Source organism: Myiozetetes cayanensis, unplaced genomic scaffold (genome assembly GCF_022539395.1).
Source record: "Myiozetetes cayanensis isolate MyiCay16 unplaced genomic scaffold, myiCay2020 scf4, whole genome shotgun sequence".
In the NCBI taxonomy this organism is placed as follows: domain Eukaryota; kingdom Metazoa; phylum Chordata; class Aves; order Passeriformes; family Tyrannidae; genus Myiozetetes; species Myiozetetes cayanensis.
In genome coordinates this window covers 19456254-19527966 of record NW_026087631.1, presented here as the reverse complement: position 1 = coordinate 19527966, position 71713 = coordinate 19456254, and the positions used below count along the sequence as shown (strand labels likewise).

General features: G+C 38.3%; 2 protein-coding genes across 9 annotated transcripts in view; both read left to right on the top strand.

Moving 5' to 3' along the window:
- ABHD17B (abhydrolase domain containing 17B, depalmitoylase) overlaps positions 1-2168 on the top strand; it is a 17306-nt gene extending 15138 nt beyond the window's left edge. For both annotated transcript variants that reach the window (XM_050329007.1, XM_050329006.1), the window contains exon 4: positions 315-2168. In XM_050329007.1, coding sequence (XP_050184964.1) covers positions 315-534 — 220 coding nt within the window. In that variant the 3' untranslated portion in view covers positions 535-2168. The remainder of the gene's footprint in view (positions 1-314) is intronic.
- Positions 2169-17882: 15714 nt separating this feature from the next.
- On the top strand, positions 17883-70325 carry CEMIP2 (cell migration inducing hyaluronidase 2). 7 transcript variants are annotated; one of them, XM_050328979.1, is made up of 24 exons: positions 17883-18150; positions 34901-35237; positions 39661-39801; positions 40342-40903; positions 44174-44343; positions 45623-45811; positions 47934-48103; positions 50174-50383; positions 50771-50976; positions 51558-51627; positions 53918-54046; positions 55614-55702; positions 56412-56543; positions 57019-57054; positions 57724-57879; positions 60536-60713; positions 61199-61414; positions 62135-62343; positions 63009-63194; positions 64370-64589; positions 65093-65191; positions 66333-66481; positions 67170-67276; positions 68024-70325. In XM_050328979.1, exons 2-24 carry the CDS (start codon positions 34913-34915, stop codon positions 68218-68220), a joined length of 4146 nt encoding a protein of 1381 aa, XP_050184936.1. In that variant the 5' UTR covers positions 17883-18150; positions 34901-34912; the 3' UTR covers positions 68221-70325. The 7 variants fall into 7 exon arrangements, with proteins under 7 accessions (XP_050184936.1, XP_050184935.1, XP_050184938.1 ...); XM_050328978.1 differs by lacking the exon at positions 17883-18150 and adding an exon at positions 22987-23389; XM_050328981.1 differs by lacking the exon at positions 17883-18150 and adding an exon at positions 24094-24201.
- Positions 70326-71713: the final 1388 nt, after the last annotated feature.

Here is a 71713-nt window from a genome sequence, read left to right as displayed (position 1 = left end):
GTGAATAATAACAAAGAGGAACATTTGATTTGAAGTTTACGCAACTTTGTAAACCTAGATGTTTCATATCCCTAATCATTTTCTTGGATATCTGTTAAAGAAGTAATTAGTTTTCCTGTACTTAGTGTGTAAATCCCTAGTTCTAACTATAATTCTAGTCCAGTGAGTTGTTAATCTGTATAACTATGAAGAAAGTCTTTTGCAATATGTTTCTGTAAGACTGTAAAACTAAGTAGACCTTAACTGAAGAAAATTCCTGTCTTGTATTTCAGAACTGTATCCCTGTGTTCATGGATATAATCTTTTTCTTACAGCATTGACAAAATTTCTAAAATAACATCTCCTGTGTTAATAATCCATGGGACTGAAGATGAAGTAATTGACTTTTCACATGGCCTAGCATTGTTTGAGCGTTGCCAGAGACCTGTAGAACCACTGTGGGTAGAGGGAGCAGGCCATAATGATGTGGAACTCTATGGACAGTACCTGGAAAGATTAAAACAGTTTGTCTCACATGAACTGGTGAACTTGTAATTTTCTTTGTATATTTACATGCTTTTTTCATTTCACTGCAGAACTGCACATCTTGATAAATACATAACATAAAACCTGAATGTTGTGTTTTCAAATCATCTTGGTTGCCTTCATTAAATGTACAGGTAATGATTTGTTAACATAATTAATGAAGGTTTTAGTGCCAGCATTATAAACTGGAATTACATGATCCTACAGTCAAACTTGGCAGTTCACATGACTTTGTGTGAGGTTTTTTCCTTCCTAGATGTAAAAAAACCCAAAACACAAGGAGTACTGTAAGAAATTCTAATTATATAAAATCAAATGCTGTAAAAGTGTTGCCAAGTGCTTTAGTGTATCAAAAACAAATTTATAGATATTTTTTAAGCATCTCAAAATGTACTGTGACTTACTCTGTTGCACAGGTGTTATTAAAAACCAGACCTCTAAGCAATTGTTCTGTAAAAATGTAATAGCCATGAAATTCGAGCAATTACTAATGTATGTAATAAGAATAGACAGTCACTGGAAATGATCCATGCCCTGTTATAGGGGAAGAGGATCAAAATAGTTAACTTGTCCCATATTTTTCATATCTTTTGTGCTTAGATTTACTTTAGTTATTTTGTACTTGTGTTGTCCCTTACCTTTCAGGTTAAAAAAATTTACATACTCATGTCCTCAGGAGTCTTAATCTTGCCAAAATAATGCTAGAAGTTATCACTGTTGTAATGCAGGTATCATTCACATCATTGCTACTGAGGCCACAAATTACTTCTTTGAAACTAGTAAAACTTTTTCAACCTAGAAGACTTTGTGGACCATGTTTTTTTTAAAGCCAAGTAGTTTTCAACGTTGATTGTGTAGAGATGCAATGTTTCGTTCAAAAGAACCTGGAAGTTTATCCAACATTGTAATAAACAAATTGCAAGTTTGCAGTTGTCTGATCAGGCTTACTTTTCAATGCTTAGTGAGAAAGCTTACTGGTTTTTGAGTATTGTATGGAAATTTTACTAATCAGGCCTGGATTGGGTGGGAGGAGGGGCAAGAAGAGAATGTTGACATTCTTCTATTAACTCATAGTGAAATAAAGTTGCCTTTCCCTAGAATGCATTTTGCATTAATAAAACTATGAAAAGTAAACTTAATTATATGTACCCTATTTGCAAACAAAATAAGATTCCAACAATACACACTGTGCTTCTAAGGCCTTATGTAGTTTAACTGTTCTGCTTGGTTTTTTGTGATTGAGACTGTTGTATACTTAAATGTAACTTCAAGTATTGTGAAAATTTTAAGATGTGTTGATTAACAGTAAACAATATTCCACAAACTTGTTCTTTTTCCTTAATTTTTTTTCAAAGAAATAGCAATGGTTGCTTGCAATATCAAAATACTAAGCAACTCCCTATTTATTCTAGGAAATCTTAGAACTAAAGCAGTAACCCATCGTTATGAATTGTCAGCACATTTCTTCATCAGCAACAACTGTTCTGATTGCCCTCCCACCCCCAGGCCTCATCTTGCTATTATTTGCAATTCAGCACACAGGTTTTCTTCTGCAAAGGTGCTTATAAACATTCTTCTGTAATGAATTTTAATATTTCCTTCTTCAAAATTAAAAGGATGTCTCGTGCACTTTGGTGATTTCATTGAGCAGAAGAAAATTTTTTCTCAAGCAACTGTGTTCTTATTTGTCTTTTTCATCAAGTATGCTTCAATGTGTTCGGAAATTTAGAGTATATTCAGGCAAAATAGCATTAGACTTGAGGATTTTTATCCTAATATAAAATATTTGACTGTAAGTCAGCTTTATTACATCATATTGAATATATAGTTTGATTTCCTTTTCTTAGTACCTTCCAGCCAGTATGACTGTTCTAGACAGAAATCATTACAATTAAGTGTTTAAGTGCTTTCTGTGTGATGAATGAAGCCTGTTTTGAGACTCCTTCTCAGAAATTCACAAAGAATGTATAAGTGCAATGATAAGTGATACAGATGGGCTGTATTTTGATGGCCTGCAAATTACAGGCAAATGATCAAGTGGCATCGCAAGAACTATCTGACTGAATATTATGGCACCCTGTAATTGAAAGGCAGAAAAGGTGGCAATAGTGGGTTTGCTGCTTTTGTTTCTATGTTTTGTTGAAGCAGAACAAAAGGCCTGACTAACAGTGTTTTGTTCTCAGTATATGCAGCTGTGCTGGATTACACTGGTGAGAAGAGGTTCTGGTCTCATTTGCACCACTTATCCATGATTAATTATTGCCAGTTTGTTCTGATTTGTGTTTTATACCTCGATTTTTCAGATAATTTTTTACTTGAAAGAACTAAAATGGGGTTAAGGCAAAGCCTAGCTTGCATTAAGGATCATATTATATCAGCAAACTTGCTAGTGACAGAAGGCAACTCTGAGCTGTTGCAGCTAGGCGCAAAACATTTGACATCCTGGTTGCCTTGTCCTTAAACCGTCGTTTTAGTGAAACTGACAATGGATGTTGTTTAATGTTATAGATGCAATTGTCTCCTGATAAATAAGAGTTGATTCAGCATTCATTAACGAGACAATGTCTGTATTTTAGGGAAAAAGAAAAGAGCATTTTGTGAACCTCGTGGTGTCATTTCTGTTTTCTTTCTTTAAGAGACAAATATTTGACAGTAAATTGTCTTCTTCAGTTCTGGAAGCCTTGGCAAATCAACCTTTACAACAACTTTGTTTATGTAAAATATGAGATTACTGTCTAAAAATGGGATCTATGTTACATTCACTGCTACATAAAACTTCTCTCTCTTTACTCTCTGCTTGTACCAGCAGAGAATTCTAGTGTATGTTCAGTAAGCTACTCTTACTGACTAATTTAAAACTTGCTTTCCTTTTCAAGTGGTTTGGGGGTTTGTTTGGTTTTGGTTTTTGTTGCTTTTTTTCTCGTTTGTTTGTTTGGGGTTTTTTTTGCCTTTTTTTTTTTAGTGGGGGGAAAAATTACATGTTTACTTTTGGGCTCTTAATTGGATGACATTAGGCAGCAGGGTAGCTCTCCTGTGGAATATTCCAGGTCCTACAGATACTAATTTTTCTCACTGTGCAGTAGATATTGTTATTACATTAAAGTCAAAAGTAAGGGAAAAAGTGTGTAAGTAGGGGACTGATCTATTCAAAACTTTGCAGAAAAGGAGTTGTGGACCCTGTTGGACTACAAGCTGACCATGAGCCAACAATGCAGCCTTACAGCAGAGGTGACCAACAGTATCTTGGGCTGTGTTAGGCAGAGGCTTGATGGCAGGTCATGGGAAATATCCTGCCCCTCAATTCTGCGCTGTGAGTGCACACACATGTGAGCTGAGTCTGGGTCTTGACACTTGAGTGTAAGGAAGATATGGATGTACTGAAGCAAATCCAGTGCAGGGTCACAGCTATGACTGAAGGACTGGAGCCTCTATCATAGGAAGAGAGGCTGAGGGAGCTGGGGCTGTTCATCCTGGAGTAGAAAAGGTGTGTCAGGATATTAATTGTGTGTGAGTATCTGAGGGAGAGTGGGGAGAGAGCTGGACATTCCCCAGTGTTTGAGGGCAAGAGTCAGTGATCACACACTGAAATACAGGAAATCTAATCTGGAATCGTTTTTTTTTCTTTCTGTAAGGAAGATCAAACTCTGTACCTGGCTATGGAGGTCTCATCTTTACAGCTAGTTAGAACTCCTCTGAGCACAACCCTAGGCAAAACTGCAGTAGCTGACCCTGCTCTGAGCGCGAGAGTCAGAGTAGATGATCTCAAGGGGTTCTTTTCAGCCTCTGCCTTTATGTGTTTTTTGTGAAGTGTGCAAATCACTTAAATATTTGTTATTACACATATTTGTACACCAGCTCAGAAGTGGAGATTGTTTAGTTACAAGAATTATATCCATTTGGTGCTCTTTACTTTTGATGCTTTCATTTTTGAGCAACAGAAAGCAACAGAGAAGACTGCTATGGAAAGAGCCCTTTTTCTCTTAATCATAAAGCCATCACTGTTTGATGCACTGCTGCTGAGTCAGACTAATACCAAAATTTATACCATGGACGGTGTCATCAGAGATCATACAGTGTACTACAAATGGAAGGTTGAAAAGCTAGATGCAAAGTATAAGCATGCTATCCTGAAAAGACAAGAAGAACAAAGAAGGTATCTTCAACATTCTCAAAGATGGGACTGTTGCATTCACAACTACTATTATGCTATCTTTGGCAAGCAGCAGAGAAGACTGAATGGAGATAGGGTTATTTTGGGTTGTTTCAGAAAACCTGAGTAATAAGGCTTGCTCTACTTCACCTGAGTAGTGTCTGTAAAACAGAAATGAGAAGTTGTTTATGGGGAAGTTTGTCATGAGCTAGTAACTGTTCATCAGGCTTGCTCTCCATCACTTAAACACATCCAAATAATCCAAATAATCCAAATAATCCAAATAATCCAAATAATCCAAATAATCCAAATAATCCAAATAATCCAAATAATCCAAATAATCCAAATAATCCAAATAATCCAAATAATCCAAATAGCATTTGACACTTTCCAACTGTTAAAAGTTCGTGTGAAAACCAGTAGAGCTTAAGTAGCACCAGATTAAAAGGGCAACCTGATATAATCTTAGAACTCTTGACATATAGAACTTCATAACCAATTTGTGTTGTGAGATTATTAGATGTAAAATAGCCATACAAAGAAACAATGTTTCCCTATTAATGTCCATGATAGGATGATAATAAATTCTATGCTGTACCTTCTTGCCTTTTTTTTTTTTACTCTCTGTTAAAGTGTCTTCTTTCTTTCTTTCTGTGAAAGAAGTAAAATTCTAGCAAACTTCCGGTAAAATGGCAAGGAAAATGCTTTAAGAAAGAGGACAGTGTAAAAGAAGTGGTCTTAAAAACAGATTATCCTGCCAAAAAGGAGGACCAACCGTAAAAAATTATCCCAGCATCAAATTTTTCTCAGAGGCATTAGTAAGGTGTCTTAGTCTAATAATGTATTTTAAAATAATTAGAAAACCTCAGACGGGTTTTGTTGCCTAGAAGAGGTTTTGTGGTTGGTAAAGGAGGCTTCATACAGATGGTTGTAATTTTAAGGCTTCATTTTCAAATTTTTTTGCTTAAAGAGGGCAAATAGTTTTCTAACCTTCAGCAAGTACTGCAGAGAAGACGTGAAAGAGATGTTATTGAAGATGAGATAGTCAATTTACCTTTCTACTATGTTAGAAGCAGCATGCATCAAAAATAGGTAACTATGCTCTGTCTCCTAGAGCATGTGGCATATCCATATGGATATAATCAAGCTGTCACACTGGGACATTTTTGACTTCCCAAACCACAAAGCCACAGAAGCTTTTGCCCCAAGTTTTCTTCTGGAGTCAGGTAAATGTTCGATTTAATACATTCGAAAACTGAACTATGCCGAAGATCCAAGTAAGTCTTAAGCTAGAACAGCATTTTAAGTCATTTGATCAGCAACTCATCTAGTTGTTCAAAGAAATATATCAGCAGTGCAAGTCTTTCTCAAGCACCTTAAGTATTGCTAAGATCCTTGGTTGGGCAGGTCATCAGCTCTTAAAGGTTATATAGTCTAAGTACACTGTAAATGTTGTAAGCTGTTCTGAGGAGAGCAAAGAGAGTGTGAACTAAAAATCACCAGCAGCTTTGTCAGAGCATTATTGATTTGTAAGCACATATGGTGCATTGTGATTTTGCCCCAACCATTTATTAAAGTAGGTTTGGTAGGTCCATTTGGTAGATGCTGAACACTATTCAGTGTGGTCGCTGTTTTAAAACAGCAGTGGTGCTTGCTGCTTTAAAACAGCCTGCCAGGATGATGCTGTTTTATTACATTGGTGGCAATGTTTTAATTCACTAGAAGCACATTCACAAAAGATCTGGGTGAAAAAAACTAAGTGCTAATAAGGAATTACGGTTTTCAGACCTTTCTACTACCCAAGATGGCACTAAGTACATAGTTTACATCTTTATTTTGCATTTGACCAACTCTTTTGTATAGTTAGCAACAAACATGAATGAAAGCTGCTACCCATCAGAGCTTTTGTGGCCTCCCAAGTGGTAGAACGCAAGCCATATGCTTGGAGCCAGAACAGGAGGGTAGACAAAGAATGCAGTCTTGAAAATGTACGAGTTCCCATTCTGCTGTAGCAGATGTCTAATAGATGACCTGACATTATGTCATTTATGATTCCTAAACAAAAAGAATTGGAGTAGTTCTAAAAGTTAGAATGGTATGTAGGCTGTATTTTTTGTGTTTCTTTGTAGTCACAAAGGCTCTGGAGGGTTCTGTTTCAAGGAAGAGTTGAGATTCACTTGTCAGTAACTAGGGCTCTTCAGAGACGTGAGATATCACAAGGCATCATAAAACCACAAAGGCTGACAAATCTGATTATGCAAATTTAAATATGCAGCCCTGAAGGCAACTCCAGAATAATGCAGATAAGGTAAACATTAAATCTAAGTTATGATCATTTCAGACGTTACTGTTACAATGCATCATTGTTGTGCTAAATTTTCAATTACTAACTGTAAGGAAATGCAAGGCATTGTTCATCAATTACAAAATCACATTGTATTTTCCCACGAGTGTCTGATCTGCGACATTTATGCTTGCTTTGTACTGAAGTTTTCATAAACAAGTTTGTTTACATGGGTCGATCTCTTCTCCCAAGTAGCAAGCGATAGGACAAGAAAAAATGGCCTCATGTTGCCCCAGAGGCGTTTGGATTGATTATTAACATAAGTTTCTTCACCAAAAGGATTGTCAAGAATTGGAACAGGCTGCCCAGATAAGTGGTTTAGTCACCTTCCCTGCAGGTATTTAGAAGATGAGCAGATACAGTGCTCGGGGACATGGTATAGTGATTGGACTTGGTGACCCCAAAGATCTTTTCCAATCTTAACAATTCTATGAATTCTGTAGTTGGGGAATAGCTACAGTCACATATGAACAATAGTGTTCACTTGGCAACAAAGAATTATGACTTATTTCTGATTATTGCTTTGTCACTGTTCAACAGCTATTCAAGTCGTCTCTTTTACTGTGTGTGATATGTGAGGACTTGGCCATGGTATGGTAATTTTGTTGTTCTTTTATTTAAACTTTATCACTTGTTCTGAATTGTAATTAGCATAGTATTACTTCAGTGAACAATTGGATTTCATAAATAACCAGGAATCATTAAGGTGTGTGTTTTTAAGCATTTGGTAAGTATTTTTAAAATGTACACATTTCCATATAAGTGTAGGTATACAGCTGTTGAATAATTGTATACTTTCATTGTAGTCAACTGTGATCCTTTATGATAGCTGAGAACTGGATTCTTATTATTAGTGAATGATTTAGCTGGCTGCAGTGCTTTTCTGTGCTTCCCTTTTATGGTTCATAGGAGGTTTTTTTCCTGTAACATAGGTCTAGTTAGAGAACCATTTTGGTTATGATGATAGGAGCTGTTCTGCTGCGTTAGGCTTCCATGAAACATAGAGACATCTGTTTCCACATCTAGATTTTATATCATTGCAGCTTTCTGCACTGTGTAGACTACATGTAGAGCAACAGAATATCGGTGAACAATAAAGGTTTTACTTAAGCAAACATATTAATTTCTTATTTATAAGTTTTTCTGCAATAACCCTGACCTTACTCACAATAAATACATGATTCCTTATAGTTCTTTCTTTTAAACATATCGCATTTACTTGTCTTAGAACATGCAAACAGGTTAGCAACTAATGCAGAGTGAATGCTTTTCTTACAGTAAATTCTCTTAGGAGTGCTTTAGCATGTCAAGTAAATTGTCCGTATGTCCCAGTATTCTGGCTGCAACATTGCTAATCAGAGGTGTGATTTAGGAAGAGGTTGTAGACCTGTGTACTCTGTCTTGTCAGATCTTCTTATGCTCCATCAACATCCTAAATCAGAGAACTAGAAATGCTAAAAGCTGTGTCCAAACCTATACCCTTTAATATCTTTTATATATGATTGTGTTTATTCCCTTCTCAAACTTCTTGATATTGTTGTTTCGTGTCTATAAATCCAACAGTTTCATGACTCATTCTATAAGAAGTACTTTCTTTTCCGTTCTAAATCCATGTCCTAAAATTTTCACTGCTAAATTATAGTCTTCCTTTTTGTGTTTGCAGGATTTGGTGAACAATTCTGCCATCATCTTGCCCAACTTCCCTCTAGCAGGTTTCATAGTTTTTATTTGTAAAGCAAGTGCTCCCTCTCCTTAATCATTTAGTTTTCCTCTGCCATGTCCTGTTTGAAAAGTAATGCATACTTAGTGTGCACTAAGAAACTGTATTACTGAAAATATGTGCACATGATTTCAAATAATCTGATAAAGAGAGTCACAGTATATATTATAGAGAGAGATAAATATTGTTTAGCTGTTGTTGTATATTATTGCCAAGAAGGTCAATGGCATCCTGACCTGCATCAGGAATAGTGTGGCCAGCAGGCCAGGAAAGAGATTCTACCCCTGTACTCAGTGCTGGTGAGGCCACACCTGGAGTGCTGTGTCCAGTTCTGGGCCCCTCAGTTCAGGAAGGACATTGAGGTGCTGGAGCAGGTCCAGAGAAGAGCAACCAGGCTGGTGAAAGGACTTGAGCACAAGTCCTATGAGGAGATGTTGAGGGAGCTGGGGTTGTTTTCAGGAGTGACCTCATCACTCTCTACAACTCCCTGAGAGGAGGTTGTAGCCAGGTGGGGGTTGGTCTTTTCTTCCAGGCAACTATCAGCAGGACAAGAGGGCATGGTCTCAAGCTCTGCCAGGGGAGGTTTAGGTTGGATATTAGGAAGAAATTCTTTACAGAGAGAGTAATCAGGCGTTGGAATGGGCTGCTCAGGGAGGTGCTGGATTCTCTGTCCCTGGAGGTTTTTAAGGTGAGAGTGGATGTGGCACTGAGTGCCACAGTCTAGTAACCAGGGTGGTGTTGGATCAAGGGTTGGACTTGATGATCTTTTCAACCCAGCTGATTCTATGATTCTGTGATTCTGTGAATATTTTTCTATGAATATTTCTGTAGACATGTTTTTGTTGATTTTTGAGACCATTACTGTAGGAAAGGAGATGGCATTCATGAAATGTAGGTGTTCACACTCTTTCTCTGATAGAATAATTAAAAAAATACATTAGTAGAATAAAATATATCAAGAAAAGGAAAACATTATCTCCAAAGCACTTAGATTATTTTTTTAGTATAGTTAAAGCAGTGAAACTATGTATCAGGAAATATTTTGAGGATTAATTCAATGGTCATCTTTCACTTGTTAGTAAAGTTACTTGATATGTACTGTAATGCTTTGATGTAATATTTTTGACCAGAAATGTGCATATAGTTCCTGTAGTGATCTTTTAACTCCAGAAATTTTTCTAAGAGGAAAAAAATTAAGTGCCTTAAGTATCTACATTACTGTTTTTCGGTTTGCACTTCACTGTAACCAATAATTTCTTATGCCATTTTATGTGTTGAAACAGGTTAATAATTTTTTGAAAAGTGCAGCAGCAGGGAAACAACTAAATAAATTATGTCAGACTTTAAAGGCTGTTAAATTGCATGTTGCCAAATTGCTTATTTGCAATTGCAAATAATATGTTTGCTGCTGTTACTGTTTTTGAATTAAGGTAATTGCCACGTGCAAATATGGCCAGTCTTCCCCTGAGTTTAGATTGTCTTGTTCCTTTGCTACAGCTCTCGGATGGACACACCCTTTTCTTCCTGCAGGCTCTCCTTACCTATTCCCTTTTTTCACCCTTGCCCTCATCTAGCTGTCCCTGTAGCAGTGTCAGTGATTCACAAGCCTCTACGTCATCTCAGAAATCTTCCAACCTGCTGCCAGAAGTGGATGAGGCTCCACTGACTGCGTGCCATGTTCTGCATTTCGGTGGTGCACAGGAGCGCATACAAGAAAGGACTTGCTGCAGCAAATGTTCAGCTATTCCCAGTTTCGTAAGAGGAGGTTTTTTGCCAAGCGGAAGGGTAGCCGGAAGGCCAGAGGAAACAGAACACTACAAAGGCATGTCACTACTCCTAAGTATTTCTCTTCCATCTTGTTGTGGGAGAAGAAAACAGGAAAGAGAGGATGTTGGAAATACACAGCTCCACTGGGGAAAAAGAAAAAAGGTCAAGGTTCAGCTGGGGGTAGGAAATAGGCCTGGGGAAGGCCCAAAGATGCATCTGCAGTTCAAATAATAAGAGCTTGTGGTTAGGGAGAGGAGGGCAAAATGGGCAGAATGAGATGGAAAAAGGAGAGATCCTGGGAATAGTGAGAGATTTTGACAGAACTAAACAAAATGAGTAAAAGTAAAAAGAAAAATATGAAAGCAGCTAAGAGCTTTTGTTTATAAAATAAAACATTTTTGAAAGGAAAATATAACTAATCCTAATGGGAGTGGGGAAATTAATAGATGAAGAAGTGCCAAATACAATGAAAGACAGGAAGAAGGAAAATGGAAAAATAAAAGGAATCGGAAAGGAGAGGAAGGGGGGAAACATCCTATGTTACTTCTGGTTTTCCAATTCCTGTATTTTATTTTATGTCCAGGGGAAATCAGTTCATTCTGATAAAAGAATTTACATCTAACAATGGCACATCCCGTGCTCTTATTTACTGACACCATTAGTGTACTAAGGCTAAAACAGTGACGTCCAAACTTTTCTGGTCATGCACCTCTATCAGTAAAACCTCTTTGAGCATGCACCCCTAATAGAAACATATATATTTATATACATGTACTATTGTATTAATGCATTATATACATTATAAAGCATATACAAAAATTTTTAAAAGTATGAGATAAAGATGAAACACTTTTAAAAAATATTTTATTTTATTTCATTTTGTTTCATTTGTTAATGCTATAAACAATATTCCAGCACCCCAGTGGGTTGTTTTCCAGACATCCTGGGGTGTACTCCCCTGTACCACACACACACTTTGAAGACCACTGGGGAGGCCTTAATGCAAAGTTTAAAGCTTTATGATGAGCTCTCTCCAAAGCTGTTGCTTACATTTCTGATGACCTTGGTGATACCACAAGGTGCAGAGCCGCTTGAGCTCCTAAGAAGTGTTTCCAGTACTGCGCAGGAACAGATTCTGATACAGCTGGTTAGGACAGTCAAAATCAAATATATGATCATTCAGCCTGACTACACTTGAATTTTCGAGGTTCTGTTATCTTATATTTACCAGTTATGAGGACAAATATTACAGTTTCAAAAAATATGCACAACTTACTGAAGGCAGTGGCCATGGGTTTAGAAGTTTCTAATCATGCTACAGCCAAAGTAGATCTAAACCTGTTTGATAAAGACAGTGAGTCTGTTATCTTTTTCTAAGATTCTTGTCGAAATAGGATCAGTAAATTGAGTTGTGTGAGTCCTTTGAATTAAACATTGAATCATGCTTTCAGCTGCACAGATAAGATTAGACACACTGCTTCAGGCATAACTTTATTTACATATGCTGACTCAGTTTTCAAATGTGTGTACTGTAACACAGTACTGTGACATTCAAAACTTCATTTATAAATCATACTGGACTTCCTTGAGAAGGGTAAGTCTGCAAACATCTGCCTTTGTTTGTTATTTTCCCATGTGCTTTTCTGTGGAAATTCATATAACAAAGGCTTTGGGAAGGTAACAGCTGTAAGGATGGACTTGTATTTAAAGAATATGTCTTTATATCTGTTTGATAACATTTATGTTTGATGTTTACAAAATTCATTTTCTTATGCCTAGAAGCAGTAGTTTGTAGCAGTAACAAAAGGCAAATTTTGATAGTGAAACAAACTTATGCTAAAACAATAGATTATTGAAAGGTATTTTCAGATTAGGTTACAACTGAAAGCTTTCTGACTTCTTTATGCCCTCTGCTGACTTACAGCTGAATTACCAGACGTTAATACATTTAATATGCTAGCCTGAAGAATCAGATTATATGATACAATCTGCAGTTCAATGAAAAGATTCTGGGTTTGAGTGCTCTAGGAACATAAGAATTCATGCCAGCACAGAAACTGTCAACTTATTCTCTTTAGATGAATTTACTGAAGTTTCAAATATGTAATTGGATTTTAGTGTTTGGGGTTTTTTTCTGACTTCCTTGTCACTTTACATGTTTTTTGTAGGAGTCCATCAACGGTGTTGACTGTCTCTGTTAGTGACTTAAGGACCAGAACAAGTAGATCCCAAAAAGATGTGTTTAATCTTGCTGGGCTTGACCTTTCTGCTAAGAGTATCAGAAAGGACAGTAATTGTTGCTAAACAGACATGGGGGTGGAATTGGACTGAGAAGATTGCTTCCGCATGGTGGCATCAGGCAATTCCTTAGGACTTTGTTTTTACCTCACTTCATAAACACAAATCCATCATTCTTTTCATCTCCTGGACTACTGGTTGAAGTTGACTCAAAGATAAAAGGGTCTGTCTCCTGTTAAGTCTCTGCTACCCTTTAAGTAGTACTTAATGGCTGCACTGTTTGTGAGACAATACTGGCAGAATCATGGGAAGACCATAATGCATTGTGAACTAGAAATTGTATTACCAATGAGATAAACTTAAAAAATAAAGGTTTTTTTTTTATATAGAGCTGTTTGTAGATAGGGTGTTTGGAATTCTGTTCTAAATAGAATGCATTCTGTAAAGTTTTGTGCGAAATCTGTTTCTGAGTGGACGTTTATGAGTTTTTCAAACAAGGAAGAGCTAGTAAATTCTTTAATATACCAATCCAATATGTTAAAAACATATGTTGGAAAACAAAAATTCTTGAGTTTATCCCTCTCCCACAACAAAAAACTAATCCAAGCCTGGGCCTTTTGTTTTACCTCCTGTGTTTTGAACCTGAAATGGGCACACAAGTTATATTGCCAAACTCCATCTTCAAAATAGAAGCTAAAGTACTTAATTTTAAAAAGAAAGCTTAGATTCTGGTGTAACCATAACATTCTAGAAAGAATAAGAGAGTCTAGAGACTGTAAAGCAAACATAATTAAACTTCAAGCTAATGGCGGAGTCATGGGAGCTGACAACACTAAATGTGCTTGAGTTTCCACATAGCCTTATGTGCTGCTTACTTGCAGGACCAGTTCTGAGACTTGTGGCTGGGACTTGTGGCTGTCAAGAACAGGTGCCTGAGGTCATAACCAGTGGGAACCTTGGTGTATGTGACATGGGAGATCACAGCTTTGGCCTCTAATTCACACCTTTTCTGAGTTTAACCCATTTGTAATCTGGACGAGATTTCAGTTCTGCTATTGAAAGATTAAATATGTTGCTGAGTGTCAGCCAGACATCAAATGTATCAGTCACATGCTTTAGAATTGCTCAGTCTATAGTAAGATGCAGCTTATTCATTACTAATGTTATTTAAATGTTTAGAAGAGCTTTAAGACACAGAGAACTTTGTCCTAAGCTTCTGTTCCTTCCAGTTCCTGTGCAAAGCCTAGGAATCATCTTTTCCAGGGCTCTCTTATTCCTTGGCCATGTGCACATCCCAGGGAAAGAAAAATTACATTCCCCTGACAGTTCAATTCAGATCTTAAATACTTCTTTAACTTGAGTTCCAGATCAAGACTAGTCTGAAGAAAGGAGCAGACCTCCTGAAGTTTCAAGTTTTGTCAGCTGTGTATGAAAAAATCAGCACTTTATTCCCAAAATAAGAAAGATAAAGCTTGTAGCTGTCTGCCTTCCTCATTGAGGGAAGTATTTGAGTATGGGTTGCAATCCATGTTTTGATTGGAATATGCCACTAACCAATAGTGATTAGGAGTTATCAGCCACACTAACTTTCCCCCCCACCCAATCAGAAGTAAAGTTATTACTAATATTTCCCTTTAAAATGTGGTTACTGAGTTTCAGGATTAGAACCCATGAGACATACAGGAGCCATTCACATCTCATGTCTTTTATTGTACCAGTCAGCAATCTCTGTTATTAAGTTGATATGCATATTTTGGAACTTAATGGTAGAGCTGCAGGCTCTAAGGCAGATATTAAGATTGTTTGAATATATTTGTATAGTATCTTACAAGAAACTTAGACACTGAATTGTAAATACATCAGATAAAATAGGGTTCCTTTCTTGAGGGATGAGAGATGAATGGTAAACAAAAGCTTAAACTCTGGAGACCAATTAAAACTGTACATTTCTTTAAAAAAAGAGGTCATTACTACTGAATAACCCTTTAGACTTGTATCTAGCAATGAATTCCTGAGTATTTACTATACAGGATAGATGGTCAGGTAGTACTGCTTCAAATTCAACAGTATACTCTAAGAAGAGATCTGAGAAGAGATCCAAAGTAGCAGTATTCGAAGATATTTGTGTCCATTTGCATCTGATTTTTATTCATTATCTCTACATCAAGTTAATGTTTTGCGCTGGGGAAGAGGTTGTACCCTGCTGCAGCACAGATTTCCCATTGGGTCACAGCTTCCTTTAGGCATCCACCTGCTCCAGTTTGGGATCTTCCAGGGGCTACAGGTGGATCTCTGCTCCCCTGTGGACCTGCATGAGCTGCAGGGGCACAGCTGTTCCACCATGGTCTTCACCAAGGGCTGCAGAGTAATCTGTGCCCCAACATCAAGAGCACCCCTCCTTCTACCCTGACCCAGTGTCCTCAGGTCTGTTTTTCTCATATATCTTCACTTCTCCAGATGCAATAATTTACCTATATGATTAGATTTTTATCTCTGGAGAGGTGTATGATTTGAAATATTAATGTCAAAAGAATAAGACATTAGATAACAAATGAAGTTAAATAACAAATACCCTGTTAATCTCTATAACTTTGTAATAACCCTTTGTGCATAGCTGAAGATTCAGCTTAAAGCATCTGTACGTTTGGGAAACAACTGTATCCCACTCTTTGTCTTTTTGGTTAGCTGGACCCTGAACGTCTAAGGGTTTATGTCCAATAAAGAGTGCTTCAAAGAGAGGACACAAATTTTCGCAGTCTCATAGACATTTTTGTTCTGACCAGTCCTGCTCAAGAAATTTGCTGGATGTATGAGTAGCTGTCATCATACACCTTGAAGTTTTTGTTTACTAAGTTTAACTCTTGTCTCCTTTCTTAATTCCTGAAGATTGGAGCATGAATCTGGTGTGTGCACAGGTGGTGGTTTAGTCCAAAGCTTGCGTGAAGCACACCTCTGCAGTAGAGGCTAATGAGAATCTGCTCTGTTGCTTAGAATTTGCATGAATTTCAGTCTGGACCCATGGAAAGGTCTAATGATTGTATCAGGTCAGCACTGTTGATGATTCCTTATGATTGTAAACAGTGTAAATTGATGGCAGGAAACACCATGTTTTATGGAAAATGTTCTCCAGATAAGTAAACAGGCTCTGTGATACATAAACCCAGCAAGACCTCTTCTGTGCAGTCATTACCTCTGATTCTCTAAAGGTTTGGTTGTGAGGTTTTTCTTGTAGGCCACTCCAACTGTAGTATTGTTTTTTCCCAGGATCTCACTTCAACTACAGCTAAGTTTTTCATCTCTGTGCTATAAGTCTATGAGCACCTCTGTGCTATGAAGTCTGTGCTATGTCTAATTCAGAAGTGGAGAAAATTGCTTGGACAGATATTACGCCTTTGTCATGCTCAGCTTGAAGTTTCACTGAGAAAACATTGTCTAAGAAGTCTGAGTTTTGGATGCATTATGTACAAACACGAAAGATGTTTCTAGCTGTAGTCTTTTTTTCACTTGCTTTTTCTTCCTGTGCTTGTTCCTGTGCTTCTTCCATGCAGCTCGTTCCAAGGAATTTTGTGGAGGTAGAACTTAACTATAAAATGTTGGTGTCAGTCCAACTTGTACCTCTGTCTCTCCTAGTAAATATGCTTATACTGTAATAAAATAGACAAGAGGCTAAGGGAGTGGAACCAAATGGCAAGGCTGGTAGCATGAGAACTTGAAGGAAAATTACGAGGTTAGCAGAAAAAAACTTGAGTGACCGAGTAGCCTTAGGTGCATAAAGCGTGGCAAGCTTGCACTGTCTTACCTTGAGTATATTATATACTTTATTAGCTATTTTTTCTGTCTTTTTTTCCCCCTCATTGTTTATCTAAAATTAAATGACAGTGTTTAGGGAGACAAGAGGGAAGTGATGGTCTATTTTCTTCAAAGGGGTAGTGTATTTCAAAGGTTATTATTTTTGCATTGCTCCTGTTTTGTAATTGACACAGAACAGGAACATGGTGTTCAGAAGAGAACATGAACAATCTGAAGGGCAGCTCCTTCTTAAAAACTTACTGATGTGATTTTGATAGCATTTAGTACTTACAGGTTGTTGGGAAATCTAAAGTAAGATTTAGGTACAAAAGTACAGGCTCCAAACAGTTACTGTTCAGAAATCAAATCTTGACATTGCAATGAATACTAAGAAAACATCAGCTTGATATTCAGCTGTGACCAACAAAGCAAAAAGACTTCAGAGATGATTTAGGGAGAAAGGAGAATTTTAAAAAAAAAGCATTTTTTTTTAATCCATGGTGCATATATTCTAAAGCGTACTGCACTTCTCTGTCTGTCTCCCATAAACAAATGGGCAGCAAAATTGGCAAGACAACAATAAATGGTGAAATATGAAACAGCTTCCATATAAGCAACAAAGAAATACATTCTTTTAATACATTTATTATTATATCAAAAAGAGATGAGCACAGAAGAGCATGATGAAGTGTCATGGAAAAGGTGAATAAGGAGTAACTATTTCTTTCAAGATAAAAACTATAGGATATCATGTGACATGAGTAAGTGGAAGCTCTGAACCCAATAGAAAGAGGTATTTATTCTTACAAGAAGCAGTTCTGCTATAGACCTCCTTGTCACAGGACATCATAGATTCTATGAAACTATGTATTTCAAAAAGAGACAGATTACTTTAACAGAAGCTGGTAAAAAGCATGTGAATGGTGACACAGAGCTGCAAATCACTGGAAGATGGGGAAGTGGTCTACCAAGTGTTGATGTGTTGATGTATGTTTCCTCAACCTTATTTTTATATATTTTTACAATCTCTTGTCATCACCTACTGTTGGAAAGAGTCTACTTTGCTAGATGATCCTCTGTTCTATATTTTAATATTACTTTGTGTTTTTTTAAGGAAATGATCTGCAAAAACAGTAATGTTCATAGTTCTTTCACCTCAAGCTCTGTTTTAGGAGCTGACTTTGAAAAAGTAGTCTGATTTTTAGGATTATTGGATTATTTTGGATTATTGGATTATTTTGGATTAGGATTATAGCTCAATCTGAATTTCCAGTTGTTTAATGTGATACATGTTCTGCAGGACTGCAAATACTTCTCAGAGAATCAAAGGATTAAAATCTGTTGAGCAAACAAAAACTTCTTGTTTTTGCACTTGGCTGTTATTCCTATGGACATTTCAATTCCTGTTTTTTCTGTAAAAAAACCCAAAGGTCAGGATGATATCCTATGCAAGGGACCCAACAGATAACTTTTCCTGTAGTCGTGATTACCCTTTGGATTTGTTCTTTTCCAAAAGGAAAAAGGTTCAGTCAGACATCTGGCTGACTGAAAAAGGGTCAGTCAGCAAGCAAACCCCTCTGATTTTACATACACGTGATTGCTTTGTTACAAAACAAGGTAAGCATAACTACTTTATTCTACAATATTACTTAAATGTGTCAAACGTGTTTCTGCTGTATTTAAGAGAATTTTTTATAAAAGAGTAAAATTTTGAGGACTATGCTTTGAATGTGAATCAGAATTGAGAGGCCAAAGCTTTGTACAAAGATTTGCATTAGCCAGTTATCTTCTGCAAGAAATTTGCCTTACTGTGTTTGATGGAAAGTTACATTTTGAACTTGGTTTTAGTGCCATGGAAATTAATATTACCTTGGTGTCCTAAAGCTGCATTTGGCCTGTTATATTTTCAAATACACGAAAAGTATTCCTACTTGCATGTGTTTCTTCTTGGAGGAACCAAGGTAGCAGCATACAGGATTTCAGCACTTTCTATATCTGTTTTTGGCAACAATTTAGAAGCATTATATCTTTGTTCTTTTTCCAAAGGTGTTAATGCTTTTTGAATATGTAATATTCCTGAGCATTTCTCCTCATGAAAATATTTATATTTTCTCTTCAATCAGATACATAATAAATAACCATAAAATCAAAGCACTTAAAATGCATTTCTCTACAGTGAAATTCAGACTCTGTCTTTCTTCAGGATTAAAAGAGAGCAATTTTGTTGTGTGTCAGGCTTACTAGTATGTATCTGCTAATGTGAATGCAGATCAGAAATCTATGGTTTATGTTCTGCTCTTCCTGTTAAACTCATAGAGTTTTAACCAAAATCATTCTCTATTAAGATAAAAACAAAGCAAAAAACTCAGGACATAAATATATCACACAGAAATATTATGCACATAATTTAAAAGCAATGAGATGGAACACAAATGACCACAGATATTTCAAACAGCCTCAAGTAAAGTCTAACAGGCAATTTGTAGGAAATTATTCATTTAACAATTTTTAGTCTACCTTATGGATTGTGGAATGCCTCATAATGAAAAATTTCTGACAATGCATTGGTCTGACTTGCCTAACAGTGTATCTGGTTAGATATTGTTTATGTTTCTTTACCAAACAAGCAACTAGATCCAGTAGTTCTTATTAGATTAGATTAGGTTTCTGGTAACTCATTTATCAATCAGTTTCTATCAATATTTACCTTAACTGCAAGCCAAATTTGGTGTTACACTTAGCCTATAAAATTGACATAAATGTCAACCCAATTCACATTAAAATAAATATTGAAGTGACACCTGTCTCAAGAAGCCTTCCTAAGGAAAAAGTGTTTAAATACAGAAAACAGTCTCAATCACACATTTTTAATAACAGTGAACTAAAATGTAAACACAATGAGAAAGTACTATCTGTGTTTCTTAATGTGAGTGAATGGATTGATTTGGTGTTTAAAATTAAAACAATATGGATTTCTTGCATTTTGTTTTTCATAAAACTGTGCTTCAGAAGTTTAAAAGACAAAACAGAGCTTTGTTTTACCCATATCTGCTTTGTAGTTTTGTTAGGTCTTTACAATTATTTTCCACTATTCTTTTAAAGCCCCAGTTTACCAATTCTCCTTTCACCCTGCAATGCAGCCTATACTCCCTTCATCAGCAGAATTTTTTTGGTTATTTTGCTCATTCACTATCAGAGTCTGATTACAGAGGAGGAAATCAAAAAGCCACTAAAAATGAATAAGTTTTTGTGTTTAAACATTTTCTCATTTTTATATGACCTAGGATCTTGAAATTCTGATGTATTTCTCCATTGTAAAAGTTTTGGTAACAGCCAAAGGGAGGGAGAAGTAAGATAGGTAGAATTTTAGGAAGAACTCAGAAATAGATCACATTTTTTTTGTAAACCTGCAAAAAGCAAATGAGTTGTATATGGGTTTGTTTTGACATAAGGTAAGAAAAAGGCATGATTGTTCAGTGGACAAGAGAAGATGGTACACTGAAAATGTTCCCTAGTAAAACCTGGTTACAAATTATCTCTACATGCCCCCAATATGAATTTTAAACTCCTGCCTTCTCCCTTAAATTTTGTTAACTGCTGTCAACTTTGGTTGAAGCACAGTGTGTCAGAGTAAGAACAGGCTTTTACCAAGAGTAAACCTTCCTTCGGCCTAGGTGGCTTTTGTATTATTTCATGAATATAACTTCTTTTGTTTTTTTTTTTTCTTTTGGCCACACAATGTATTAAACTCCTAGAGAGTTAATTAAAATTCCATGTGTTTTGTATGATAATTTAAAACACAGCAACTATGTGGAAAAGATATTAGCACAGAGTGCCTGGGACATATGCCAGAAAGGCTTAAATAAGGAAAGAAATACGTACATTTGCTCTCATCTCAATAGACCAGTGGCAATATTTTCTAAATCACAAGGATCTTGACAGGAATTCAGAGAATGGATGTAATTTTTACTAGTAACTGGATATACTTAACACCGCTCCCCCATCTGCTACTACCTCTTTCTGCTCAAAATGACAAAAGCTGGCTTCCCTCTCTCTTATTTTGAAATCATTAGACCATAGTGATGCCATCAATAATCTCTTTCAAGTCTATCTTTTGCCATTTTAGAACTTTGGTTTATACACTTGCCCAAAGTTTTATCTGCCGAAACTCAAAGCAGGATGATGGAAGAAGTCATACCAGATGAAGCTGCACTAACTCTTTAGTGTGACATTGGGATTTGATACAGAGATTTCAAATACTTGGGTAATCTCAAAGTCTGGTCTTTTGTATACTTACAGGATTGTTTTATTCAAGTGAATCCATCCCTTGAAAAATTATAGGTGCTCAGTGATAATTCCATTCTGCAACTACCTGAAAAGAGGTTGTAGTGAAGGGGAGAATCTTAATCTTCTCCCAGGTAACAAAGGACAGGATGAGAGGAAACAGCTTCAAGGGAGGCTTAGATTAAACATTTGGATTTTTTTTTTTTTTCCACATAAAGGGTTTAAACTACTGAAACATATTGCCCAGGGAAATGGTGGAGCCACCATCCTTGGAAGTGTTCAAAAGACCTGTGGATATGGCACTTAAGGACCTGGTTTAGTGGTGAACATTGTGGTGATGCTAGGCTAATGGCTGGACTTGATGCTCTTAAGGTCTTTTCCAAGCTTAATGATTCTATGATTCTATGATCCAGTGATTTTATGGATGACACAAATTTGTGAATTGCCTAAGACTGACAAGTATGTGTTGTGTGGGATGTCTAAAATGTTCACACACGTGTACACTCATACACACACACACATATGCATATATATTTATATATATTTGTACACATAATGCAATATATTTAGCTTCAGACTACTTTAAGTATGTAGAAGTTATTCTACTTTATGCTCCTATATAGTAGTACTAGCAAAAATACCCACACAGATATCACTGAAATGAGCTTTTTTCAGGCTTCTGGCTGGAAATGTTGATCAGCAGTCTGTGTTCCTTCACTGTGTACAAGTACATAGAAAAGTAAATACTCTCTGTTCTTGGACTCCTATCTGTCCAGTGGATAAGCAGTGCTTTATGTAACAAAATTGTTTGAGAAATACATAATAATACATTTTTAGTGTCTTGTTCTATTACTTAATGAGTTCTGGAAATATATCCTTCTGCTAAAATCACCAAAGCACACCTTTTGTGGAAGTACTGCATTAAGTGAAAATAATTTCCTAAAGAAGAGGAAAGGCTTGATCCCCAGTAATTTGTGGAATACAGGAACTACTACAAATTAAATTGCTTCAAAATTTTATTACAATTGTCACTCATTGGGAATAATTCAGTATTATTTTTTGTATGGGATTATATGACGAAGGATAATTGAAAGGGTGTTTTCATATTAAAAAAACCCACCAACCTTGAGAAGGTGAGACACATCCTAAAACCGGTACAGCTACTACTTATTTGCTAGAGTTTCACAGCACATGAATATCTCTGCAAATAGAGAACTGAATCTTCATTGTCCACTTCATGGACATACATAATATTACATATGTCAAGTGGATGTCCATTTTAGTCACAAGTGCCAGGCTGATAAAAGATAAACTACCCTTCAGTTTAGTTCCAGCCAAAGTAATTGCAAATGTAAATATTTATTTTGCATGTGTATTTGTCCAAAAGAGGCAAAGTTTTACAATCACATCTGTTAGAAGGATTGTGCTCCTGGGAACTAAAACAAAATTAAGCTAAGAAGGAATAAAAACACAGAGACATGATCAAAGTGAAGATAAAACTGTCTCATTCATACACCTAAAGGCTTTCCTCACTGTGGTTTAGTGAGAAGAGCAAGTTAGGAACTGTCTCAAACCCCTTTTGTGTCTATACAGAAATATCTTTGTTTTGAATAAAGTATTACTTTAAATCTCAGTCCTGAAAGTCGCGGCCTGAAGCCCAAGCTGTGCAGCAGAGCTGCAGGCACAGGCCTCTCCTGAGGTAGTGCAGCTGCTCATTCCCCCGCGGTCCCTGTGCACGGCAGATGGTGTTCTGCGGTGTCGTGGTTTGCAGTGATACCGCCCCGAACCCCGCAGCCCTGGTAAAATATTGCAAGCGATGTCCAAAGATTTGTGATCTCCAAGATTTCAGACTAATTAAACTGATTTGCAGTCTATTATTTAGGCGCTAGATGTCCCCATGTGCTGCAAGCACACGCGGGCTGTGCTTGCTGGTCAACAAAGAGGAAATCGCTGGAACCAAAGCTACGTGGTGCAGTGTTCATAGACATATAACCGAGTTACCACTTAGTTATCACCTGTGTGGAATTTTCCCAAGGAAATAATTATGTTGGCAAACGCTAGCTCTATTTCCCGACGTATTTCATTGGAGCGTCTCGAATCAGATGAGGGTGCTTTTTAATATTTTTTTGTTTTCCGATTTGTAATGAGTTTGGCCCAACCTCGGTGCACGGGAAACGGTGGGAGGTCCGAAGGTTATAAGACAAGTCCATTGTCAGATCTACATCAAAGCTGTCAGCCTGGGAGGCTGAGCTGTCCTGATGCTCCGGGTCCCCAGCAAACGCAAGTCGTGGAGCTTCACAGTCTGATTTTCTAAACCAACTGATGCTGTTTGCTGTGTAACAGCTACAGGCACAGGTTCCTTGAAATTCAGTATATTTTGCGCTCAGATTGATTTTACCCAAATCAGATACTAAAATAAAAAAAATAAAAACAAAACCAAAAAACCAGAAAAACCCACCAAAAAATCCAACCAAAAAAGAAACAAAAAACAACCCACCTAACCAGAAAGCGCTGGAATCAGATTTTCCAGTCATCTCTTTCCCCAGATCAGACTGCCTGGACTACGACTGCTGTAAGTAACTTTGTTCTCTCTCCCCGCTCAGCTCGGTCAGCGTGCGTGTACCGACAGCTGCCCCGTTCCTCTGCCGTCTGCTAGTGTCCCCTCCGAAGCGCTCCATCCCTCCATCCCCCTCCCCCGCTGCCTCTGAGGAGGCAGCGCACTGTCTCACCCCTATGCCTCCCGCTTCTTCACCTGCTTTCGCATATCGCGGACCTTTCACAGCGCCCCAGCACTATCTGCGAGCTTATACTGAGAACTTTTTTCTTTATTTTATTTTTAAAACTCGGACATGGGCATTTACCGCTGTGTCTGGTATTTTAGTTGTAAATCAGCTTCTCTCCGCCGAGCCCGGAGGAGACCCGTAGGTCAGATCGTAGCCCCGGGTGCTGCAGGAGGCGGATGGGCGGACCGGGGGGAGGCAGTCCCGCGGGGACACCCCTAGTGGGGCCGGGAGGACGTAGTCCCGCTAGGAACCCCTCCACCCGGGCCGGGAAGCGCCGTGCCGCGGAGCGCGGAGCGCGGAGCGGAGCAGCCGGCGGCGGGCGGCCCCGGCGGGGCGAGGGGCGGGCGGGCGGTGGGGCGGTCTCGCCTCGCCCCCGGCGCGGGGGCGGTGGGAGCGAGGAGGCGGGGCCGCGGGGCGCAGCCGCCGCCGCTCGGGGCCGGGAGCTGGGACTCCCCGCGGGGATCGCGGCCGCCACCAGTTGCGTAAGGGCGGCAGCCGGGGCGGGGAGCGGTGGGACTGGGCGAGCAGCCGGCGGCCTCCCGCCGTGTCCCGGGCGGGGAGCGCCATGCCGCCGCCCTGAGCGCGCCAGCGCCGGGCCCAGGTGAGAGCGCGCCCGGGCCGGCCGGGCCGGGGCCAGCGGCGGGACGGGACGGGCTGGGCCGGGCCTGCCGGAGAGAGCGCACCGCCCGAGTGCGGACCGGGCTGGGCTGGGCTGGGCTGGGCTGCCGCGCCTGCCGGCGGGCTCCGCCGCTCTGGCCTCTTTTGTTCCTGCGGCCGGCGGGAGGGGAGGGAAGGAAGGAGCGGAGAGCAGAGGGAAGGACGGAGCGGGGGCGGCTGCAGAAGCAGCAGCCGGCGGCGGGGCGGGGAGGGCCGGGCAGCGGCCGGCTAGGCGAGCCCCCGGGGCGCTCAGGCTGTGCCCGGCAGGTGTGGGCCCCGCGACCCCTCCGCGGGCGCTCGGCAGGTGCGGCGGGGCCGCGCCGGGCGGGCCGCGGCTTTGTTGGCGCGCCCGGTGGGATGCTGCTGGAGTCGCAGTGGGAAGCGGCTGGGCTCAAATCAGCATCGCAGCAGGGTCCGGGTGGGACTTGGTAGGTATCCCCGAATAATCGGGTTATGGTGGAGTGCCTTCCTGGTGACTGATAACTAGAATCTGTTTTAGTTGCCCAGAGGCACGGAAGAACCAGTGGAAGTTGTACATCATTCCAGCCCTTCCAAGAAAAGAAGGTGTGGGGTGATGAATGCGCCGCGATTTTACTATATCACAGCTTAGGTGAGGGCTGTGAGCTGAAGATGCTGTCCTTGTTTGTGCTCTACATGTGAATTAGTGGCATGAATTCTTTAAAAGGGGAGAGATTTTATATTCCTGAGTAGTTATAAAAACAAAATAGCACCTGGGCCTTGGCAAAGACTAAATGAAGATAAAGCAGGACTTAATATTTTTGTGTGACGTTAGTCAAGTTTTAATGAATCACAGAAAAAATGTGAAATGATGTGAAATGGCCTATGGGTAGCAGTAGGGAGGAGGGGATGTTCATCTTTGTTCTTAGCATCTGTAGCTCTTCGACATGCTTTGTCTACATGAATCCTATGCAGTACCTGCACGGATGTAAAATCTTCTGCCTGACCAAGTTTGTTGTGCCTGCAACTCCTGCGCTCTCCCTGCTAATACAGCATCCAACAGTCTGTATGCCAGGGAAAAAGTGTCCAGAGGAGTAACAGTTTTATGTAAAGCACTCATAACGCCCCCATCATCAAGGAGATTTGAGAAGAAAAAAAGGGAGTATTGGGGGGAAGAGGACAAAGATGAGGGGTGTTGTAAGGTCCATGCCAAAATGAGTGTCTTCTAAAATTCAGCATATGATGTGAAGAGTAGCTGAGGAGTGTACTGTTTTGAGATGTGGATAGGTGTTTTTCAGTGGCAGACTGTAGGGTTTTTTAATTGTGAATGTTATCACTTTCATCCCCTCAGTATATTGTGGGGAAAATGGTGGTGAGGGTTGGCTGGAAACTTTTAGCCAGTTCATCAGGCTTGTCACTATTTGGTGGAGACACTAACTACTAGAAGATGGTGGCCCCTGTGTGGAAAAGCCATTGTTTTCAAAAAACCCTGTGAAATCCACTAAAGGTTTGCCAGCTGTAACAGGTCCTGTGGGTGGAAGAGTTACATTAGTGGCTCAGTTCACATTTCTTCCAAGTTGCCATACTAGGGGATGGAGCAGGGGTACAAAAAGGTTGTTTTTCCTCTAAGGCATGAATATAAAAATAGATAGAGCACAAGCTGGGGGACTACCTTGGTTATTTTACAGTTTGTTTTTCTTTTTTAAATTTGAATTAATACATGTTTGAGTAACTTGTACTTTAAAGGAGGTTAGGAGTTTTATTTCCTTGAGTGAAATAAAAGGGTGCGGTGTGGTGGGACAGGTGCTTTTCAGTGTGATTTAAATACTTCAAAACAATATTCTTATCACCAAAGATGCAAATTAATACCTGTGTGCCTTGGCCAATCTGGACTAGAAGTGTTCTTCAATTACAGACAACTTATTAATTTGCTTTTAATACAAAGCACAGTCATTAACTTCCTTTATTACATGTCTATTGTGTTTCAGAAAAATTCTATTAAACAGTTTTAGCATGCTTTTTTTGTGTGTTTTGAGGTTAGTCAGTTCAGCTTCTTGCCATGGAAGTCTTGTTTGCAGAAGATGAGCAGTGTTCTGGAGGCCATTATTTTTTTCTCCACGTGAGGAAAGAAAGATGGGTGTGAGATACATCAAGAACCTTACTTGGTGACTCAATTATGTCTGTCTTACCTGTTGAGTAGGAGGTAGCCCTTTTCTTCTTTACCTATGAGATGGCTCTGCCCACTTTCTGGAGCTCCATCTCCTCTTTGTTTTGTCTTGTACAGGAGCTGGGGGCAACTGGGGAGGAGAAGAAGCTTGGTCTCCATTGTTTGATGGGACTGATGCTGCAGCCTCCACAGCTGTAAGGCTACACCCCTGCTACCCCTGTCCCACAGCGTAAGGGGCTTCTTGGCTGGTGGGCCGCGTCATGCATGTCTTCAAAGAAACTTGTCCCACAGCTCTTGCGGTGACACTGTTCTTCACCCGTGTGCTTGCACCAACGATTTAAAAAACCTCAGACAGATCTGGTAAATCTCACTTTCTGTATATTAAAAAGTTGTATCATAGGAGTATAGTCTTAAGTATACCAGTAGAGTTCATGCTTACTATTACTAAGACAGTTTTGTAGAATCATCTAAAGTGTGCATCAAAACATAATTAAAGTCTGTATTGTAAATTGCAGTTTCTTGGTTCAAATCATGATTAGACTTGGTTCATTCTCAGCTTATTTTTACTAGAAGCGATTTCACTATCGATTTAGTGGAGGTAACTTTGGCAATTGTTTGTAGATATGGGTGTAGAAATCCACTGAAATGCACTCTTTGAATAGTAAAGGAGAAAGAGTAGAAAACTCTGTGCTTTTATAAAGGGTGTGAGGGAGAAAAGTGATGTATTTGCCAGTATTGAAATGAAACACTGAAGGCATTAAAGAATGCATACTTTAGAACTTGTAATGGATTTTATTCCTTTGGTGTGAAGTAGTTTAATGCAAGAGAACCTGCTAGCAGCTCTTATATCTTTTTGGTGCCTGGGATTAAGAAGAAGGGGAATGTGAAAAAAAAAGTGGTGCAGTCCTGCAAGTTGACCATCTATACCTGGCAGGATGTTGCAGTACTTAGCGACTGGGTGCAAAGTTCTTGGAGTTTCCTAGAATGGACTTTACCACATGTAAGCCAAAATAAGAACGTAGCCACTAGCTCAGCAGAAGGCATACTTAATGGTGGATTACAGGTCTTTGTTTTGCTCTTTGAAGACTTACTTCTCTTTTGGGATATCCCAAATATGTTAGTTGTGACTTTTATAAAAGGGGAATAATAGAACATGTTTTTTTCTTTTCATAAGATTGTACAAAAGTTTCATGTTAAGTCAGTGTAAATTTCAGTGTAAGTTAAGTCACTGTTTGTTTTTCACCAAGCTCTCGACTCACATAATTCTGTGATTCCTGTGATACCTTAGAGCCGCAGAGGATGTTGGCATTGAGATACACAGGAAGTTATTCTTAGTTTATCGGTAGAAGCTCTTTTCACAAGTCTCTTCCTTTGAAGGCTTTGTGTTCTAGTGGATTTAGCTGGTATGTGCTGTGCCATTCTGCTGAATGTCACCATTCCTACAGCTAAGTGAAAACTGTACCTGTGTATCGGGTACTGCGTATCAGTCTGGCATGTAAATGTAAGCTGTCAGGTAAAGGTGTATTTTGTGCTGATGATGTCAACAGACAATTGCAGTGGCTGAGCTGAGAAGGGATGTGATCCTTACAGGAGGAGAGGTGATTTTGGAAAAGTGAAGGCGGAAGACAGTTAAATGAGATCTTAGAGCATAGTAGAAGAGTGGCCACATCGTATCAGGCTTTGTGTCCATCCAGGCAATTGCCCCATGTCTGACAGTGCTGAGGAAAAGGCATCTGATATAGTTACTACATAATGATACTACTGCTTTCAGCCTCAAACGGTTTACTGCTCAAGGACTTCTTAAACTTGAGGCAGTATTATTTATCCAACAGCCCTCTTACTGAGACTGACTTTTCTGCAACCTTTTTTGCTCTCTGAACCTATGTAAAGTCTTAGAAGTCCGTAGCATACAGTACTGAGTCAGGCTCAGAAACCTCTCTGTCTCAGCTTTTTTTTTTTTTCCCCTTGGAAGAGACATGAACTCATTTGCATTCTTCCTTCTACTCCTGACTGTATGAACCTGTGTCATATATCCTTTCTCTTAGTCATCCACCACCAGGATGAAGAATCCTTTGGGAATTCAAACAGCTAAGACGTGCTGATGTCACAGCTATGTTCTCATTGGATGTGATTTGGAGCTATTAATTAATTTTTTTAAGGCAAATTCATTTACCTTGGCTCATACAAATGCAAGACAACCTCAAAGAATGTGGCTGTGCAGCTGCAACAGTTCAGCTTTTCAAGCAGCATTGTTTTGTCTGTGGTTGATGTACAATTAAAAACAGTCCTTCAAGTAAGCAGAATAAGGGGTGACATATCATTTACTGAAGATTGAGTTGAACTGGAAAGAAAGAACTTAACAGCTTTGCCTAAGAAGAAAGATTATTGTTTTAAATATAATTTAAATATGACAGCCCTCTGATTATAAAGTGGTTCTATCAGTACACTCGGGAGTATTTTTGCTTGTATCTGTTGACCAAAGCTAAACATGGGATCTGACTGTTTTCCCCATTGCCTGTTATCTTCTGTGCTGTCATATATGCTTATAATCTTAATTCTCATAATCTATTTATGAGAACTTTTCTAATTTGAAAATAAGAAAATAGATATCTAATCTTATTTTCCTCCTCTTTGGAGGACGATTGTAGGCTTGTGATTCAAGGTAGTCCCAGAACTGGACTTCACCTCTCTGAAGTGTATTACCATTACACAGAGAACTTTCTGCAGTGAAGTCCTAAACTGTGGCTGTTTAGATGGGATTTATGTTTTTCTAGAGACTGCAGATAGCTGTAGATTCCACTTCTCTTTGTCAATATGAGAAGTAGTTCAAGTTTTTTGCTGTTTTGTTTTGTTTTTTCCTACCATCATATTCAGTTTCTCTAAGGTGAATGCAGTAAATCCATCACTTTTGCATGAAGCTGTTGACTTAAACAGAGCTATTTATTTACTTAAAAGTAGACTTGTACTCAGATGCATCACTGAGCTGAGAAGAACGAAGTGTTTTCTGAACTAACCCTCCGATGTCCCCGAGAGGCTAGTGATTACTTTTTTTTCTCATATTACAGCCTTGGGGCTGAAATAAGCTGTGATTCATGCAGCAAGCTAATAGCAGATGGGTGATTAAAATGCAAGTTTCCACTCTTATTCTCATAGACAAATTATTAAATCTTTAATTCCTGAAAATATGAAACAGTAAAAATTGTTCCATTCATGTTGCTTATTTTGGCCCATGCGCCATACTTCCTAGTGCACCCTCTTGCATCTGCTGTATTTAAGTTGTCGGTCGATTCACTTGTATGCAAAGAAACAAGTGATTTCTACATGGTTTCATCCAGCAGAACATGCTATTGTTTTAACAGTGAATGAAAACCAGAATAGAGCTCTCCGATTTATAAGTAATTTATAGAGGTTAACTGTATCAAAAAGAAATACAGGGAGAAAAGTAGAATTCACTGTAAGTGTCAGGTACCATTTTAGATACACTGACTACAGTTTACTGTGGCTTCTTGGTTATGTTTCTTCGTTTTAGTTTGCAAGATCTGAAAATACTACAGTTGTATTGGAGGAGACTGAAAATAGCAGTATCTTCTGGTCAGTTAAGAATTCTTGAAAGCTTACAGGATAATGTTTGGGAAAAAAACATGTCCCTGCAGTTTCTGCAGTAAAACACATCTCTGCAGAAGTACAAAAATTCCTAAGTTTTATACATGAACTTTCTGCAAAATTAGATATTTCATCTGCTGCATCAGATGTCAATAAGATGTCAATAAGAGTTTTTACACTTTTATTTTAAGTCAGCTGGGATTTCTCAGGCTGTCATAAAAGTTCTTGTGATTTCCAACAGTTACTTAACTGTATTAGTGTGTTCTACTGTGTATATATTCTTTCCAGCTTTTGTACACAGGTGGAAAAGTGGGTTCCTACAAACATTGCTGTCTGTGGTCACAGTGAATAGGTAGGTGTAATTTCAGAATGAGGAAGTAGCAGAAAATGTGGAACCAGATAGGGAAATGTGGAAGCAGATAGGAAAGCATGTGGGCACCCCTGTATCTACTATTCTTAATGGTGAGTTTGAGATTTGTTGAACCGGGGACCTCCAGGGCACTTGAAGCATTGAATTAATATCTCCATTGTAGTTGACCAGGTTGAAGGCTTGTAAAGATGTGCATGTCATACTTCAGGGGTTTGCTTTGTATCACTTTCTGTTCAGTAATTGTAGCTACTCAGAAGCTTTTTAACACTCAATTCTTGTCCCTTTTTTCTTGTGTCTCTCACTGCACTTTGATTTCATACCAGACAAGTGCCTCTACCAGGAAAGCAGGAGTAACCATTGCAGTGCTGTGTTGCATGGGGGAATTTTTTTTTTTTTTAACTGGTGTGCGTTGTTTTCCTCCGCTCTTCCTCAGCCTTTTCCTTGATGGAAATTATATACTCTGAAATTAGACATTGTGGTAATAGATCAGCACTAGAGCTGGTGGTGTTTGATAGCCCAGATCAACAGAAATGTGTGATTTCTTCTGGTTTCTCTTTTGTTTTATTTTTAAGATATATGATCCTTAAAACATACTTTAAGTGAAACATTAATTTCTTTGCACCGCATAGAAGTGGAATATTTTCTTGACAAAGTTTTCAGAAGGTGAGGAGTGTAGGAGTTTTCTAGCATGTTTGATGGATTTTATTTGACAGCAGAGAAGCATGAAATATCTTGGAATATTTCTCACGTTTTGGGTGGTGTCAGGTAAAGTTTTGAATTATCTGGTGAAAGAATCAGATTCCTTTCCAGGAAAACAGCCCCAAAATGAGTAATGGATAAGCATGGCACTTCTCAGCACACAGTCACATCTTAGGAGGTTCAGGTGTTATTCCTTGGATGTATAGTGCATATGTTTCTAGTTTCTGGCAGTGTGGAACAACATAGGCTTTTATGAGTGTGATAGTGGCACAGGTTAAAAGTGGTGAAGGAATTCTTGAGGAGACTGGAGATGTTGCAGCATGTTCAGCAGCTCGTTGCTGTCTGCCTATTGGGGTTTGCTGTCCACACAGCTGAGATGCTCTGTAGGCAGATCCAGACTTGCAGGCATTCACTGTTTTCACTTAGATGCTGTGCAAAACAGAATTTGTATTTTAGGTGGTTTAAGCTGAGTTGGCTGATGTGATCAGTATGAGAAGTACTTGCTTATGTTTTAGGAATGGGTGCATGAGAAAAAATCTGGATTGTGTGGAGTAGCACTACTTGCAAAAGAGTGATATGCAAGTAGTGCAGTCATCCAGTAGGTAGATTGTGATGAGTAAATTGTGAGATGAAGCATCTGAGATATTCCAGCTGAGTCTGTGCATAGGACAGTCTTCGCTGGTACTGATGAGCTGGAAGCACATGTTTAAGTGTGGCCCTGACTAAAAGCTGTGTTGAAAAATGGATTTAAAGTCTTGCATGATAACCTGTTGAAGGCTGAAGTGCAAGAAGTTTGGGAATACTGAGACAAGGGCATGCCTGAATGGCATGACAAATAACATATTTGTACAACATATTTGTATAACTCTTCAGTAATTGGTTGTATATGGTACAAGAACTCAAATATTGTTGAAAACATTTTGAAGCAAGCTGCAAAGTAAAATACTGCATCATTCTCTATACTACAGTACAGTTGTAAAATTGGGTGATGTTCTTGTCTGAGATTGTACCATCGGGAAGAGGTGCCCAGATGACAAGCTAGTTTAGGAGACCACAGCAAAGGCATAGGTTAAAGGGAAACATGGAGAAATTTAGGTGTATGGGAACTTGCAAGGAAATGTGATATTTAGGTAGTTCAGCAGTTTGTGGGTTTTGCCCTGTATTTTACTCTGTAAATGAATTTACAGAGAAAAATTTGTATTTGTGCTGTATTTGTGACATACAGACTGTATTTGTGCAATTAAATAATCGCATTTCTGGGGCACAAGTGGCCATACAGCCAACTACAGTGCCTGCATTTTTGTGGTGCTGTTTGAAGGCTTCCACCGAGTGGAAATAAACAAGCCAATAATTTGAATTAGTTATCAATTTGTCTTTTAAAAAAGCCAGTAGCTGCTCTACAGGATAGAAGAGATCCTTTTTCAGCTAGAGAATTTCAAATAACACATGAAGAGGGAAGGAAGTGTTGCAATGGTCACTCCTGTTTTAATGGAACACTATATGGTAGGTCTCTAGAGTGTGCTAAGTATCTCCTTGTGGCTTTGTTTCATAATTTTTATTTTGAAATGGGCAACAAAGCAATTCTGCAGTCTCTTTCCCACCTGTCTTTGGGGTGACCTGTGTTTGCACTTGAGTGTAATAGTTGGAAAACTTTTAGGGTTTCCAAAATGAGGTTTGCAAGCAAAGCAGAATACTTTGTTCAAAACAAAATATGCTTGAAATATGACACAAGTGTTTTTAATGTCTGTTGTAATGAATGATTTTTTTTTTTTTCTTTAGAGGTCTGGCAGTACTTTGAGACCTTGATAGGCAAAATTGTGGTAAAATTATTTTGTAAAACTACATCAAGTTTTGCATAGGCAATTTGAGTTTAGATGATATAGCTGAATAATTAACAAACTCGTTAACTCTTTGTGTCATGCTATAATGAACCCTGTAGTCATTTCGTTGGTTTCACTGATAAATGTTGTAACTGAAACCTTTTAAGTTTAAGGAGTTAGGGTTTTAGATCACAAAATAAATCTCAATGCTGGGTCAGATTTCTTAAAGCTTTTAATCAATAAGTTAGTCCAGTATTTGTTTCAGCTAGACTGTCTTTGAATTAGCTGAAAAGCTCCTTCTCTGCTTAGCTTTTAACACCACTTTTAAAACATAGAAATGATTGAATTTTCCCTGCTGAGAGATCACAAGTTGAGTGTAAAAGCACATGTGGTGAATGCAAACTGTTCCACTGCTCATAACACACTGGGCAGTTAAATCTGGGAAGAGAAGATTATGTTGGGGAAATAGTTTAATAACAGAAAGGAGAGTGGTGAAAATCAATTTGCTGTAACGAACAGGTGCGAGAAACACTGCTGGAGGACTTGAAATAATTTTTGCACTCTGGGATAGCTACTGCAGTTAATGTTTCAGTGCCTTGATTGTCATTGTGTATACATCAGGAGATGCATTGTCTTCCATAAAAGGCTAATCCAGCCTGTTCAATAGTAACAATTCTTTTGCCTTGAAACAGTGAAGTATCAGATTTTGCAGGACGAGAGACAAAAGGCTCCTTTGCTACTTCTCTGAATAAGATTACAGTTATCACATTTCTCCTTCATCAACATGCCCTTCGCTTCAGAGTAACTCTTTGTTAATGGAAGAGAAAGAGGATCTTTATGGTCTTCCATTATTAGTAGTTTTTATTTTCCTGATTCACATTGCTATTTAATACACATGACTTATGCTTCAGTCCCCTTCAGGATTTAGTTAAAAAGGTTACCTTTCAGTTAACTGAAACTTGAGGAGCCTTCTCAAAAAGTTCTATCCATAAGAAATATTAATAGTAATGAGAAAAAGAAATCATACCAGCTTTGAGAGTACTTTGTAGAACACTGTTGACTGGAAAACCTGAGATAACAGTCAAATGCATGTTTGTGTCTCTTAAAGCAGAAAAGCATAGTGGTTTAGAACTGGTGGTGAGGATAGGCCAGACAGTGATGGCACTGGTAGTCTTTCCTCACTGAGTGCTTCAGAAGAAAGATGGAAGCAATACTAGCAACTGAAATAAAAGCTTCTGGGTGATAGGTACATTGATATGGAGCAGTCATGTTGCTTCCAGGCTTTGTGTCCAAACTGAAGCATCTCAGTAGTGAGGAAAACCACAAGGTTTGCTGAATGAGATGCAGATGGCTCTCTTGTAGGATCATTCCTGAGGCACCTTTACTAGCAATTGAATCCTGCTGTAAGTAAATTAAGAGTCCTGTATGCTTCAGCTCATTAAGAGCACTGAATAGACAGCATGAATAGACACAAAATAGTATTTGGTATTTTGTATATTTAAATGCATTTTGCTACTTCCAGTGTGGAAGGAGGGTTTGTCTCTTTCAGCTTATTTTTCAGAAAGGAAAACAGTGAGGAATTTGTTCAGCTCCTGTGCGCAGAAGAAATACATTTAGGCATTCTTTGCATAACTGTGGGGAAGCAGGGGTTGCTAGCGTTCTCATTGTTCAGCTTATTTCTTAATCGCAGAATACAAGTTAACTGTGAAAACACTCTGTGAAAAATACCTACTGGAACTATGAAGAAATGGTCTGTGCTGTACTGGGTTCCCACACCAGATGCTTTTGAGCTTAATTTTGTTGAAGACACGTATACTATTGTTTCATACTGTTAAGTGCTCAGTAGCAACTGAGTGACTGATACTTTGTACATAGCCACAACTTCAGTGCCTGTTCTTCTTTAGAAATGTGGCTTAAAGTTGCCTGTCATTGTTGTTATTTCTTTTTTCCTTTTATGTATTTTGATCTGTGTTCTGAAAGCCTGTCTCTTATCTCTTCCCTGTGTGTATGTGTGTGCGTGTTCCAGTGACTTTATAACATGCAAGACACTGATGCCAGGGGGAGCTCCCCTGCATTCCTCCGGCCTCAGAATGGGAGCAGTCACAGGTCTTCGGGGTACATCCCAGGGAGAATTGCCCCTCTCCGTCCCCCGCCACCCTCACAGAGCCATGCTGCAGCTGAATTTACCTCGGCCAGACAAGAAGCCCGGACAAGACTTCCATCCCTACCAGTGGAGCAGCACCGCCGACAGGCAGAAGCCAACAGGCATAAAAATACTCTTATTTGCTTTGCCATTTCTAGCCTTTCACTTTTTGTTGCACTGGGGATTTTTTTGGGAATAGCTTCAAAATACGCTCCAGATGGTAAGTTTTTTTGCAAACAAAATCATCCTAGAAGTTGTACTACCTGTGATCATAACTCAATGATTCAGCATCAGGATTAGTGTTGAAAGTTAAGTGCAAAAATAGGACACTTATGTGCACTAATATGACACTTATTGCACTTAATATGCACTTAATATGACAGTGCAATTTTAACATTGAAGGAGGCAGTGTTTGGGGCAAAGATCAGCTCCTTTTTATGTTATCAGTGTCGTTTTTATTATGCATGATTTGATTTACTTACATGAAACAGGCATAGCAGTAAATAAAGATTACTGGTTGAGGGGAAAAAGACACGAATGTTTTATAAGCGTAATTATTTTTGTCTGCAGAAGTTGTCTTGTCAGTTCCTAAATTGTAGGCAAAATGAAATCCTTATCTGGGTAAGCAGTTAACTAAAGAAGATAATGAAAAAGCATTCAAGTAAAAACATTTAAAAACCTGGGAGAACCTCTACGAACTGTATGTGTTTGCTGTGTTTTTACACAAATTGGGCGGGGCCTTTTTTTGATCTATTAGCCTTGATTTTTTTTTTTTCTCCAGCTCATTTTAGAAAACTGAGCAACTTTTGTGGAATTTGGAGAATCTCTGAGGTGTGTCAGTGTCTGTAAAGCATGAACAACTGATGTGATTAACTGCTGATCACAAAGTGTATGTCACTCTGGCCAGTTACTCCTAAGAGTTGCTGTGAGGTGCAGTTGGTAGTATAGTTTGGAACATAGGTTGTTTTGGTTGTTTTGCTTGAATTTTTTTGGTATTTTTAAGGCAGAAGTCAGGTTTCTAAAAGCTAAACAGGATTTTGAATTGAAACTGTTGGCTATTGTAATAGCGTACTTAGACTTCTCAGTAGCTTTTGGTGTAGTAATTAGTAAGATGCAGTTTCTAAAGTCAATGCAACACAGGCTGAACAAATCAGGGAATCAGTTGAAGATTTCAGATGACAGTACAAAATGAATGCAAACATCCATCTGGACTGCTCTTGGTGGTAGCTTGCTATTACAAGCAGATTTCTTGGGTGAAGTTACTGAGTTTTCTTAATAATAATGAAGGAAAACAACAAAACCTTCAGGAGTAGTAAATGGAAGGTTATTCCTGTGTTGCGATCTGGATCACTGGTAATGGGTACATCTACTAGTACTTTGGTTACAGACACATTCACAGAAGTCTGAAGGGTGCCTCGCCCAGCTGACTCGTGAAGTACTTGAGGATGAAGTCATGCTCCTCTCAGTGGTGCTGAGTTAATGGACAGAAACTGATGCACAGTTAATGATCAGTTAACTGATCCACCTTAATATGAGAAAGAAATTCTCTGCTGTGTAGGTGACCATGCGCTGAAACAGGTTGCCCAGAGAGACTGCAGAGTCTCCCTCACCAGAGGTATTCAAGAACTTTCTGTGCTGTGAACTCTGAGATGGCCCTACTTGAGCAGGGAGATTGGACCAGATGATCCATTGTGGGCCTTTCCAACCTTACCCATTCTGTGATAATGTGAAATCCTGACACAAGAGAAACTCCTATAAGCAGCAAGGAAGGTGTGGTTGACGTGTAGTTGTTGGAGCAACTTCCCAAAAGTTCTCCAACAGGTTGAAACGTTAATACACTTAGTTCCAACACAAGCACATGCAGTACTGCAGCGAATGACATCAGTTCCAGTTAGGTGTGTTCTTCCTCAGCGCTAATTGGAAATGCATACTGTCAGTACTTATAATGGCTGTTTAAAACGCAGTGGAGGGAATGTGGCACTTTAATTGTAAGTAAATCCTAAACCAGAGGGAAAATAATAATCTGCATTCCTGTTCCTGCCTGTCAACTGGTTTCTTTTTTCCTCCTTGCTTTTATCATCCTGTCATCTCTTCTTCTAAGGAGTCCTGAACACAGGAAATCAGAAAGAGCACTGGAAATGCAGTTTTCTTCCCCATTTCCCTGGGCTTGTGCTGCACAGTCAGGATGACAAGTGGGGGAGGTTTTCAGTGAAAAGTTCTACTTTGCCCTTGCAGCTCTTGACTGGAGCTTGCCCAGGATAAACAGGATCCTCAGAAAATTCAGCTGCCCAACTGTGATAAACTTATGCTGAGCATAATATAACACTGATAACTTTTTCCCAGAGGCCTTAAAAACTCCAGACTGGGTGTCTAAGCAGGTAGAAAGTAACTATTTTACTATATCTTGAGAACTGTTTCCTGCCTGACTTTTCTCCTGCCAAGTTTCATGTGCTGGCTCCATGGAAAGTTCTAGAGTTTATTTTTTGTCAGGGTGTTTTCTTGTGGGTGGAGTGGTGTATTTTTCCTCAGTGATTTGCAAAAATTTCACTTCCTCCCCCCCTGCTATTAGAAGCAACAAAACCTTAAGGAGAGTTGGCCCATTTTTACAGAAAGCAGAGACTTGACTTGAAGTTTTTACATGAGTGGCTAAATTTAGCAGGTCATCACTACCTACTGGTTTCTGATCTATTCAGTTTTCATTTAACCTTAACCGTAGAGGCAGTGACTGTCGTCTGTAAGATGTAATCGATAATTTTGGAGGTAACATTGGTGAAGTTTTAAATACTTGATGTTTCCATGCAGCCCACTGCAATTGCTAAGGGAGAATTTCAAAATACTTCTGCTTAGCGAATCTGTTTGCCAAAAAGTTGATCCACCATGCCCCAGAAGCACGTTTGTGTTCCAGGAGTGCCTGTTTCTGATTCTGATGGCATTCTTGATGGATTGTAATGTACCATAGATATTAAAATTCTATTTCTTTTTAGTTACTGTGGTATACCTCCTCTTTCTGACTCAAAAGAAAAATCTACAGTCACTAGATCAGCTCCTGTGAATCACATTAAGCAGAAGTCATCAGGTTGCTGACTCATGGTTTCCTCACACTGCCCTTTGCTACCAGCCAGGAAATAAGTGTTTCTTCACAGTGCCTGTGTGTGTGGTATCTGGGGAAAAGGGGTTAGAGACTCTATGAGTCAGGCTGCAGGCTTGCCTTTATCTGGTGAGTGCTCAGCAGTCTTGCTAATTGCAAAGCTTCTTGCTTTTTGGCTTTACCTTATTGAATTACATTTTCCAAATGCTATCTTCATAGAATCCTCTCAAAAGATTTCATTTTGGTTTTCTTTTTGTATTGCTGCTTATATGTCTTTTGCCCTTTCTGCAGTTTGCTAATTTTTCTGCACTGGTAGTGAAATCTTGTGTATGTGAGTTTCCCAAGTTGTGAGGGATTTGATTAGTGGAGAGTTAACACTGAAGAAAAAACATTTCTGTCAGCAAAACTAAGGCTGGCTTGTGAAACTTGTGGCTAGGTTTTGCTTTCTTTACATTTTGCAAGAATGGACTATTGCTAATAGCTTTTTTTCTCTGAAGTTGCACTTAACACGTGTGGGTGTTTTTCTCCAGAAGATAGATTGTGAAAAGGCTATTCTGACTGTGACTTTCACTTGGGCTGCTAACATGTTTATTTTGGTGTCTTTTTAGTTGTCTTTTGCATACGAAAAAATATTTTTCATCTGACTTTTGGTAACATATTCCAAGGAATATACTTTCCTTTTTATGTGGTATGCTTGTGCTGCTGCATTACTCAGATGCTTAATATGCTAAAGACGTGTGTGTTGTCAATACTACATTACTGTAACTTCATCTGAAATCACACAAGCCTGTCACTTCCTGCTCCTGCCTCTCCTTTTCTGGCCTTGTAGCTTGGTGTTATTGCCTGTGTTGTGCCAGACCTTCAGTGGAGTTTCTGCAAGGATTGCATGTGTCTCTGCTCCTGTGTGGTTTGTAGCCTGATACTTAAGCCAACTTCCTAAGGGATACAAACCAATAAGTTTAAACCCAAATGTCTTGTCTCCCAGGAAACTTCTCTAACCAGTTAGATATTAATACTAAATATAATAAGGATGTATTGTCCCTCTTTTATCCGTTACCTGCAAACCTACACTGAAAGAATTGATTTGGGTGCTTGAAAGCGATAAGCCTTTCTGACACAGGGAAGAGACCTTGAGGGAGGTGAGATATTTTACAACCATGTCAGTTAGCCTTGGTAGCTGGCCTAAGACTTCCAGTGCTCAGTGTGACTGCTCTGCATCTGAATGCATCCTGCTTGCCTCTTCTCATCTATTACAGGTGATATAGCAAATAAGAAAAAATCAGATGGAGTTCAAAAGTATCTATTGTCAACAGTGTGTGGTTTAATACAGTGTAAGAATGCCTTTCGAGCCTTGAGAGTTTAGCCACCTTTCAGATGTCTTTCTGGCTACTCAGATACAAACGGTAGTGTCAGTGGCTGCAGTGTTGTAACCATGGAATGAGGTGGGAATCCTTTGTGGGTGACTGGCTCTCTTATTTTTGTTCATCCTAATGATGCCTTGATTGATGTGATGGTGTTTTGTTTTTGAAAAGTTATATTTCACATTGTTTTGCAGAGAATTGTCCTGATCAGAATCCTCGTCTTAAAAACTGGAGCCCTGGAAAAGATCCTGAAAAACGAGTTTTTATCAAAAAAGGGGATTTGTTTCGTCTGAACTCAGATGCTACAGTACACTCTATAGTTATACAGGATGGAGGTATGAAATAGCAAGATAAACACCATGCTTCAGTGTTCTGCATATTTTTTACTTTTGTGATTACATAAAAATATATTGGAAATTTAAGTTGCAGCTTACTGACCAGTTGCTGTGCTTTTACTTTTTAGCCTGCTACCAGGTCAGGTATGTCATTCAAAAGATGAATGAACACTGTAGTGTGTTTTCAGTGCAGCAGTGATATAGTTTTCTGTGCAATATATAGTAAAGAAAAAAATTTGTTTAGTAGCCTTCTTTGTCCAAGATCTATTTGTCTTCTGTTGATACCTGTTGTATATTAGTAAATCCTACTAAAATGGCAGAAAATAATTAGGAATAAACCAAGCAAATTCTTACAAAGATAAATCACAATTGGTAACAGTTACTTTACCAAATATTCATAAATAAATATAAGAACATAACAGCTTAATTCATGGTTGTGGAAATAATAAATCTGTAATTTTTCTGTTGTTCCTATTGCAGAAGTTTTTTGAGTCTATCTGAATTTTGCTTTGACACATAGAAATACTTTCTTTCCTTTAGGTTTACTTGTTTTTGCTGATGATAAAGAAGGTTCTAAAAATATTACCTTGAGAACTCGATTTATCCTGATAAAGGATGGTGGAATGCTTCATGTTGGAGCAGAGAAATGCCGCTATAAGTCCAAAGCAACTATTATTTTGTATGGGAAATCAAATGAAGGTGCTGATATGCTAGAATTTGGTGAAAAATTTATTGGTGTGGGCCCTGAAGGAACACTGGAGTTGCACGGGCACCAGAAGGTGTCATGGACTTTTCTGTCAAAGACTTTGTATTTCTCAGGGCTGGCCTATGGTCCTTATACATTTAAAAAGAATTTTTCCCGAGGACTAAATGTTAGAGTGATCGATCAGGACACAGCAGAGGTTTTGGAAGTGCTGAAGTTTGATACTCACGAATTTTCAGAAGAAAGCTTGAAGCTCCAGAACTTATTGAAAAATAGAAGTCCTGGTCGCATTATTGCTATTGCTGTAGGAGATTCGGCTGCTAAAAATCTACTGGAGGAAACCAGAGTGACTATTCAAAATCTTTTGGGAAGTAAGTTTGTCAGAGGATTAAGTTACAGGTAAATAATTTATTTTCCCTTTTGTGCTAAGTAAAGATGAGATGCAGATTTGGAGGATTCGTTAAATTGACAGTCTGTTCATAAAGTTTTCAGAGAATTCTCAAGTTTTGCATAGTGCTGCAGTAATAGTACTCAGTGATATAGTGCAGAGACTGATAGTTACAGATATTTGTGTGACAGGTTTTATTACTTACTTGTAATTGCTCTCTTTCACTGTTCTTTACAGAAATTAAAACTGGGTGCAGCAAGCATTTTTCTCTCATTCTAAGACACAGGTGGGAAAGAGCTTCTAGGTGGAGCTTTTAATGTCTATGACTTTAGAGAAGCAAGGAATGGAACTAAGTGATCTTTAAGGTCTCACCTACCCAAGCCATTCTGTGATTCTAAGGGATGCTAATCCCGGGTATCAAATGCCGTCTTACTCATACTCCTGCGCTGTTGAAAGTACATTACTCCTCCACTGATCTGCAAAGGAACTGATCTTGGAATTTTTTTGTAATTGAAGTGCACTTATAAGGTCTTTCTGTATCTTTTGACCATTCTTTTCAGTTGGTCAGGATTTGGGTGGTGAGATGGTAGTAGTTATAACAGGAATTATTAAAGCAGGAAACTTAAACTGCTGTGCTGTTCATTTAGTTGTTGCAAAGGACTTTTTGCAGTGCATGTTTTGAACTTGGCTTGTGCTGCAGAGGGTTGTTCACAGTACTCTGGGCACACAAAGCAATGTACCCAGGTGACCAAGAAGGCAAATAGCATCCTGGCTTGTATCAGCAATAGTGTGACCAGCAGGACCTGATTGTCCCTCTGTACTGAGCACTGGTGAGGTCACACCTCGAGTTGTGTGTCCAGTTCTGGGCCTCTCACAACCAGAAAGACATTGAGATGCTGCAACTTGTCGAGAAAAGGACAATGAAGCTGATGAAGGGTCTAGAGAGTAATGCGTATGAGAAGCAGCTGAGGTAGATGGGGGTGTTTAGCTTGGAGAAAAGGAGGCTCAGGGTAAACCCTACCACTGTCTACAACAATCAGAAAAGAGGCTGTTAGCTAGGTGGGGTTGGTCTCTTCTCCTAAGCAGCTAGTGACAGGACAAGAGGACTTAATTTCAAGCTGCATCAGGGGAGGTTCAGGAATTCAGCAGGAATTTCTTCATGGAAGAGATTGTTAAGCATTGGAATGGACTGCCCAGGGAGTTGGGAGGATGTCCAGGTACCCCTGGAGTTGCTCAAGAAATGAGCCGTGATCTAGTTGACAAGGTGGTGATTGGTCACAGGTTGGACATGATGATCTTCGAGGTTTTTCCCAGCCTAAATCATTCTAGGATTCTGTGTTGGTGATACAAGGGAAAGTAGACCCAGTCTCCTAAGTGACTGTCAGTCCGTTCTTCAGCTTCCATTGAGGTGGTGTTGTATAACCTCGCTATATTGTCCAGTATTTTCCAGGAAATTTGTCATTTAGTTTTTCTGTTCTATTCTTATCCCTCACTAGACCCTGACATCTGGATTCCTGTTAGTTTCCTCCCTAAGCTTTGGCAGAGGCAAGCTGGCGTGTCAGTCAGGATGGCATGTTCTGACCTCAGTTCCTGTCAGGAACACATTTATGTCACTGGCTGTGTAAGGGTGGGGTCATGGGTTGGAAAGCACTTGCAGTGCTGTCTCTGAAGCAGTTTGGTCAGAGGTGCCAAGACCTGGATGTCCTGTAGAAGAGCACCACTTCTGAAAGCAGCAAAGCCCCTGCGGCTTCAGGTTGTTCAGGTTGTGGTGCAGCCTACCCGACCTGTCCTGAGAGGTGTAGATTTGTGGGGTTTGTCTCTGCCTGTGACCTCCACACAGTTTGTCTGAAATGAGGAGCTTCTTCATCCTGCAACTGGGAAGAAGCAGCCTTTTTCCTTCTCTGCTGAACTGATTCTTGTCTGTTTTCCGTAGTCAGTAAAGGCTCTCTAAGCACATAAAATTGTTTTGTTCTGCTGTGGAAGATGGGCGAGAAGCTCTCCCTGATGGCTCACTGAGGGTCGTTTTGTTAAACCTGTAAAGCTAGTGAAGAAGATTTCAGCATGGAGGTGAATACTCCATTACATCCCTCTCTCCTTCTACCTCTTCCTGCAAAATAACATGCATCAAAATATCTTTATCTTTATTTTAAATGTTGATATGTGAAACATTCAGATTGTTTGCTGCTGCTGCTGAAAAGCTGACCTGATATGTAGTATTCCTATGAACATGTTAATGAATCCCAATCAACAAAAATAGCAAGAGGGGACTGAAATAAAGGCAACAGGATCTAAGGTTTAATATCTGGTTTTAATATCTGCCTTTAAATCAATCATTAGCAACGGACTGTAGTCCAGATAGCTGACACTGTTTTCATTTAGAGTGAATGATTCAACTTTAATGATGCAAAATTGTCCAGCTTTTTAATAGATGATCTTGACTGCTTCCTCTATACACATGATTATGGCATTACAGAGGACAGCAAAATAGACTTGTTTTTTTGAACTTGGTGGCAGCTTTCTGTGGTGCACTGAGCAGAGCCATAAGAAGGGCAGTACATCTAGGGCAGTTCACTGCTCTGTGCTGGTGCTCAGCCAAGTAGGTGTCCAGTTGAGGGATGGACCAGGGAGGGATGAAAAACAACAACCCTAGGTCTCAGGCTTCAGAAATTTTGATCTCTTGTGCAAAGGTTGTGTAACAGCCTGTGGTTCCTTTTCTGGATCTGAGCATCCTGAAAGATTCAGAAGCTATTACCTGTCCAACACAGTAGCCAATGCCAATGGATGCTGTTGGCTGTGTCCATCTCTCCTGGCCTGATGAACATGTGGTCCCCTGGGAGGCGTGGTCACTCCTTTGGGGTGCTGCTGACTGACGGCAGCAGGCCATGGCAGGAATGTTGGCACTGGCTTCTGGTCTTCCTGTGCCCTACTAATGCTTTTTGGGAATAGGATCCTGTGTTGCTTTTGTTGCTCATCTCTAGTGATTTTGCTTTTGGAAAAAAGTGTATCCTGTTGAAAATTTTACTAAAAATGTATATGGAACTCTTCTCCAGTGACAGCTCTTTTATTTGTGAATTTATATATAGGACATCCACTTATTATAACAATTTTTCTTTTCAATGAAGTCTGCCCATTTTCATCTACATTTTGAAGTTGCGTTTTAAAATTAATTTAGAAGAGCAGACAAAAAAGTTTTTTGACTTTGGTGCTCCTTATGTTTTCCTGTTTTTGTGAAGAATTGTTAAGGGCCATTATATTTAAACATTTACTTTTGATTTTCACAGGCAAGCCTGGGCTTTAGTTGGTGTTATAGGTGGTGGAAATTCTTCCTGTAATGAATCAGTGAGAAACTATGAAAACCACAGCACTGGTGGGAAAGCTCTTGCTCAGAAAGAGTTTTTCACAGTGGACGGTCAGAAGTTTGTTGTGAGAGCTTACAGCGAATGGAATGATGGTAGGAAAGTGTTTTCTGAAATGCTACAGTTGGAGAAGAAGAAAAATATTGTATATGCTTTTTTTTCTTTTTTTGCTAGAGCTATTGGTTGCGATTTAAATTTTTGAATGCTACTGTAAGTTGTTTTTTGCTTGCTGTGGATGAAATATGAGGACACAGTTCTTCAGTGCTACCTCTTTTCTCAATCTGTTTGTATAGAGTATCTGAGCATTATCATATTGTGTTAACTTTTTAGTATATCTAAATAGAGATAGGAGTGTTATAAATGCTGATTTTTTTAAAATTTTATTTTAGTATTTTTTCAACCATGTATATTTTAAATCTAAGCTTTTGAGATATTGATTATGGTGCTAAAAAAGAAAACTTGATAGAAGCCAAGAGAAATGTTTTATTCTTGCTACAATTTTCTCTTGCTGTTTGAATGCTGAAGTTTAGGCAGCTGTTCTCATACAAAGTTGAATCTGCTATAAAAAGCTAGAAGGCCTATCACTTATTTTATCCTTTAATCATTTTTTAAACTTAAGGTATCTTTGATCTGAGGTTTTTGTGGGTAGTTATCTCTTTCTGGTTTTAGAATTACTAAGCAGTGTAGCGTTTTCCTCACAAGAATTTTTTTATGGTAGTCATGTATTTATCTGTTAAGCAATTAAACCATTAGGTACTACCCTTTTACTGTTCATTATGACCCTATGAAAATGTACTGACTTGTATTTAGGTGGATTTTTTTAAAAAATATATCTTTTACTTATTGGTGCTGTAGAGTTAAGTTCAAGCGTTAGCAGAAGCAGCTGAACTTGTGCACATCCATCATAAGCCAGTGAAATACCATATGTGTGTAATTTAGTCTGCCACATTGTTCTATTAGTTGTGCTTAAAAAAAAAAAAAGTTCCTCTACTTTTTTTTCCAGGGCCTTGATTACATCTGCAGAGTTTAAAATGGCAAATGTCACTTGAAACAAGCAGAGGTAGCTGGACCTACAAATTGTTGCCATATGATATTAGTTGTTTGGTTTGTTTTTTGTTTGTTTTTTTTTTTTAAATCACAGATTTTTCCTGTTGCTGTTAGTTCTGCCTTTTCCCTTTGTTTCATTTGAGAGCAAATAAATAAGCAGGCTGTAGAGGTATGTCACACTAGCTTGTTTAAGGTCAGAGTTGTAGTTTAGAGGGCTTTGGAGCTTGCGAAATCTCATACATATTTTATTAGTATCTACTTGAGAATGGTTTCATATGAAATTGAATATAATCTTACATTGTGTTTACTTTTTTTCTTTTGAATTAGGTGTCCCAGTTTCAGGCTTCCAGGTGGAAGCAGTAGGTGGAGTAATACTGAATCTTCTGGATGATGCTAGTAGTTGGGAACCTGGAGATCGGATTGTGGTTGCAAGCACAGACTATTCAATGTATCAGACAGAGGAATTCACCCTTCTTCCCTGCCCAGAATGTACCAAGCATCAGGTTAAAGTCAAAGGTATGAGAGCAGTCCCCACTTGAAGGCCTGTGTGAAATATATATTTGTGCATGAGCAGTCCCCTGCAATGGCAGCAGTAAAGAACAGCCTTTTCACATATCTCTGTGTGGCTTTGTTGCCATATACACAAATGTGCAATTCTCCTTGCTGCAAAATGACTCTATATAATGTCAGGTCTGCCTCGCAGCTTACTGTATTAACTTTTCTTTCTCATGTCTTCCCAGGCTTGTTGAATGCCTTAGTTTTTTCCAAGAGGATTATGCTTGTTTTCCTTCTTTTACTTCTTTCTGTCTTTTCAGAAGTTCTCTTTATATGTGCTTAAATAGCTGTTATAATTATTACCATTTCCTTTGCCTTTAGTGTCCTTCCCATCTTTTGAACTGTTATCATTATAACTTTCTCTGTTGTTATTAAAAAAGGAGAAATTAAAAAAAGGAAGAAAAAAGAAAATTGCAATCTTTGAACCTGCACCTTTTTAATTTTTTCTCCATTTCCTCAGTCTCCTCTCCACCCCTCACCAACAAAATGGTTATAAAATAAGTGTCCCTTCCAAGACTCTGCTCACACAGGATATCCCTGAGTGGTTGCAATCTGTTTTCCTTTGGGTGTGATGCACACCAAATGGTTGTGTGTGTTGTTGGCCATTTCCTTTTTATTATCTGAGTCATTCTGCTTGACATCACAAGAGCTTCCCAGGGGACTGGTTTGCCAGCTATGCTGACGCCTGTGTTTTCCTTCTGCTGCTTCACACCAGCTCCATGCCCTCCTTCTTGATGGTCCTCCAACTTCTCATCTGGAGCTTTCCCTCTCACCCCTTCTGGTGGGGTGCAACATCAGTTAGTAGCGCAGACTAATGAGAAGTGTTTTTGCAGTGTTAGTCTTTTAAAGGTTTTTAAAAAACTTGTGTTCACAAGATTTACAATATCGCATAAAATACAAAATCTTGGTTCTTTTTGAAAACAAATCCTATCTAAACTATTTATAGATCTTTAAAAGATGTTAAAGGAAGTGAACTTGCCCATTTGTTTGGGTTTTTTTCACCCTCAGGATGAAAAACTTTGTCACAGTTGCATATACAATTTTAAAAAATCCCCCCAAAACCCTACATATTAGTTCTGTGAAGAAAGAATTTTATGTGGAATGGTAAACTTGACATGCTGAAGAATATTTCATTTTTTTTAAATAATTTCCTGAATTTTTTGCTAAGCTTTTAGCTAGTTTCACCTCTTTGTAGTAGGAAACCTAAAAAGTATTGTGTTGTAGAAGCCCTAGTTGCTCTTTCTTCACTTGATTTATATTTGATAGTCAAATCTAGGGGAAAACAATAGGTAAGCCTTCAGGGAGAGGAGTGCAGTCCCATTTGCAGACATCGTTTGTCTTTTTAAATCCTCAACAGCAGGTACAGGGTTAATATCATTCTTAGTTTTGCTTCTGTGATAGTTTAGGGTTTTCCTTCTGTAAGCTTTGAAGGGATAGTGACAGTCTGTATTCAGCAACTAATAAATACATTTTTTAAGGTTTACATGACTAGATAACTTTCTCATTTCAAATAAGACATTGATTGGGTTTAGGAAGAACAGTAGGAAGAACTTCTCTTTCCTAGTATTAGTTTATGAATACTCAAAATAGCTATCTAGGAAAGAGGAAACTTACGTAGGAAAGCAGATCCTTTTTTGTTTTAGGAGAGGATGAATACAGTATTTTTCTAAAGGTGTTTGGGCCTCATTTTCAGTTCTTAATTTGTCTTTGAGACAGATTAAGTAGCCAGCATCTTTTTTTCTTTTAGAGCAAGTGTGTGTCTACATTTCACTAAAAGTTTTTTAAATACGTGTGATTAATTTAAACTTTTCTTTGTTTTTTTTTTTTCCTATCCTGTTCACAAACTGAAATTAAGACACATTTGCACATTTGCAAATAAAATGTTGATATTTGTTTAGGATTAGTTTCTTATTAATATAAAAGATACATCTACTATAACAAAAGCTAAGAGAACAGTGTGGTAAGAAGAATGCCTGGGTTTTGTTGCTATGTTTAACTTGCTTATTTATATAAGTTGGTTCTGGTTTTAATCAGTGACGACTTTTTTTCTTTTTTTCCCCCCTTCAAAACTTTTGTTGAACAGAAAATCCTCAGTTTCCTCATGTAGGAGAAGTTATTGATGGAGTGGACATGAGAGCAGAAGTTGGAGTTCTTACAAGAAATATCTTAATAAAGGGAGAGACAGAAGATACCTGCTACCGTGAAAAGGAGTGTCAGTTCTTTAGTTATGATACGTTTGGTGGACATATCAAGGTTTGAAAAACATTTTAAAGTAATTTTCTGTCATGTAAAGGCACATTAAGGACAAAAAAAATAATGTTAAACTTTAATGTATTTGAAAACATCAATTCACACAGTTACTTTGTGTAGAAATGACTTTGTTCTCAGCTTTCCCAAAAGTAGAGTTTGCTCCTCAAGACTTGTTCTGCAGAATTGGAGGAAGGGATATCAATGCACAGGTGTTATAGAAATATCCAGCAAGTATTGCAATGTTTTGTGGCAGGTGTTAAACCTTAAAAGTGATGTCCATGTATGTGCATCCAGTTATATTACAGAATAAAGTTTGATCTCTCTCTTATCTCTTATTCCTCCTTTCACTGCCTTCTTCCCTCCCCAAGTGTTGAACACTGAATCCTAAATATCTGCCTCATCTGAAACTGGTCACTAGAGAGACCTGGAGGGAAAAGAAACTGTGTTGGACCATGGGGTTTTATATTTAATTTTTTTAAAATTTGAAAATACTAAGGTTGTATAAAGGAAACTGCTTCTGATTTCTTGTATTGTAAACATAAAGCTGAGGGAAAGTAGTATTATAGAAACTAAAATTTAAACTTGTGTTCACTTACATTTTTAGAGGAAAGGTTTGAGCAGCAGTGCTTCACTGATGCTAGAGAAGTTTGAGGCCTCATATTTTAATTGCTAATGTATTTGGGCTCATTATGTGGTCATCACAGTTTAAATCTCTTTCTAATGTATTTGAATGCAGATTTTAATTTTACAGTGGTGGACATAATAGTGAGAAAGAAAATATGCCCTTTCCCTACTGTGTGGCAGCTTTTGTTTTGTAGAAGTAGGTGGACTCAAGGCACTTCTTTGTGTTTAAGATAATGTAATGAAAGAAGATAATGATAAGCTGCAAATCTTGCAAAGTGTGACCTTGTTTGCCACAAAAGTGTAAATACAGCAGACCCTCAGATGTCTGGAAGCTAGAAAACAAACATTTTGAGTCATTAAAGTTGTTAAACTTTTTCCAGGAGGCTGTTCAGAGTAGTAGATGGCCACTGCCAAACCTAGACTTAGCACCACTAAAAACATTTTTTTGTTTTTGTTTTTTATTTTTGTTTTTTTTTGTCTTAGCTCCTTGCAGCTTGGCTGTTGCACTTGGTTTATGTTTTCATAGCATCACCTGCATTATTGGTACAGACCCATCATGATTTCACTTTGTACCTAATAGCTTTACTGTAAAGTTGTATGATTGTGAGGGCAATTCCTTATCTTCCTTAATAAAGAAATTCATTTTTAAGTGCTGTGTCCAGTTTTGGGTTCCCGTTGCAAAGATGATGTAGATGGACTGGGGTGTGTCCAGGGAAGGTGGTGTGTGGCAGTAAGTGATGATGAGTGAAGAAGAGCTGAGAGAAGGGATCACGTTGCTGTCTCCAGGCACTGGTGGGGGTTCAGAGAAGCCAGAGCAATTCTTGGAGGTGTAGAGGACAAGAGGCAATGGGACCAGGCTTCAGCAAAGCAAATAATGCTTAGATACTGGGAAAACGAAAGGGTAGAACCAATTTACGTCTCTGTGGCTGAGGGTATTCTCTGAGCAATGTGCCGAGCAACTATCTTAAAGCTGACCCAGCATTGAGCTTCCAATTGGACTAGGAATCTCATGAGGTTCCTTTCAATCTATTATTCTGCAGAGCTGGTTTTTATTCAACTAAGCCTGTGCCAGGTGGACTACACTGGTGCAGCTTCAGTACAGACAGATTCTGATGTGGGTGACTTCTCTATTTGGACAGCACATGTAAAGAATATGTAATGTGCCACCTGATAAAGACCAAACAGTAAAGTGTGGCAATGTGTCTGGTGAAAATTCATCTGTTTTAGCCATGAGGAAGTTAAACTTTTTAACTTATGTGTGAAGGATACTATTTTGTGAGGCACTGTGTAGAGCAAGACTGTAACGATTGTTCTAACTTACTTTGTTATCTTGTGGCAACTGTGTCCATCTAACTTCTGTATCTCTGGTGTAGATGATGTATTAATTTAAAATTTCCATTGGTTAAGAAGTAAATAATCAGTTATTCACTCTGGACTTCATATTTTTAGATTTTGAAGAATTTTTCATCTGTTCATCTCTCCTACGTGGAATTGAAGCAAATGGGCCAGCAGCAGATTGGAAGTTATCCTATTCATTTTCACCTTTGTGGGGATGTGGATGAAAAAGGAGGTTATAGTGTTAAAACTTACCTGGAGGGTCTTTCCATTCATCACTGTTTTTCCCGATGTGTGACTATTCATGCAACTAATGGCTTGCTGGTAGGTGCAAGTAGAGTAAAACATACTGTGTTGGAATAAATGTTAAAGAGCACTTAGACTCCAAAAGAGTTCCCATCCGTTTTGCAAGTTTAATATTCAGTGATGTTTTTGTTATTTCAGTGAATAACCGAACAATTGCAAACAGTAATTTATTTTTAACAGCTCCCACCATTCTGTTTTTTCAGATTCTTCCAGGCAGCTAAGCTCTCCAGACATAATAGTGTGTTTATAAGGGATAAAAAAAACTGAGTGTTTTGACTCATCTGAACTGCTGATACTGAAGCTTCACTGTGCAGATGTGCCAAGATAGTATAACTATATGGTATTTGTCAAATAAATCTCAGTAAATGCTATTACTACTGACATAATGAACTTGTATTTCTGCAGATAAAGGACACCATTGGCTACGACACACTAGGTCACTGTTTCTTCATAGAAGATGGCATTGAGCAGAGGAATACTTTGTTCCACAATCTTGGGCTAGTCACAAAACCAGGCACTATTCTACCTACAGACAGAAACAGCAGCATGTGTATTGGTATTAGGGATAAAGTGTATGGAAACTATGTCCCAGTGCCAGCCACGGACTGCATGTGAGTATGTCATGGTGAAAAACTAAACCCAAGCCAGCTGCAGCATGATCTGCTGATGATCTCTCAAAGAAATACAGATGGGAACATTTTTATCTATGATTTAGTGAACACAGACACCTTAAATATAGTTCACATAGTGGTGTTTAAAAAATAAAAATAAAAAGTAGCATTTAGTCTTTTATTAAAGATAAAGCAAGTTGTTTTATAGGAAGATTGCTGTTCCTTGTTATACTAGTGGCCTTAAAAGACTATTGAACATCTTTACCTTTGTGTAAATGTATGCATATTCTCAAGTAGTTCCCACTAGAGACAAAAGTGATAGTTATTTCTTGTGAAAGCTTCTTAAAACAGTTTATCATCACATGGGATATTTGCACAACATTAAATGCAATATTGGGCATTGAACTATAAAAAAAAAGGCACTTTTGTCTTCTAAATGTGGGAGGTTTTGTGATTTTTATTGCATATATGAAGTAGTGACTTCACCAGTTTAGCTTTTCCTGATATGCTTGTTAGCAAGGGGAGATTTTTATTGGAGCTAGAGCTTTTCTATAGTAACCTGTTTCTGAATAATATTTCAGGGCAGTTTCGACATTCTGGATTTCTCACCCCAACAATCATCTTATAAATAATGCAGCAGCAGGCTCACAGGTGAGGCATATTGGTGTAATTCATCACAAACTATTCATGTCACTGGTATCTGTAAAATCTATAACACACTGCCGGAAGTGCATATATTTTTTTTCTTTTATATGAGTATGTTCTTGTTATGTTTGACAGTCTGTTGACATTGAAGGTGCAGGGTGTGTCTAGACATACAATTGAGAGATACCAAAAATCTTTTGTTCTGGCCACAACAGAGGAGATCTCTTCCCCTTAGTAGTTAATAGACCTGACAATAGTGTCAGTGTGTATATGTAGAAATTCTTTTATTTTCGCAGAAAATAAAAGTGCATTTCAGTTTAGTGCATTTCAGTTAAGGCTTCTGTATTTTCTGGAGGTTGTCATGAGTTAGTGACAGCTCTGCAAGGTTTGTCTTTGAACTGTAGTCACTGGAATGAAAAAATGACTACAAAAGGGTGTTCATTGTGTAAGAAACAGCTAAACTACTTTTTCCTGTCAGTGTTTACTCATTTGTTTCCAGTCAGTGACTGCTGGTATGGGTTTGCTTGTTGTTAACCTTATATTAGTGTAACTATCTTGTAACAGCTGCTTGCGAAGTAGAGCTGAACTACTCTGTACATGTTGTGGAGGAGGTGGGGCTGGAGTCTGTTCTGCTTCTACACTGGAGGAGACTCTGAGATATGTATGGTTTTGAGTGGATTTTTTAAAAGAGACCACTGGGATGGAGAATAGGAGAGATTGCTGGTGGTTGTTGGCTCCAGTGCTGTGTGTGTATTTTTAGGTACAGATAACATAATAAACTGTTATTAATAAATAGAGTAGGATCCAAAATATTTAACTGAGTTGAAATATCTAAGATATAAAAAAAAAATTCATACAAACTCTACACTGTAGAGCCTTTGCTGGTACAAACTATAGCAATTCACAAGCAAATAATTCCATTCCTCCCTCCAGCTCCTTCATTTCGCAATGAAGCCTATTGTAAGGGTGTATTGGCAGTAGATGTTTCTTTTGTTTTGGCTGTGTATGAGAGAGAGGAGGGAAGAAAAAAGCCACCCTTTTTGTATTTCTGAATGTTTTCAAGCGCTTAAGAAGCTTTTAAGTTTATTTAACAATTTTTCAAGCATCAAGATATATTTTGGATAAAATTTACTGCCAAACATAAAGCTGTATTTAATTATATGTGAAGTAAGGTTTTGGTGTTTTTTATTAATGGAACATCCACATTTGCTTTGTAATGGTTAGTCACTAGAAATGTCAACGTGTGTCATGACAGTGGATGGGGAATATTGCTGTGAAGCAGAATTTCCAGGTGATGAAAAATGAGCATATTCCCAGAGTGAAATGTTTGAAATCTTAAGCCAGTGTGAATTGGCTTTATCCATCTTTCTTGAAAAAGATGATGGAACATTCAGTATGCAGTGTTTTTTTAGCTACTCTTCAACCCTTTAATGTGCTTTAAGCAATTTTTTTTAATTATTATTTTTTATTTTTTGTTGTTGTTGTAAAGGCACAGAGCATATGGTCTGGCAAAACTTTTCCTTTTTGTAGGTATCTGTTATGCAGGTGTTGTCATGGTACTACCCCTTTTGAACACAGATGTACTTGAAAGGGGAAATTTTGTGGGTCTTATTTAACAGTCTTATTTAACAGCTTCCTTAAGAGCAAGGATGTGGAAGTAGAGAAAATGAACAGATACTGAATTTTTTACTGCTGTTATTGCTACAGTGCTCTGAACTGACCGGACTTCTTGATATGCTTTTTTTCCCACTCTTCTGAAAGCTCTTGTGGATTTTTTTTTAATGTGCTATTTAAATTCTGATGTGAGCAGAGATGAACCACCTTTAGTCAGGCTGTAACAGTAAGGAGAGAAGGAATGGTTTTGACTGTATTTTACTGTGAATAGTATGATTTATTACTGAAAAAAGGAAAATCAAGTGTGTGGGATGACATGTAACCGGAATGCAAAACTTACATTAGCTTGGACACTTTTTCTTCCTTAAGTATTAGAAGATCTTAAATGTACTAGTGTTACCTGATTTCAGTGAGAGGCAAAATATGTTTTAGTGTGTACTTTTCACTACAATATAGACTAATTTGCAAAATCCTACTTTCTCATTGGGAAGTTGTTTGGAAACATTATTTAAAAAAATATATTCTGTTGGGTGCTGTTGGTTGGGGCTATGCTCTTACTTGCATTTTTACTTAAAATGTCCAGGTTCAGCTTAGCATACACTTATTTTGTGAATAGATGCATCAACACTGATAGTATTATCAGAATAACTTATAAGTAGTGTTATTCTCTCCTTAATTGCAGGATGCTGGAATATGGTATTTGTTCCACAGGGTTGCTACAGGAGATTCTCATAGTTTAGCCATTGAAACCAAATCAGAGCTTACACCCCTAGGAATCTTCTATAATAACAGAGTTCATTCTAATTTTAAGGTAATGTATTATCTCATTTAAAAAAAAGAGTGATGTTCTTTATTTGCAAATATTCTGTATTAGGATTTGTCAGTTTACATTTTGAGCTGGGTAGATGATAGATTTTTGCTGTGTTTGAACTGTATTGTAGAATGGTTTAGAATCAGTATGCATATTTTTTTTTTGCCATGTTTCAAGTATTCACTGTGTTTTATATCCTCATAAGTATCAAGCAACTGAAACCAATTAATGCTTCCAATGAAGTACTTTTTCTCAGAAGTGGCATTTCAGGTGCTACTCTTTGTAGCTTTGTTTTCTACTCTGAAAGCTGACCCTTGAAGAATCAAAGTTGATTATAGTTGTAATTCATCTAATAGCTTCCTGGAGTAGCTGTGGCTTGTTTTTCTGAATCTCTAATGTACAGTAACTCAAGTGTTTGCACATGGTGACACAGTGTCTGGCTAGAAATTAAGCTTCAGTGTTGCCTTCGGGAGCCCAGTTAGTTGCAACTGTTCTTTCTTACAGATTCTCAGCTTAGATAGAGGAATTGATGATTGTTTTATTAGCGTGACTTTCATACCTTTTCCACATTTTAACTAAGTGAAGTTAAAGTCCTTAAAGTATTTCATTTGGAATCTACCCGCTCTCTGTGTGTGGTTATATAAATATAATGACGTTTACAAAGCCACCTAAACTCTAAATCCTTATTGGTGTTTGCAGTTGCCTTATAGACTTTTTTTTTGCCGAGTGAACTGATTTTGCTTGACAGTTGGTTGTCTGGGATACAAAGAAATGATGCAATGTTTTATGGAGGTTGTGTTAATGATCTGTTTGGGACTGCAGGGCATTTTCTTCAGATTGGAATGAAAACATACCGAATACAAAACTGCAGTAGGAAGAAAAAACTTTCATCTGTATAGCTAGTATCATCTTTAAACACAGTGTGCTGAATTTCCATGTTAAAAGAGAAAATTCCACTAGCAGGTCTAACAATCTACATGCGCATGAGACTTATTTGTAATCATAATTTGGATCAGAGGTGAAAGTAGTTGCAGGTATTTTTATGGAATTCAGGTTAAAGAACATAAATGCTTCTTCCTTTTATTTTCTGAAGTAAATTATATCATACTGGATTATAAATTTCCAACCTGATGATTGCTTAGACAAAAGTACTCTTTAATGGTGAGAGTAGTTTAATTTTAAAGTGAAATACAAAGGATTTTTCATAGAGAATAATTTGAATTCACCACAAGATTGGATTCCAGATTTTCCAGAACGCCATCTGGAAATAAATGTAAAATCTCAAATAGATGTTGTGAAAAAAATCCAAAGTGAACTTTAATGGTTTTCCATTACTTTTTTTTTTTTTAATCCCAGATAGTTTATTTCCTCTTCCTAAATTAACACAGACTGGTTTATTATATTATTTAGCTAGTTTTCCCATAGACAAAATGACTATTAAAGCCAAAGTGAGAGATCTAAGATTTTCTGATTTGTGTATGGAATGCAGTGTTTAAATTTTATAAATTCAGTGTTTGTCTATCTTTAATTTTGGATAGTATGAATTTTCTTTCCTTGCTTGTTTCAGGCTGGTTTGTTCATTGATAAGGGTGTTAAAACAACTAATGCTAGTGCTGATGATCCCAGAGAATATCTTTGTTTGGACAACAATGCAAGGTAAAGGACATTTTCTTTCAAGTGAGTGAAGTTTTGAGGCTACTCTTACATTCACGAGGAAAAACACTTGTAAAACAATACAATAATTTATAAATTATAACAAAACAATAAATTCATATATTTTCCCTCATTTGTTCATGTTTTGGGAACAACAGGGATGGGATGTCTTAAAGGATTTGGCTGTTTCTTCAGAATTCTTGCTCAGGGTAGTTTTCAGGCTCCTGGAAGACATTGTTTTAAACATGCTCTACTGTCATGCTTAAAATGTTTTCTGGAATTGCTGCTAAAAGGAAAGTTTTCCTTTCAAATCTGATCATCTGATTTATTACTCAGTTTTAACTAATTGCTAGGAAAAAAGCTTCTGTAGTACATCCACTTGCCTTTCCTACTGCTGAATGCTTTCTGCCATACATTCTGGACTTCAAGGTGCAGCTAAAGAAACTCAGAGAGACTGAGCAAAAGCCTGTGAGAGTTACTGGAAAAGAGAAGTTTTAGATTCTTACTTCATTATACCCAGAAACATTTCTTTAGTAATAAAAGAGCTAGAGATGCATCTGGATTTAATTTCTATCATTCCAGATGTGGAGTGGACTTTGCCCATCAGATGAGCATGAGCGTTTATCTTTAAGGCTTACTTTATCCCAACATACACGACACATGTGAAACAATGTTTTCTTCTACTGAATGTCTGGATTTTTCTCTCTCCCAGGTTTCGACCTCATCAAGATGCAGACCCTGAAAAGCCCCGAGTTGCTGCCCTGATTGATAGTTTAATCTCTTTCAAAAATAATGATCATGGAGCCTGGGTCAGGGGAGGGGATATCCTCATTCAAAACTCAGGGTAGGTACTTGGAAGCAAACGGCTGCACGATGTTACAGAGTTTATGTAAGTTACATTAAAACAGGGTTGTGAGGAGGATTACTGGTTAGCTTGAGGAACTTCTCAATATCATCACCAGCTTTCACACCATACTTGAAATATACAAGTTTATATGTGATTAGATGAGAACCTGCCTTAAGCTGCAAAAAAAAGAAACCTTGTCATAAAAAGAGTTCTAGAAGCTGTAGAGACAGTGAATTTAGACTGAGGTATTCAAGGTTTCCCTGAAGCTCTCATGTCCTGTTTAAAATGTGTAGAAAATTCTTTGATTAGTTTTTAACAACAACATTTGTAGAAGAGTTAGGTGTGTGGTGGTTCTAAGTTCCATCAAGAGAAAAATTCAGGCTTTTCTTCAGTGCATAGCAGGATATGCTCTTACAATAGCCATTGTAGGGTAATCCAAAGAAAAACCCTGATGTTTTGAACTTCTTTTTAGGTTTGCTGACAATGGAATAGGTTTGACATTTGCTAGGTGAGTACTTTGTTTCTGTGTTTTCTTCCATGGAACCTTAGAAAATCTACACACATTTATTAAAATTAATGGGTATACATTCATAAGGCTGTAGTTTCATTTCTGGGCCTGGTTCTATTTCCAGTGGTACAGATGAAGTTATAGAGGCTGTAAACTGGCACAGCTGCCAAAGCTTGCACTTTATTTAACCCATATTTGATTTACATCGTGGTTGGCTGCCTCTTCACCAGAAGTGCTACATTTATGCAGGTGTTCTTGGTTTTGTATGATTCCTTAGGCAGTTTTTTATTTACCTTCTGAACAACTGAAAGTGAATAATGGAAAAGAAAGGGGATGAGCATTTAGAGGGGGTAGAGTCTCTTTGTAATGAAAAAAACCCGAGTAACTTAGATAGTAAACCAAAATTGTTGCCATTTAGGTTATGACAAACTGGTTCTAGGATTGCCAAATGAAAGAGTGCTGCATTAAAAAGGGAGTTATAATTTTTAATGTTCAGCTCTCTGCTGAACATTTCAGAGAGTGAGCTCTATTAGTGTTTGTTTATAATACACAGATTTAATAATTAAGTCAAGTAGGATTGTTACAGACGTAAAAGGAGGGCTATGCCTTGGTGTATTCATCTGCTGGAGAGTCTCGGCTGAAGACTGACCTCTGTTGTTGCTTTGATAGTGATGGGAGCTTCCCGAATGATGAAGGTGCCAGCCAGGAGGTATCAGAGTCACTGTTCATAGGTGAGAGCAAGAATTACGGGTTTCAAGGTGGCCAGAATAAATATGCAGGAACTGGAGGAATAGACAACAAGACACGCACTCTGCCTAGAAATCGGTAAGTATATCGTGAGTGAAGGAAGTAGAAATACAAGAAATATTCTCTATATCAAATGTAAACACTTCTTGCTTGAGCTGTGAGAGATTAAGACTCCATTGAAGGTGATGATTTTTTTTTATAATGCTTTGTGTGCAACCATGTCACTCACCTCTTTGCTGAGGCAGTTTCATCTGATGCTACTGCAGGTCACTTTCCTATAGCAAGTTAAGATGTTGTACTTAAATGACACTTCTGTCTTAAAAAACTTTTAGATCTGGAAGAGAGAAAGAAAAAAGCGTTCAGGTAAAAGAATTTCAAAGGTCAGTTTGGGGCTAGGGACTGAAATCTGTCTGTAATAAATCACAATCTGTGACTATGATCCTTTTTTTTTTTTCTCATTGACTTGCCCTGAGGCTTGTTTAATGTAGGGTCAAGTCCTTGCCACAGAATAGGAAAGGAGACTGTTGGTGTTTAAGTCCATCTGGAAATTAGGCCCCACGAGGCTGCTCCCACACTCTCACCCCCTCAGGTGAGAGAAACATAAGACAGAGATCTTGAGTTGAGATAAGAACAATTTACTGGAAACGGAAATGAGATAAGAAAAAGAACAGTAACAGCAGCAATATTAATAACTAAAGTATACAAAAAGAGGGTGATTTACATGAAGAAAAAAAAAAGTGGTCACTGACTGACCTGATCCATAACCATGGAGCTCCCAAGACAAAGAACAAAATTGCTGACAGACCATCCATCACTGTGTCTTTCCCTCAAGCCCAAGACAATGAAAAACAGTGGTGGACAAACTCTCTGGTGGGGACCAGTGTTATGCCACTGCTCCATTATGCCACTGCTCTGTTCCCTGGAAAAAGGGGAACAAAGAAGAGTCCCTTTCCCTTGCTCCCCACCCGTGATACAAGATGGTATTGAATAGCACAGTGTCTTGGCCACACCCACACAGATCCAGGCTCCATCCCCTCGTGTCCTTGGTCAAAACCAGGACAAAAGGTGAGTTAAGTTTAGGCTACCCTGTTTTTTTGCTGCTTGGCCATTTAAAAGAAATAAGTTAATGTGGCGCTGATAGTTGAGGCATTCAGTCTAGTTGAGGGGAATCACAGAACATTTGAGGTTGGAAGGGACATCTGGAAGTCATCTTGTCCAATTCCCTTGCTCAAGGAGTGTCACCTAGAGTTGGTGTTCCAGAGCCATGTTCAGGTGGCTTTAGGGCACCTGCAGGGATGGATTCTCCACAGCTTCCTTGGGCAACTTGTGCCTATGCTCAGTGTGCCTATACTCACAGTGAGAGTTTCTCTTGGTGTTTAGGAGGAAACTCCTGTTTCTCATATTGTACCCTTTGCCTTTTGTCCTGTCACAGTGAGGAGCCTGACTCCATCTTCTTTGCACTCTCCCTTCAGATGATATTACACCTTGAGATTCCTGCCTAAGGCTTCTCTGCTCCAGGTTGAACAGTGTGACGTCTCCCAGTGTTTCCTCCTATGGGAGATGCTCCAGGGACTTATCTTTGTGGTCCTTTGTTGGACTCTCCAGTATCTCCATATCTGTTTTGTACTGGGAACAAGCACTGTATGTGTTGCTTCACCAGTGCTGAATAGATGGGAAGGATTACTACCCCCAGTTTGTTGGTAATCCAGTGCAGCCCAGCATACCTTTTGCCTCTTTGTGGCAAGGGTACGTTGTTTGGCTTATGGTCAACTTGGTTTTCACTGGCACAAGAGGTGTTACTCCCAAGGTGCAGGACTTTGCGGCTTCCCTGTGTTGGACTTCATGACGTTCCCATCTACCCATTTCTCCACCTGTCAGGGTCTGTCTGGATAATAACACAACCCTCTGGTGTATGAGCTGCTTCCCTCAGTTTTGTGCCCTGTGCAAACTTGCTGAGACTATACTTAGACTAATCATCTAGATTACTAAGGAAGATGCTGAACAACACTAGATTGAGTACTAACCTCTGGGTTACACTACAACACACCTCCAAGTAGACTTACTGCCGTCACCTTCTGGGCCCAACCATTCAGCTGGTTTTCAGTCCATCTAGCTGTCCACTCATACAGCCTGTACTTCATGTGGATCTTATGGGATCCTTAATATGTCAAAAATCTTACTGCAGTTTTGGTAGACCTTGTACACTGCTCTACCCCCAGCTACCAGGCCAGTAATTTCATCACAGAAATTTTCAAGTTGGTCAGACATGACTTCTTGGTGAACCCATGCTGATTACTCCTGATGACTGAAAATGGTTTCCAGGATTAGCTGCTCCATCATTTTTCTGGGGATCAAGCTGAGGCTTACCAGCCTACCATTCTCTAAGTGTTCCTTCTAGTTAGAAGTGACATTTGTTTTCCTCCAGTCTATAGTCACTTCTCCCAGTTGCCATGATCAGTCAAAGACCAATTGATATTTTTTTCCTACTATATTTTTCATATTGGAAAAGGAGCACATTTGCCAGTGGACAGTGATAGCTCTTCTAATAGGAAAATTAAGAGTGGGGGATTTTTTAATTCATTAGAGAAGTGCAGAAACCATATTTCCTTTACTAAGATCTGTCTTGTGAGTCATTGTATTAATATGCTTTCTTGATTCCTCTGAAGGAAATTCAGATTCAGGCATATCATGGTTTTTGTTACAGAATGGTATAAATATTTGCTTGCATCTACAGGACATTTCCAATCAGAGGTTTTCAAATTTATGATGGACCTATTCACCTTACCAAGTGCACATTCAAAAACTTTGTGCCAACTCCAGACAGATTTACCAGTGCAGTTGGATTCCTGATGAAAAATCCATGGCAGATGACACCAAAAAATAATATTTCTCTTGTGAAGTTTGATCCAAACGTAAGTTTATTACAAGTTTTCCTTTAGTATTATAAATAGTTTTCTTGTATTTAAAAGAAGCAGACAAAGCCCTAGGTCATCTTTTCCATTCATCCCTGCTCTGCAGTGTCTCTCTTGGTTGGCAGTCACCCAAGGTGTATTCTTTGTCTCCTGAGCAAAAAAAAACAATACAAAAAGAGGTAGGACACATTACAATAAATGATTCATGGCTTTCTGGTAAAGCTGAAAGGAAGATTTAGTAAGATTTTGTAAGGTTAGGTATATCCTTAGTAATGAATTTTCAGTTGCAAATGTTAATACTGTTCAGAAGCAAGAGCTGGCCTAAACCCATTACTAAAAACAGTGTGTCTGGCTTGCAAGATTCCACTGTCTTTGCCATAAGCTTTTTAATCAACTGTCAATTTCTGTGTTTATGCAGATGTGCAAGTGGTGGTCCGTGCTTCACCTGTGGGAAAAAAAATTAAATTTTTAATTGTTGTTTTCAGGTTTCTTTGAAAGCCTTCTTTGGAAAACCTGGTCCCTGGTTTGAAGAAGGAGATCTGGATGGTGACAAGAACTCAATATTTCATGATCTAGATGGTTCAGTGACTGACTACAAGGATACCTATGTGGGCAGAATGGATAATTACTTGATTCAACACCCCAAATGCATTAATGTTACAGAATGGAATGGAGTGGTTTGCAGTGGGAACTATGCACAGGCTAGTACTCTTGGCTTTCTGTTTGGGGCAAATCTACAATATGAACTACTTACAGGGTCAAAAGTAGTACAAGAAATATGAAATTACGTCTCTTTAGATTTCAAAACGTTTTATACTTTTTGAAGTTCTTTTATGTATATTACACTTTTCAGCCAGCTGTGTATCATGTCATGTTTCTTTCAACACACGGGCTGGGAGTACATTGTTAGATGCTGCAAGCTAAAAGTAAATGTGGATGCTTGCCAAGAGTTATATGTTGCAGCCCTATATGCTAAAACATTTTTACGTTGGAGGTGTTGTCTTCCACTTGGATTCTGTCTGCTTTTTTTTTCACAGAGTGGATTTTAAGAGTTTATTTGTTTGATTTGTTTTCTGGAGATGTTAAATACATCTTCTGAATACAAGTCTCACAGATTTGATTCCCATTCTGGTTCCTGGTCTATGTGCTCAAGTATCATAGCTGGTTCTTTTTTTTTTTTCTTTTTTTTTCTCCTCCCTCCCTTTTTTCATCTGTCAAATGGGCAAAATCTACAATAGTTTTTCAAATAGTACTTCTATTCAGGAGATATTTGTGTATTACATTACAAATAATGTATTACATTACATATCAAGTTGCAGCATTTTGCTCAATAATGTACTGATTTTGCTTCACTATTTCATTTCCTTTTGCACACTGTCCAAATCTTCCACTTTTATTTCATCCTCTTTAATATCATATAGGTTTATGTCCAAACCTGGAATGGACAGAATCTTTCCATGACTATCATCCGAGATGAGTACCCAGCCAATCCCATGGTTCTTCGAGGTATTAATCAGAGAGCTGCCTTTCAGCAATATCAGCCAGTAGTGATGCTCCAGAAGGGCTATACAATACATTGGAATGGAAAATCTCCAAACGTCACCTATCTATATCTCATTAACTTCAATAAGTATGTTCACTTTTTTCATGTGTGTGCTCAAAAAGGGACAATTATTGTGTGTGAGAGTTTGCAACCATGCAGAAGACTGAAACTGGGGTTGTTTTTTTTTTTCACTTAATTACAAATACTGAAGTATGAAAAGAGAATAAGCGGCAGACCTGCACCTGAAGTTAAATATTTGTCCAATGCACTGCCTTTAAGAAAAAACCTTTAGAGAAGAAAATGTGCAAATAGTGAAGTTGAGCAGAATTGGAGTTGAATAATTTATCATGCTTGATTTTGTTGTCAGATAAACTTATTAAATGTCTATGAAGTATAAAAAAAAAGGTTCTGAGAGAATCAGAGTTACTGTAACATTTAATGAAAGACTGTGCATAGAAGGAAAGAATCATAGAATCAGCCGGGTTGGAAAAGACCTCTGAGATCATCAAGTCCAGCCCTTGATCCACTACCATTGCGATTACTAGACCATAGCACTAAGTGCCACATCCAGTCTCTTCTTATAAACCTCCAGGGACACTGAAGACTTTATGTAGAGAGGGGAAGAAAGATCTTCTGGTTGAGGATTTGGGAATTTTGGTGTTCCTGTTGCTTGTTTTTTAAATGATCTGTTTGCTCTGTATTGACATCTAAATTGTTCCTACAACAATTCATACATTTTATTTTGTTTTTAGGAATGACTGGATTCGTGTTGGTCTTTGTTACCAACCAAATACAGATTTTGTTATAGTTTTGGAAACCTTTCAGAGGCGGTCATCTGCTCTGTCAAGCAAGGTGGAGCGCTACCTGCCTGTCTCTTCGATGATGGAGCTTGAAAAGAATCGATCAGACAAGAAGTTTTACTTTGACAACAGTACTGGGTAACTCCTTGCAACTTGACCCTACTAGAATAAGTTGTTTAACCTTAAAATGTCCAGTTAGATAGTGTTAAAAGCAACTGATTGAGACACCTGCATAAGAGGAAAGCTGTAGTGATGGAACCTAAAGCCTCTTCAAAAGAATATTTCTCTTCTTGTGTCTTTACATCTCCAAAGTGCAGTGGTTGTCACTGAAATACTTTTCAAGAGAACTGCAGTTGCCAGTGATATTTCCTACCCCATGTCTGGGGAAAATGTGGTATCTGGTGTGCTGCAGAGCAGTGCCTTTCAGGAGCTAATTTCTTAGTCTTGAAGATTTCTGCCTTTTTGTTAAACTGAACATTCTAGAAATTTCCAAGAAGCTTTCTCTTCCAAGAACATTTAAAAACTGCATTTCTGAAAATACTAATCTGTTTGCAGCTGTCTCAAAAGAACATAAAAAATCTAGTCTCTTTTTCAAAAGTACTTCTAACAGTGGCTACTGAGATCCTTCTGAGAAGTTTTAAGATGTGGTCACCTTTCAGTAAATGCAGTCCTGTGTACATCACTTGTGTGTTTTGCAAACATCGATCTTAAACTTTCAATTTGTTCTCTCATTTATTCTGTTCTTGTCTGCTACTGTATTTGTAGTACATATGCAGATGAATGTATTTTTTGAAAAGACATTTATGTTCTTGTCTAAGAGCTGTAGTGATAAGTTGAATATGTAATAGAAGAACTGCCAGTCTCTGTATACTGTGAACATAATGGACTATTATGCCCTACATTGCATTTCTAGACATTTGCAATAGCACAGCTTTGTTGTCCAGTGCTGGTTCATGAAGCTGAATATCCAAACATTTACTGCTGCATGTCTAGAAAGATCTTATGATCAAAAAAAATATTTATGCTCTGCAATTTGGTTTTGTATCCTTCAAGCCACTGATTTGAGGACTTTGCTTCTTTGCGAAGCATCTGCATTCATATCAATGTCTCCTTTAACTGTTTGAAAATTCAGGTACATCATTGGAGACTTCCTAACTCTAGTAAACTGTAAATACTTTGAAAACATTTGGATATCAATGCAGAAGTGAATATTGTAGTTTCTCTGTTTCTGAAAATCATGAAATATAGCTATTAAGGTTTAATATAAATATCTCTATTTCCACCAGTTAATTATTTTTCCCCTTTTTGTGTAGATTACTGTTTTTATTTCTTCAAGCCAAATATAATAGGGATGGTCACAGTTATTGCTCATCTCAGGGATGTGAAAGGATCAAGATTGTGACCAAAGATTCAGCAAAAGGCATAAGTAACTGCATGGCAAAAGCTTACCCAAAGTACTACCAAGGACCAACTGTCATAAAGCAGATGCCAGCAAAAACTACTGTACCATGTACAAAATGTGGCACAACTCAGGTAAAATAAAATAAGCAAAGCTTTTCATGAACTGTAGAATTGGTGATGCTCTCTACTTACTTTTAGTCCAAATTTTAGTCTTTCATCACAGAGTACTGAATTTACCAGTTTGCACTGGCACATTGTTAATCTCTGCATACCAGAAGGTGTGGAGTTCATCGTACTTTTTATTCTTTTTGTCTTTTGTTCACCTTTCACGCAGTGCTACTGAGGGGGCATAGGTAGATCTGACATCTTACACCTCAGTATTGTCTGTGCTCTGTGTACGATGTAGAACAGGTTTGCTGCAAAGATCTATGACCAACCTTCTCTTCTCTATTTTTGGATCTCTACTTATTAGCATGAACTTGAAGTTGGATTACTAGTACCATAAATCCATAAATAATGACACTGACATATGGATACTTTTGCTTTGGAGCATGGGCTATCTGTTGTAAACTGACATGATAAAATGTTGAAGACACATCAATATATATGTAATAATTGTTTTGTTTGATTTCTAGATGGTATTCACCAGTGATCCTCATAAAAACTACCTCCTTGTGCAGATTAATTCATGTGGTGCAAAAGAGTCAAGCAGGGGTCAGCAAGCATTTATATCTGTAAGTATTCTTTATGGTTTTCTTCTTAAATATCATTTTAGCAGTTTGTATTATAACAGTTGTACAACTCTAAGTAATGCTTACCTCAGTTTTCTTCACTTGAATAAAAAGATTGGTTCATTGTTTAAAAACCAAACAGTCAAAAAGTTGATGTTTTACCTCAGAAGGCAAGGCTTCAAAGCTCTATTGTGTATTTGAATCCTTTCCTTCTGGAGAGAAAAATGTTCCATTAAGGAAGAGTTTAAAATGTTCAGTTTCATATTTAAGTCTGTGTGGGTATATGTTTATGGCTGGTTTTGGAAATACACAAAACACACAGCCTAACAACCTGTTTGTTTAATCCTGGTGTTGAAATTGTCCTTGTGCTAACAGATTAGAGAGTTAAGATAATGGGTCATGGAAGTCACTAAGTTTTGCTAAAGTCCTCAAAGTGGCAATTACTAAAGAATCTGTAAGGTTTCTATATTTGTTCTGATGTGACCCTAATAAGCCTAGTGAATGTAATACTGTATAAAAAGTAGTTTAATTTGACTTCTCCATTCACATGCTGAAGGAGGCTTGCGTGTGATGCTGAAATAGCATTTGCAGACACCCTTGCACCACAGAGGTTAGTCTGCATGTGCCTTTCATTCTTCGGTGTCAGTGTGTTGGCTTGGTTGAATTATCCAGGGAGACAAATGTCATGTGAGTAGCATAACCTTGGCAGCTGCAAACTTCTATAGGAATGTGTGTGCCCTATCCAAAGCAGTAAGGGCACTCACTAGCGACTGGGCTGTTTTAGGGACCAGTTAACTGTACTGTTGTCCAGAAGTCCAAGTGGTTCAGAATCTGAATTTTATCTTCCTGAAGCAGGAAGAATGATGGAGGCAGGTATCAAGTCACCCGAAGTGTGCGATATCTCTGTAGAAGCTAGGGACTTAAGACTCCTGTGCAGTTTCAGAAGTCCACTGGCAGCATCCTCTCAAGGAGAAAATTGAAGAGATGTTAGGGAAAAGCAAGTATTTGTAAGGAAATTAGTATACCACTTTGTCTAAACTAGAATACAATTAACACCGAATGTAGTAGAATTGCTCTTCAATTCATAATAACTTTAAGAAAGGAAGAAAAAGAGTTTTTTCTCTCTCTTTTTCCTCCCATTCAGGTCAATGACACCATGTTTTCCTTCAAGGATAATGGTATACTTACTGTTATAATAGATGCATGCACTGGCACAGTGTTGGGAAACAAATTGTTTTCTGGAGTAGACATTAAGCATGTACATGGATATTTAAAATCTGGAATTCCACAAAGGTATGCATAATAACCATTTATTTCCAATATGTCCTGTAGGCTGTAGCTCTGCTCTCTGATGAGGATTTAAATAATGGTGTCTATACAGGAGCACTGAAAGTGAGCAAAACAGATATCTAGGTTGAGGGCAAAGGGCAAACACAGGTGCATTTTAACAGACAGTTTAGCCTTATTTAAGAAAATAAAGCAAATTTTGAACATTTTTGATTTCTGGTGTTGCCTGTCTTTCACCATTTTTTCTTAACTAAACATCATGTAATAACACTGCGTAAAACAATAACTTTTTATTTAATAAGGGCACCATCAAGGACTATGTGAAAAATATCATATTGTTCTCTCCTTTTAGGGAGAAAATTGCTTATCATTAAAGAAAGATAAGGAGTTAGTGTCAGGAAAAAAAGTCACCATGGTAATATACTAATTAGGGATCAATATCTAAACTTAATTTTTTGAAACAAAATATTAAACTGTGTTTAAATATCACTTTACAGTGATTTTGAAGTTACATTTTAAAGTTTAAAAATTAAAAACTTCAGTACTACTTTGAGAAAAGGTTGACTGTTTCCATGTCATGAATACTCTTAAAGAAGTGGACTATGAGGGCAGCTAGTTGTAAAGGCATGTAGCAGAATATTAAAAAAATGTTGTGTTTATAACGGCTGCTGTCTCTGCACTGTTCCTGCTGCAGGTCTATCGTTCTGCTGAGCACAAGAGGTGATTTAGAAATTCCTAATAATTTAGCAGAAGCCTTAATGTCCCTGGGGACAGCGAAACCACCTTATCTTCAGAGCAATGGTTGGTGGAAATTTTGCACGTTTTCTTTGACACCACCTTAGACTGTGTGTTTATGTTGGCGTGGTGGGTTTCTCATGGGGTGTGTGAAAAGGATGCAGCTGGTGGTGAGTAGTTGCCAGTTTACACTGGTGTGGGCTGCTGCATGTCAGCTCTTGTTGGGAAGGGAGAAACATCTTGTCAATGGGGCAAAAAAACCTTCCCCTTGCTCCAGCAGGCATTGTGTGAAGCAGAAACAGAGAAATGACTAGCAGTTCTTTGTGCCTGTGGATCGTACAAAAAGAGTCCTGGGCTCTTTTTTGTGAAGCCTGTATTTTGTGCCTCACCCACTGAATCTATTTTTAAGCAATCTCCTGTGCCTGGCTAGTATTTCCTGTTCTAACAAAATTTGAAGCTAGAAATGAGAAGCTCTTGGAACTTTGAGGGATGATCACTCCATAAGCCACACGGGGTAGCTCTCGTCCGTTCAGAGTCTTGGCACAAGTTGTGGTTCAGAAAGCAGGTTTATAACTGTCCAATTAGCTGTGTTTTCAAATTAAGATTTCTGAGTATTTCATACTGAATATTGAAAAAGGAAATTGCAAATCATATTTCTTTGTGAGGTACAAGTGTAGCTGAGAGTGGATTAATGTTCTGAATAATGTGGGGGAGAGAATTTTGAAGGAGCATGCCCTTTTCTTCCTAAGTGGTCGTTTAATGTGCTTCAGTGAGCTTGGCTGGTTTAGTAATGCTGAGCTGTTTTTGTCACAGGAAGCCTGGCCTTCCTGGGCTTCAGAGGAAACTTTAAGCCATCCTGGATTAAGCTGTTTACTGGTCCTGCTGGGCATGGGCTCGTTCAGATAGAAAAGTATATCCCTTTACAACTGGAAGAATATGGCTGTGCCAGAGCAATCAAAAGCCGACGGAAAGACCTCGAGCTTCTGAAGAAGGCTACAAGATCTCGTTAAAGACTTAAGATGTACATAAAAGCTGGGGAAAAAATGTGAACTAACTTATTTTTTAATTTATGGCATTTTGAACTATATTATTATCCACGTAAATCATGTTATTGTCTGACAGATGTTTGCCAGCGTTGACTGCTTGAATGCCAATCTGTGCACCTTCTAGTTGTATAAAATATTAAAGAATTTATTAGTATTTGTATAAACAGGTTTCAGAGATTTTTCAGATGTTTGTATTTACTGTAAACAAGTTCCTTCTGTTTATTACTTCTTTTGTATGTAAGACGGTGTTCATAAAAGCCTTAAATTTTTAATAACAGGTGTTGGAGTGCATCTTGGGTTACTTGAATGATTTACATTAACGCTTCCATAAGCAGCTTGAATTGGTCATTATAACTTACACATTTTCCCTCGGCTGTTTAGGTGGGGTTTTGGGCGTTTATTTAGCAGTCGGCTTAGTTACATTCTCAGTCTGCTTTCTAGGGTGTTAAAACCCAATTTCCCTTATGCATGTAGCTGATTCAAGGGGTTTTAACTGCAGTAAAATTTTTGCTTTCCTGTGTGAGAGATGGAGGGGGGAATTCAGACATCCGGCCTGGGGCTGGGTGAGGGTTGTGTACCATGCAACACAGTTTTACAAGGCTATGTGTACCAGCATAGCACGCAGAACAGGAAATTACTACTGTTTTTTAGTATCATTGTTTATTATTCCCCCTGAATACACAGGTGTGTCTGTGAAAGTTACTGTAGTAAGTAGTCTAGATGTTAAGGCTGCAGTCTCGAGTACAGCTTGGCTTCAGCTTAGTCTTTTAAAGCTTGTAGCTAGAAGGGCAAAGCTGAGATACTGTTATTCCCAGTTTGTTAGGAAACTAAGTTTCTGCTCTTTCAGTGATATTTTTTTTTTTTAATTATTTGTTAAGCTATCCCGGCTTTAACTTATAAATAAATGGAAAGTGCTCTCAGTTCATTCAGGCATAAAGCTTCCGTTCATTCAGGTTATATCTTTTGCCTTAACTTTAATCCTTTTAGTATACTCATGTTGTTAATTCTTATTGACTTCATATTAGGTCCGTTTGATTTCTTTTGGTTTTGTTGCAATTATGTGGCCTTTTGTGCAGATGATGTGAAAATCATTTAGAAGAACAGGGGCACAGTTGCCCTTTTTCAGGATCCTGGTCTTTGAAATTAAATTTCGGGGACTGTAGAGATGCATTTTGTAATAGGGAACAGTAGGTGCCATAGACCTAAAATGTAACCCTAGTTCTTATAAAACTGACATAATTATTTGTATATTTTCTCATTCATTTTACATGTATCTACCATTCAAAGACTCTTTGTGGGTTGAATTCAAAATACAGTGGCTGTTGCAAATGAGCTATAGGCCTGTCCTCTCCAAAGAAGTTGAAAAACTGTGGGGATTTTTTTTTTATTATTATTATTTTTTGTGTGTGTGCTTTAAAGGAGAGGAGGCACAGTAGCAGATCTATTATTCTGGTCAGTTGAAATATGCTACCTCAGTGCTACAATTTAACTGCCTGGTCTAATGTAGTTTCCTAAGTGAGAATGGAGGGGAAAGGAGCACAACAAAAGAGATGAAATCAACAAACAGATTACTGACATTATTTTTATTGTAAAACCAAGCCAAATGGATGATTGTGTATTTTGCAGTTGCTTTGATGTTCTGAGTACAAGTTTTTCCAGTAATGTTTAAAAAAAAAGAAGTCATTTTGTTAGGGGAAGATGTGATAAGTCTTTGACTAGCTATAATGTTTGGTGTTATTAATGCAGGGCAATGTGATTTAAATGCTCTGAGTGCAGTAGTGGTAGTGTTTGGGGATTAAAATGGCTTTAAGACTTCCTCTGTTTTGTGGGTAAAGCTCAGCAAAGAAATAATGATGAGGTAGTGACCCTCAGGCTTGTGAAGTTGGCCATTATTTATGAAATTCTGCTGTTCTAAGCTGTCTAGTAAAAATTGTCCTTGGAAGTCTCAAGAATATTCTGATGTAGAGCTTACTGATGAACAATTTGACATGAAGTATTGTCTTTTGGTGTAAATTTAAACATTTGATAAATAGCATAAATAAATTCTTACATCTGACAAGGCAATAAAATTTTAGGTGTCTTCTATTCTTGTATCAAGTGATTTTATAATATGTGCCATGTGAATAAGATAAACTATTTTATTTCAAACACCAATTCATCTATGAAATTTATGGGGCATATCCTACTCTTCTTTCCCAGTATTCCTAACTTGTCTGAATGGAGACTGATGGTGACTGAAGTTATGGGCCTGTCTCAAAAATCAGGCATCTCTAAGTCTGAACTGCTGAGTGTAGAGTAATTTCAGCTTGCAGGGGTGAGCAGTGCAGCACTGTTATTGTCTCAGAGGCTTCCTGTCCATGTCTTTAACTCTCTGGTGGGGGAGTAAAGAAGATGAACTGAGCCTATTCTCGATGGTGCCCAGTAGCACAGAACAAGAGGCCATGGACACACACTGAAATACAGGCAATTCCACAAAAACAGAAGAAAAGTTTTTATAGTGAGTGGTCAAAGCACTGGAACTGATTGCCAGCGTGGCTGTGGAGGAGCAGCTTTAACTAACCCTGCTTTTGGACAGCTTGTGTCCTGGGCCCTCTCTAGCAGTGCCTGCCAGGCTCATGCTGTGGTTGTGGGCAGTAAAAATCACTGATGTGCTTGGCCTCTCTTTTCAAGCACTCCAGCCACTACAGCCTGCAAGGGCTGAGCCACCCACTTTTCATGTCTGAAATCCAGGGAGACCTTAGAAGTGAGGCATCTCTGCCCCAAACCCATTCCAAAAGGTAATTTTCTCTTCATACTCAGTCTTTGTATACAAATAAATTGATTTCCATTCCTTGCTCAAATGGTGTTTTCCTACAGTAAAGAAATTAAAAAACAAGTAACAACAAAAGAATAAATTAACTACTTGGAGCAGGTAGCAGATCAACAAGACCCTCTCTCTGGGCAAAGGCATTGCTCCAAATACACTAGATGAGGAAAGGGGACACCTATCCCTAAAGAGCCAGGCTGATGGCAGGGACATGCTGGAGGAAAATACAGACTTAATTCTGCATATTGTGGGACTGCAGTGACAGTTGAGGTCCCAGATAACTTCTGACCCATGACATGAAAATAAGTTTTCCTGTTTGGGGCAAGTCCCATGATTTCCTCTCCTCCTCAACTCCTTTTCACATAGGAAGAATGTAGATCTAAGGATAGTCATCCAGCTCTGACTGAAAAGCCCACTCAACTGGGTTTGATGATAGCTGTATCTTATGGTACACTGGTCAGTGAAGGTCTTGAAATGGTTTGTAATGGTTGTAATTGTTTAAGGTAATCCTTAGCGACTGAACATCTATGAAATGCCATGAAAAACAGTAGCCTTTGAACTTCAAAATGGCATTTATGTGAGCTTTTCTCAGTCATTACTTTTCTACCTCTTCTGGTCATACTTGTTCTAGCACTTTAAGGAAAGGTTCTG

Bases quoted from the DNA above. Each gene is read 5' to 3' on its own strand.
- CEMIP2 (XM_050328979.1), top strand. From the start codon at position 34,913: ATGCAAGACACTGATGCCAGGGGGAGCTCCCCTGCATTCCTCCGGCCT. The intron at 60,714-61,198 runs GTAAGTTTATTA...TGTTGTTTTCAG, and splicing joins TTGTGAAGTTTGATCCAAAC to GTTTCTTTGAAAGCCTTCTT. The intron at 67,277-68,023 runs GTTGGTGGAAAT...TTTTTGTCACAG, and splicing joins ACCTTATCTTCAGAGCAATG to GAAGCCTGGCCTTCCTGGGC.